The sequence below is a fragment of the Ambystoma mexicanum genome, chromosome 2q (assembly GCF_040938575.1).
Source record: "Ambystoma mexicanum isolate Mex_15411 chromosome 2q, UKY_AmexF1_1, whole genome shotgun sequence".
Classification (NCBI taxonomy): domain Eukaryota; kingdom Metazoa; phylum Chordata; class Amphibia; order Caudata; family Ambystomatidae; genus Ambystoma; species Ambystoma mexicanum.
This window is the reverse complement of record NC_090924.1, coordinates 503,422,838-503,494,926: the sequence shown is the minus strand read 5'-3', so window position 1 is coordinate 503,494,926 and position 72,089 is coordinate 503,422,838.

Below are 72,089 nucleotides of genomic sequence, written 5' to 3'. Positions count from 1 at the left end.
ACCAGGCCCCCACTCATGTCTCCCTGCACCCCCACCCCCCAGCAGTGCAGGGGCAGCCTCCACCAGGCCCCCACACATGTCCCCCTGCACCCCCACCCCCCAGCCGTGCGATTTGTCTGGGTACGTGTACTACGGGGTGCGCGGGAAGTTACACACGCGATTAGCCTGGGTACGCATACTACGGGGTGCGCGGGAAGTTCCACACGCGATTAGCCTGGGTACGTGTACTTCGGGGTGCGTGGGAAGTTCCACACGCGATTAGCCTGGGTACGCGTACTACGGGGTGCGCGGGAAGTTCCACACATGATTAGCCTGGGTACGTGTACTTCGGGGTGCGCGGGAAGTTCCACATGCGATTAGCCTGGCTACGTGTTTTTCGGGGTGCGCGGGAAGTTCCACACGCGATTGGCCTTTGTATGCGTACTACGGGGTGCACGGGAAGTTCCACACGCGACTAGCCTGGGTACGTGTACTTCGGGGTGCACGGGAAGTTCTACACGCGATTTGCCTGGCTACGTGTGTTTCGGGGTGCGCGGGAAGTTCCACACGCGATTGGCCTGGGTACATGTATTTCGGGGTGCGCGTGAACTTACACACGCGACTGGGCCTGTGAGAGTGGGGTACGTGTATTCCAGAGGTGGGCGGGAATATTTACTCGCGACTGGGCCTGGGAGAGCGTGCTACGTGTATTCCTGGGGTGGGCGGGAAGATTCACACTTTCACCTACGACGCGCCGAAAAATAAATGGTCCAATCCTGAAACATGTACGCCAGCATGAAGCAGGTGTACGTCGACCCGCGCAGCATAAAAGTGTGTGCAAACAACAAACAAGCTCAGACGCCAGGATGAATATACCGTTCCTAGCAGCAGTGGCCGTGGTTACCAAAGGAGGAGGAGGAGGATAGTGAGGGCCCGAATTTTCACTCCCAGAACCAGCCTTTTTGGGATGCCTGATGACCAGGTGTATGGGAGGTACAGGTTTCCACCACACATAATACTGGACCAGGTCAGTGAGTGGGAGGATGACCTCACATCACCCACCCTGTGCTCCCAAGCACTCAGCCCCCTGGAGAAGGTCCTCAATGTACTGCACTTCTTGGCCACAGGATCATTTCAGCGAACAAGTGCCATAGTGGGTGGGGTGTCACAGGCCACGCAGTCACGCTGCCTACACCAGGTCTTGAACATCATCACTGCACGCCCATCAGTCCGTAGGCACATATACCTGCCCAGATTACCTGCAGAAAGGCAGGCTGCCGCCCTTGATTTCTACGGTGTGGCACAATTCCCAAAAGTGCTAGGTGCCATTGACTGCACCCATGTGGCACTACATCCCCCCAGGGCATCTGAGCACATCTATAGGAACCGCAAGCACTGGCATTCCATCAACGTGCAGGTAGTATGTAATGCCAAGGGAATCATCACCTCAGTATATGCCAACTATCCAGGGTCCACCCACGACAGCTTCATTTACCGAATGTCTACCCTAAGCCGGGACCTAGAAGCTGGGCGGCATGGCGATACATGGCTGCTTGGTGAGTATGAATGCCACTGCACATGCATGCATGTCAGATGCAGAGTTATGTCACTACCCCACTAATGATACCCATCACCTCCTCACCAGGGGACAGTGCCTACCCTCTGAGCACCCACATGATGACGCCAATTCGGAACCCCATTATGCCTCCAGAGGTAAGATACAACACAGCCCATATTGCAACCCGGGGCATAGTGGAGCGCACATTCGGAGTGCTCAAGTCACGCTTTCACTCCCTTGACCATTCTGGCGGGCAGCTGTTATATGCGCCCCCAGTAGTGTGCAGGATCATAGTGGCAGCATGTGTCCTGCACAATGTTGCAACACGCCGGGGCCTGGCTGTGGACATGGTGGTGCCCCCACATCCCCAACCACATGCACGCCCGCTGCGCATGGGATGGGAGAGGGCACGGGGTGAGGCAGCCCGTACGCAGCTGGTGGCTAATTACTTGACATAGAAATCACACCCCAGTGGAGTGCACACAGCCCTGGCACATACCATCTGATAAGCAATGATGACTCGACCTGACATTTAAGACGAACAAAGGGACAGTCAACTGTCAGAATCATAGCAACCTGCGATTGTTCATGTGGAAGTGTTACAATGTGTGCATCCCTACTTAGACAAACACCACAAATGCAGTGTCATCAAAAGACACACTTCCATGCTGCAGAAATGAATACCCACTCGCAAAATACTACATAAAAACAGTGCCATGTCACCCAACCCCTCCCCGGCACCGCCACACAACACACCATGGCATGTCATGCAATGTGAGAGGAAACAAATTAATCCCCACAACATGCCCCAAGTGTCACCAGCTACAGTGTCCCTAATGGAAACATGGCCACACATGAAATGCTCACAGTAATGCAGGACCTACAACACACATTATCAAATACTTACCAAGAATACCAATCACCTACACAACCTCCAACCTACCTTAAACATGACATTACAGACTTAAAAACTTGCCAGCCTCACTACCTGATGATGCCAGCCCTCCGGACACTTCCAAGTATACAGTGTTAGCGCCACGCAAGAGTGTAGGTGCACTGCTTACAACATGGACTCCAGTTCCAAGGTGGACCGCATTGTGAAGACATGAGGAATGGACCTGCAAATTAGGAGGATGAGATGGATGCAGAGGGACATATCAATACACCATGCAGTGTACAATACATCAACAATATGCACTATGAATGTATACACAGTATTGACTACAGACTGCCCACACATCGAATGGGAGTCCAATGTCACCATGTACGTCAATGTCACTTGGGCACACCCTTTGCAAGCCCATGGAAACGGGAAGCAGGAGGGGTGTGTGTCAAAATAACCCAAGCATCTGAACCAAATTCATGACAAGCCTGCATGTGCCCAGCCACAATGCAGTGTATGCCCACGGGAGCCGCACAAGGCAACACACTGCCCCAAAAAAAAAAAAAAAAAATGGCCATTAATGGTCCTGGGGGTGGGGGGGGAGGCCACCCAGGAGGTCCGAGGACAGGGTGCACACCAAAACCCACCTGTGTGGATCTTGCGAAAAAAAAACACCTCCATGGGCTCATGGCCTGCACGGCTACCCTGTTGTGGGAGTATCACTGCTGTCGCTCTCCTCAACCTCTGCAGTTGCATCAGGAGGTGGTGGCACTATGGGAGGCAGCCACGCAAAGCCCTAGTGTGTTCCTCCATGGCTGCAAGCATGCGGGTGTGTAGGTCTCGTTCTGGAGGATAAGTGTGCGGAGGTCCCCATGCAACAACTCACGGGATGCCCGGACCTCCGCCCTAGTTGCCTGCATCTCAGCTGAGAGCGTACGTGTGAGACTCTCCAGCTGCTGTTCTGTCCTTCTGATTGTTGAAGCCTCAAGCTCAACAAGAGTCGTCCTGAGGTGAAGGAGTTCCACCCTCAGGGCTTCCCTGTGGCCCTGGGACTCTATGGAAATGGCTTCCTGCAGAGTCGCCAGTGCCGCCCGCCTGTCCCTGTCGGACGCCAACATGTCCTCCCTGTGTGACTGGCAGATGGAGTCGGTTGCCTGCTGTAGTCGCTCCATCAGCCTTTCGGGGGGGAAAATGGAAGTGGCCACCCTATCCATGGCCTGAGCCATCATCTCTGATGATGCTGCCTGTTGGGTTGCCATACCGTATATGGATTGCTCCCATGCGGTATTGCCAGGTGGCTGACGGCCAGCACGTCGGCGGGCACCACACCTGTCTGGGGCAAGGCGAACTGCGCCTTGCTGTGCCGGCACTGCCTGAGGCTGCAGGACTGCATTCCCCCTCTGATCTGCTGGCCCAGGAACAGGATCAGATGTCGCGGAGTGTGACCCTGCATCCGTAACCACCAAAGGCGTACCTGCCAACACTGACATCCCCATTGAGGGTTCTAACCCTGGTGCAGGTGGGTCGGACAGAACAGAATCCCTCCCTGGAACTCACCTGCGACGGCACATAGGTCTCATCATCCGAATCGACACCTGAATACAGCTCGGGGGAGGTGCAGCCAGAGACACCCCTTGAGAGCACGACCTGCAGCAGTTGTGGGTTCTCACCCACCACCACACCACGTCCCTCACTGGTGGTCGGTCGGCCCTCAGACCCCTCCTGGGTCTGCACCATCTCCACAACCCCAGCAGTATCAAGTGCATCATCCCCTGCAAAGACATAAAAGAAAACAAATGGAAACAGGCCTTAGCACTATGGCACACAATTAGGGCTGAGAGGCTACAGAAACAGTACTTGATTGACACATGTCCCACATGACTAAAACCCTCCCATGCATGCACCGTCACTGCGTGTGAAGGGTAGGCAGATGGCACACATTGATGACACCAAAATGGAAGATGAACACATTTGCTGCATGCTGCCTAGCAGTGGCATCACACATTGGCCAGTGATTGGCAGGTCAAATACACATGCCATCACACAGATGGCATGTACCCTAGCCATGAAGTGAAAAGGGAGAGGAGGTCACCAATTGTTCATTCAGTCCAGTTTGCTAATGTAATTGATTTTTTCATTGAAATGGTTCAAATGTTTAACCTGCAGCTGCCAGTCCAAAATGGTCCTATAGCACAGGGACATGTCTAAACAAATCATGTCTAGGAACAAAGCCAGTCCACTGTACCATAGCCATGTCAGACATGTGACAATAGGACTGAGAAATCCCGAGTAAAAGTGGTGGTATGCAAACATTCTGCCTGAATAAACAGAGGTAAATAAGCAACAATGTTGTGGCAAGATGACACTCCAAGGGCAACTGGCGTGGTGTTGGGCTGGATGTCTAATGTTGGCAGAAGGGATGCTGCTATACCCAAATGCTGGTGCGCAGAATGTATAGGAAGAGGCACATGGGTGACCCAAACCACTCAGGCACACACACCCTCACCTGGCACCCAAACAGAAGCCCTCCCACACACACCATGCTCATGGACGACACAGGCATGCATGTGCACTCACCGGACAATGTCTCGTAATCTGCCAGTTCTCCCACGCCTTGGATCTGTTCCTCCGTGACGTAGGTCCCAGCAACCTGCTCATGTGGAGTGAGTTCTATGTCGTCTGCTGGAGACCCACCTCCAGTCACTAGAGTTGCGGCATGACTTGAGGCCAGCTTATTCTTTGCCCTGCGCTTCAGGTCATTCCAGCGCTTGTAGCATTCAGTAGCTGTGCGCCTCACGATTCCAAGGGCACTTATGATGTCCGCAATGGTCTGCCAGTGTGCCTGACGTTGTGCAGGTGTGGTCTTGGATCCTGCAACAATCACCATTTCGCGGTCATGTGCGGACACATACTCAACAAGTGCATTCAGTTCGGCCTCATTGAAGATGGGCTTCCTTGACGGGCCGGACTGTGTAGCCGTGTCTGGGGCATCAGCCTCTACTGGACGAGCACTCTTCCTCTTCCGCTTGGAAGGTGGTGGGGATCCTGAGTGTCCTACGCCGCTCTGGACACTAGGGGCAGGAGCCCCGATGGACTCTGTACTAGGAGTGTGGGATTGCACACTCAGCATGGGAATTGGTGCAGGCATTAGCTCAAGTGTGATGGTGTCAGGGGGAATGTCAGCATGATGGACTTAGACCGACACTGTCCTGCTGGGTGTGTGAGAGGTGGGGTGGATGGAGCCGCAGCTGCCCCTGCAGCCTCCCCAGCCAGCCTACACGGGGCAGCAGATGACCTAGCTGCCCCTGATCCACGTGGCCTGATGACACCAACGTTCACCGGCGCACGTGGCCTAGACCTGCTGATCTGGAAGTCAGCCATGGAGTCACCCTGTGCCAGGTCTGGTTCCACAGTGGGCTGGTCCAACAAGGGCTGAGCATGGATGGGGTCAGCCACGTTAACCTCAACCAGGGGGGGGCATGCGTGTCCCTGACTGCTCCTCCACACATGGGGGGCTAGGGGCACCCTGCAAGTCACGGCCACGTCCCCTACCGGATCCGCCACGGCCACCACTTGGGGCTCGGCCACCTTTGCCACCCTTACGGCTTGTTCACCTCCCAGCCATGGCACTGATGTTATTGTGCGTATGGGAGTCGATGTGAACTATTGTTCTGGGCGATTGGGGATCAAAGGGGTTGGGTACCAGATGGTTATCATACCCTAGTGCTCTAGCAAGGCTGTATGTCACCCCTGGGGAAAGATGACGGGTCACGCAACGCACAGGCACCCCAAAAAAGGGAAGTAAGGTGCACGCAACCCCTCCTAGACCACGTGTGTGGAAAAATAAACCTGCACTACGCTGTGGCACCCAGAAACACAAGAATGAACGTATGCGTGTCACAGGCAGCCTAGAATGACCTCTGAAGGGGTACGCGACACACGGGGCAAGCACAGATGTTAAATATGTGCGCGACTCACCGTCTGCCAGGAACAAAAGCGTGAAAAATATGCGCGTGTGCGCGTTGGCAACACCCCCGCCAAAAGAAGAATTGTACGCTGTCTGAGGAGACTGGACAACAGTAGAAGGGAACGCTGTTTCAGGAAACAGGCCCAGGAAAAAGAGGAAAAGAGAAAAAGCTGTCAGAGGTAACAGGGAGTACGAACTGGAAACGCCGTGAAGTAAATCGCGTGTGAACCGACAAGAAGTACAGATTTCACCCACTCGCTCTCCACAAAAAGCACGTACAAGGAAATGGCGTTCTACACGTACCTTTTATACACACGTCACAGACGCGCATACGCGATGAGGCCATTCCCACCAATTGACACTCGGATGTGTATCTCTTTTTTTTTACACGCACCATTCTCAACAGCCATGCGCGTGACGTCAAAGCTGCGCACATGGGGCCCTTTGGGCCAAAGAAATCGCGTATGCGTGCTGACGCGCTTACGCGCTAAGGGCCTTTCCTCGAATTACACGCAGACGTGCAGGATTGTCACGTGCCAAATCACTCCGTATCAAGCTGGCCACGCGTAAGCACACGAAAGACCACGCTCCTGCCCAGAAAGCCTATTTTCTGCCCCCTAGTTCCCCCGAGCATGCTCCCACCTGCCATCTGCTGCTGCCTGACTGCCTGCTGCCCACGTGCCCTGCCATTTGCTGCCTGCACATCAGCCAGGGGTGCTGTTGCTGTGACCACCCCTGCTGGAACCGAAGACTCCCGACTGGGATTCCATCGCTCCACAGCCCAGCCCCAGGACCCAGTTGCCCACCCACTCCTGCCTCTGGGGTCATGTCGGGCACTGCAACATCTGGCACCACTGACAACCCCCGGCCAGAGAGGCAGAGGGGCACCAGCTTCAGCGCCAGGGAAGTTGGTGTCCTGGTGGAGCAAGTCCTGGGGCAGTATGATTCCCCTTTTCGGAAGTTCCCGCGCCGACAAGGAAGGACGGACTCGGATCTGGACGGACATCGTGACTGCCATCAACGCGGAGGGGGTGGCAGTCCGCGACTTCCAACATGTCAAGAAGCTCTGGGAGGACTTCAGGTAAAGGACCCTGAACAAGGCCCGGCGCCTCTTGAAGGCAGCGGATGCTAAGGGGCACCGGGGCCACTTTTCGGAAGATCAGATGAGGGTCCTGGAACGCATATCCCCAGCGCTCCACGTCCAGGTCCTTGAGAGGCAGACCCGTCTGGAGTCTAGCGGTAAGTGTACATGCATCCTGATTGTAAGCTGTGCGTGTGGTGGGTGATGTTTCAGTAGTGTGCAGGTTGCACATCTGTTTGTATGGGGTCAAGCATGGGTGGGGGTGTACAGGGCCGTGAGGCTAACACATGCGAGGGCTGTCATGTGTGAGACATGGATGGTGCTTGTGTGTGTAGGCTTGCATGCCAAATGCAGTTGTGTGGGCACACATGTTTGGATGAATGTGTATGTAAGTAGGCATGTTCGTGATGTCACGCATGTATGTTGTTTTCAGCTGCATGTATCAGCACTGTGTACATGTGCATGTGTGTGTATTTGACAAGGGTGCAACAGTGATGCAACATGGATGCATGTGACAGTGGGATGTGGAAGCCTGATTGGCAGATGTGACATGGATGCTAATCTGAACACTGCGACACTTGGCAGAGGTGTACACATGCATGCAAGTGTGGTGGTGTGTGTGCATGTGTAGTGCACTCCCTGTGTTGCATGTGATGTCTGGCTCACCATTGCCTGCTCAAGCTGTTGTATGTGTATCGATGGTGCTGGCAGTTGCGATGTGGATGTGGTATGGCTCATGTGTGCAAGTTGAAATGACATGTGTGTTGGGGATTGTGATGGCATGTCTGAGGTTTGCCAATGCCACTCTTGTACAACTGTCATGTGTGTATGTGTCCATTGTACATTGCCCTGATGCCTGTCTTTTATTTCTCCCTGCCTGCAGCGTCAACTGATGAAGAGGGCGGAGAAGGTGCTGTGGAGCACAGCAGCGGGGATCCCACCGCCAGCCGGAGACGCAAGGCCCGGCTCCCCTCCCAGGTTGTGATCTCGTCAGGGAGTGAGGAGTCGGTTGCCACGCCCCAGGCCGCAGCAGCTGGGGGGAGGTCCAAGAGGCGGAGGTCGGAGTTGGACTCCTCGGCAGCAGAAGGGGCAGCTGGGACCCCACAGGGCCCAACGGGGGAAGATGGTACGGAGTCATCCAGGTTGGTGGGGGGTTTGGTGGAGGAGGAGGCCGTGCAAGCAACAGAGACGGGGTCTGGAGGTGGGGATTCCACTGGTGCTAGTGGTGCAGTGCAGGACCAGGGACAGGAGGCAGCACAGGCCGCCGCGGAGGTGCCTGTGTGCAATCCTGTCCCTGATCCTGTCCCTGCATCATCTTGCACCAGCAGGGATGCCTATGTCCAGACCCGTTTTCAGGCAGGGGATGAGCTCACGTCAACTGGCCTTCCTCTGCCTGCGGACGTGGCTATCCGGGTCCGGGTTGAGCCTGTCCTGACTGGTGTGGCATTGCGTCAACGGGCCATGCGAGGCCACAGTCGGGAGTCGGACGTCCAGCAGGGGTGGCCACATCAACGACTGCACCCCAGCCAGCGGAGGACGTGCAGGCAGCAGGAGGCAGTGCACGGGCAGAGGCACAGCAGCAGCAGCAACGTGGTGGGAGCCATGATGGCTTGGGGCCTTCGACATCGGAGGGGCAGGCATCGGCCGGAGGGCAGGAGGACCCAGGACGGGAAGTGTCTTCTGTGTGGCAGCGGTTGGGCCACGCCATAGATGCAGAGCGGCAGCGGGCGGAAGAGGCACGGCTCACGATGGTCAGGGCGGAGAACTCCATGCGGAGGGCCCTGAGGTGGGCCGAGTGCCTCGAGGCAATCCGCAGGGGGTTGGAGGTGGACACGTCGACGGCCCTGCGGACCCTCGGGGCCATGGAGGAGGACCGCCTCCGGGACATTGAGCAGGAGTTCGATGATGCCCTGGCCCGGGACATCCAAAAGTGATCCGTCGGACTAGCCCGCTGCCCTTGTAAATAGTTCTGTAGTTAGTGTTAGGTTTCCTTTGGTTTTGCTTTTTTTTTGGACCTTTTGGACAATGGGCCACATTTTTGTATATAGTTTTTTTTTATTAGGTAGTGTTATTAGATAGGTTTCATTTCTTCTGTTGGGATCATGGACCCTGGCTTGTTTATCTGTATATAGTTGACTGTTGAATTTTCATTTTTTTTTACTATTTACCCATGGAGCAATGGCTTTCAATTATGATTTTCTATTGGATTTACTTTTGTGGACTGTGACTTTGGACACCTTTCCTTTGGATTATGATTTGTGTTTTTGCATAATTTCACGGACATGCTGCTTTTTATTTTTTTAAATTCCCATTTCTGTTTGTTTATTTTTGATTCAATTTATGTTTCTTTTAATACATATTTTTGGTTCAAACTTCAATGTGTAGTATCATCTCATTGGTTTCATGCATATCATGATATGGGTTTTGAGATTCACTGACACCCATTGGGTGTATGTGAGGGACATGTGTTCATTTCCAAACTAGCAATCGGGGTTCTATCATGTTATTGCCATTTTGAAGTGGGAGGATGCAATACTCGGGTGGGTGTTTGGCATTTGGAGGCTGACCATAGGGGCCAGGGATCTAGATTGTGATGACATGTTGGCTGTGAGACATGAGTGGGGGCCTGGTGGAGGCTGCCCCTGCACTGCCGGTGGGTGGGGTGATAGGGGAAATGATGGTTGAAGGCCTGGTGGAGGCTGCCCCTGCACTGCTGGGGATGTGGGGGTGATGGGAGACATGAGTGGGGGCCTGGTGGAGGCTGCCCCTGGTGGCTGGGGGGTGGGGGTGGTGTTTGACATGAGTGGGGGCCTGGTGGAGGCTGCCCCTGGTGGCTGGGGGGTGGGGGGTGGTGGGAGACATGAGTGGGGGCCTGGTGGAAGCTGCCCCTGCACTGCTGGGGGGTGGGGATGATAGGGGACATGAGTGGGGGCCTGGTGGAGGCTGCCCCTGCACTGCTGGGGGGTGGGGGTGATAGGGGACATGAGTGGGGGCCTGGTGGAGGATGCCCCTGGTGGCTGGGGGGTGGGGGTGGTGGGAGACATGAGTGGGGGCCTGGTGGAGGCTGCCCCTGCACTGCTGGGGGTGGGGGTGATAGGGGACATGAGTGGGGGCCTGGTGGAGGCTGCCCCTGCACTGCTGGGGGGTGGGGGTGATAGGGGACATGAGTGGGGGCCTGGTGGAGGCTGCCCCTGCACTGCTGGGGGGTGGGGGTGATAGGGGACATGAGTGGGGGCCTGGTGGAGGCTGCCCCTGCACTGCTGGGGGGTGGGGGTGATAGGGGACATGAGTGGGGGCCTGGTGGAGGTGCCCCTGCACTGCTGGGGGGTGGGGGTAATAGGGGACATGAGTGGGGGCCTGGTGGAGGATGCCCCTCGTGGCTGGGGGGTGGGGGTGGTGGGAGACATGAGTGGGGGCCTGGTGGAGGCTGCCCCTGGTGGCTGGGGGGTGGGGTGGTGGGAGACATGAGTGGGGGCCTGGTGGAGGCTGCCCCTGCACTGCTGGGAGGTGGGGGTGATAGGGGACATGAGTGGGGGCCTGGTGGAGGCTGCCCCTGCACTGCTGGGGGGTGGGGGTGATAGGGGACATGAGTGGGGCCTGGTGGAGGCTGCCCCTGGTGGCTGGGGGCTGGGGGTGGTGGGAGACATGAGTGGGGGCCGGGTGGAGGCTGCCCCTGCACTGCTTGGGGGTGGGGGTGATAGGGGACATGAGTGGGGGCCTGGTGGAGGCTGCCCCTGCACTGCTGGGGGGTGGAGGTGGTAGTAGACATGAGTGGGTGCCAGGTGGAGGCTGCCCCTGGTGGCTGGGGTGTGGGGGTGGTGGGAGACATGGGTGGGGGCCCGGTGGAGGGTGCCCCTGCACTGCTGGGGGGGGCAGGTGATATGGGACATGAGTGGGGGCCTGGTGGAGGATGCCCCTCGTGGCTGGGGGGTGGGGGTGGTGAGAGACATGAGTGGGGGCCTGGTGGAGGCTGTGCCTGGTGGCTGGGGGGTGGGGTGGTGGGAGACATGAGTGGGGGCCTGCTGGAGGCTGCCCCTGCACTGCTGGGGGGTGGGGGTGATAGGGGACATGAGTGGGGGCCTGGTGGAGGCTGCCCCTGCACTGCTGGGGGGTGGGGGTGATAGGGGACATGAGTGGGGCCTGGTGGAGGCTGCCCCTGGTGGCTGGGGGGTGGGGGTGGTGGGAGACATGAGTGGGGGCCTGGTGGAGGCTGCCCCTGCACTGCTGGGGGGTGGGGGTGATAGGGAACATGAGTGGGGGCCTGGTGGAGGCTGCCCCTGCACTGCTGGGGGGTGGGGGTGGTAGTAGACATGAGTGGGTGCCTGGTGGAGGCTGCCACTGGTGGCTGGGGGGTGGTGGTGGTGGGAGACATGGGTGGGGGCCCGGTGGAGGGTGCCCCTGCATGCTGGGGGGTGGGGGTGATGGGAGACATGAGTGGGGGCCTGGTGGAGGCTGCCCCTGGTGGCTGGGGGGTGGGGGTGGTGGGAGACATGAGTGGGGGCCTGGTGGAGGATGCCCCTGGTGGCTGGGGGGTGGGGGTGGTGGGAGACATGAGTGGGGGCCTGGTGGAGGCTGCCCCTGCACTGCTGGGGAGTGGGGGTGATAGGGGACATGAGTGGGGGCCTGGTGGAGACTGACCCCGCACTGCTGGGGGGTGGGGGTGAAAGGGGACATGAGTGGGGGCCTGGTGGAGGCTGCCCCTGGTGGCTGGGGGGTGGGGTGGTGGGAGACATGATTGGGGGCCTGGTGGAGGCTGCCCCTGCACTGCTGGGGGGTGGGGGTGATAGGGGACATGAGTGGGGGCCTGGTGGATGCTGCCCCTGCACTGCTGGGGGGTGGGGGTGGTAGGAGACATGAGTGGGTGCCTGGTGGAGGCTGCCCCTGGTGGCTGGGGGGTGGGGGTGGTGGGAGACATGGGTGGGGGTATGGTGGAGGGTGCCCCTGGTTGCTGGGGGGTGGGGGTGATGGGAGACATGAGTTGGGGCCTGGTAGAGGATGCCCCTGGTGGCTGGGAGGTGGGGGTGGTGGGAGACATGAGTGGGGGCCTGGTAGAGGATGCCCCTGGTGGCTGGGGGGTGCGGGTGGTGGGAGACTTGAGTGGGGGCCTGGTGGAGGCTGACCCTGCACTGCTGGGGGGTGGGGGTGATAGGGGACATGAGTGGGGGCCTGGTGGAGGCTGCCCCTGGTGGCTGGGGGGTGGGGGTGGTGGGAGACATGAGTGGGGGCCTGGTGGAGGCTGCCCCTGCACTGCTGGGGATGGGGGTGATAGGGGACTTGAGTGGGGGCCTGGTGGAGGCTGCCCCTGGTGGCTGGGGGGTGGGGGTGGTGGGAGACATGAGTGGGGGCCTGGTGGAGGATGCCCCTGGTGGCTGGGGGGTGGGGGTGGTGGGAGACATGAGTGGGGGCCTGGTGGAGGCTGCCCCTACACTGCTGGGGGGTGGGGGTGGTGGGAGACATGAGTGGGGGCCTGGTGGAGGCTGCCCCTACACTGCTGGGGGGTGGGGGTGATAGGGGACTTGAGTGGGGTCCTGGTGGAGGCTGCCCCTGGTGGCTGGGGGTGCAGGGGGACATGCGTTGGTGGGCAGTAGCGCAAGGTGACATGTGGGTCGGCTGGGGGGGCATGGCCATGGTGGATGGGGTGCCTGCGGGACATGTGCAGGGTAGGCCCCTGTGGTGTGGGCCACCTGCATGGGCCGTGGATGGTGTAGAGGGAACACCTGGGAGGACCCACACGTGCAATTCACGTGTGGTGCTCCCCGCGCACCCCTGGAATACACATACCCTGATGGAATCGCGTGTGATACTTCCTGCGCACCCCTGAAATACACGTACGATGCTGCTTTTGCGTGTGATACTTCCCACGCACCCCTGGAATACACGTACCCTGATGGAATCGCGTGTGATACTTCCCGTGCACCCCTGAAATACAAGTACCCTGCTGCTTTTGCATGTGATACTTCTCGCGCACCCCTGAGATACACGTACCCTGCTGCTTTTGCGTATGATACTTCCCACGCACCCCTGAGATACACGTACCCTGCTGCTTTTGCGTGTGATACTTCCCGCGCACCCCTGGAATACACGTGCCCTGATGGAATAGCGTGTGTTACTTCCCACGCACCCCTGATGTACACGTACCCAGGACAATCGCGTGTGGGACTTCCCGCGAACCACTGAAATACATGTTCCCCGCTTGGCGTTTGCTGTTTGCCAGCCCTGTGAACTGGTCCAGGGTTAGCGCAGCCCTTTGCGATGATTTGGGGATTTTGAAGGCTTTTCCTTGCGCGAGGGCGTTCTTGGGGGCGTAACTGGCGCTGCTGCAGGGTCGCTGCGCCACTCTGCGCCACGGCTGGTTTCGGAGGCTAAAATCCATGAATACGCTGTGCGATGAAAAGGATTTTTTCGCACGCGGCTGCCGCAGTGTATCACACGGGGACACTGCGTATGCCATTTTTGTGCGCATTTATATGAATTACCCTCTATATATCACACAGAATAATGCCTCTAGGCAATACTGAATATTCCCATACAGAAGCCTCTCATAAGCCAGGAAAAAAGTGCACTGGCTATCAGTAAACAAATGCATTCCTTTTTAAAACTCATGGCCATCACAAAAAAAGATGCCTTTTTGTCCACACCCCTTCATACTTAACAGAGTGAATCACTCTTGTTAGTTCATCAGACCCTCCTGGTCAGTGCAATATATATGCCTGCCTTTAAAAATCCACAATTGGGGGCCCGGCTCTAGCCATCTGGCTCCTAAAAAACTGGAATGCCCTCCCACCAGCACTAGGAAATGAAGGAAGCTTACATTGCTTTCCTCAAAATGCTGAAAATATTCATGTTCAACCAAGCCTCTTTGTGATCTCATCGTGATGAATATCTAAGCTGGCTGCGACAATGCCATCCATGTGCTAATTCTTCTCATGTTCAATGTATTCCTATACTTGTACCATTGACACCTTTGTATTTGTGCCACAATGCTCCGGGGCTGATGTGCAACTTTATATTTAAGTAACTACCACTGAAAAAGTGCTTATTGATATCACACTACAGCTAACACATTCTCCCCAAAGACTGCTAATCCAATGCCACATCTGTAATCTTAAAAGCTGTATTTGCTCCATGGATACACAGTCCCAATGTCTATCATTAGACCAAAAATTTTTTCTTTTTGCCTTATTTCTCCCTGCATTCTAAAATCCTAGTGCCACTTAACTCTTCTAAACACATCTGGTCATCCTCTGGGGCTGTCCTACTATGAAACACATTCATTTTCTGTTTTGCAAAAAATATTTCTTATTTTTAAGTTGACAACTTTTATTCCCAGGTGTCTCTGTGTATCCTGTGTTTGCGTATTGCTGAGCCTACATGTAAGCTCACTTAACTTATCCTCTGCAACAAATTCAATTTGTATGTAATGCAATTTATTTTCATAATAAATGCAACATATAAAACACAACTAGTTGAGTATTTTCCAGATCACTAAAATAGCCTTCCTCTAACAATTACACCAGCTGCACACATAGCTGATACACCTATGCATCATACAATGCTGTCTCTCTCGACTGACTTGACCTATGGTTCTTGAGGTTGTTCAACCTATCAGTGCTTTAAAATAATACCACTGATATGTAAGGCGCTATATGACTGCCAAATAACATGGCATGACATCCTTGCTCTTATTAACGTGTCTTTTTACCACACATTTTAAAATAATGTATCAAGTTTACCGCCCTGCTAAAAAAAATGACCACCACAAGTCATAATGAAACATAAATGCAGAATGCAATGACCAAATCCGAGCCCTGCGCTTATCAGCCATCCCACTAAAATATTCAACTGCTGTCTCCTTAAATAAGTATCCCCTTACTGCTGGGTTACTCAATGGGTCAGCTGCAACTGCACTTATAAATGCTTCCAACTTCCAAGTGTGGGCATTTATTCCATAATGCGCAACAATGCTCAGAAAGACCCTTCGCATCTGTAATCTGTATTTGACTCATTGGGCCTCATTATGACCCAGGCGGTAAGGGGTTAATGGTGCCGTAAAAGGTGGCAGTACCGTTAACCCCTTATCGCCTAATTACGAGGTCCCTTTGCGGGTCCAAAACCAGCCTTTAAGGATTGGACCTGCAAATGGACCTTGGAGGTTATTACGGTACCGCAATTTGCGGTACCGTAACTACCGCCTTCCCCATTCCCATTGACCTCTATGGGGGCAAAAATGGGAATGGGGAAGGGCCAACAGTGAATGGGGAATCACCGCCCCGCCAACCTTGGAATGGGGCAGTAGTTCTGCCATTCACCATGGCGGAATCGGTAAAATACCGGCGGCAACCATGGCGCTACTAGTGCCATGGTCACCGCACGGGTCGTAATGAGGCCCATTATTTTTAATAAAGTAAAGCCTGTCTTTTACTGCACTTGTTTGTACACGATAAGTATGGCCTTGCAAAACGCACAATCATTTTGCATTTCTTTCAACATGGAGCGATTGCTTAACTTGGCAGTGTTATCTCAAAGAACTGCTACATCGCGCATTCTTGTCTTAATGAATCACTGTATTCACTCTTGTGGGCCAACCTAACCTTGCTTCTGGGTAAATGAAAGCATTTTTCTTTTCTCTTGTATTAACTTACTTGCATTCTGCTTAAATATTAATTCTCAATTGCATGTTTTCAAGCAGCTTTTCTGGCTTCATTTTTCATGAAATGTTACCACAATTATATATAGGGCCTCATTACGGCCCTGGAGGTAACCATGGCGCTTTTTGCGGCATCGCTACCCCCATTCCAGGTACCGGGTCCGGGTTCCCTGAATGGGGAAATACCGAGCTTGGAGGGCCCAGTATTTCCCCAATCAAGGAACCCGGACCCGGTACATACCCATTCCCATTTCAGCCCCCATAGAGCTCAATGTGAATGGGGATGATGCTAACGACAGGCCCATTAATGACATGCTCGTTGTTAGCATCCTGGTCTGCTCGGGGGACCCGCTAGGTCCTTTTACCAGGCGTCCTTAGCGGGTCCCGTAAACAGTCCTCGTAATGAGGTGGTAGGGGGTTAATAGGGCCGGCAGCTCTACCAGCCCCGTTAACCCCCTACCGCCAGGGTCGTAATGAGGCCCATAGTCTCTTTCTGCCATACTGTTCTCCCTCACTGTCCCTTCTTTTCTATTGGCTAGGACAGCTGCAGTCTGCCCCATCCCTATCTATCCCCTTTTCTCCACTCTTATCTTGGGCAGAACAGTATGGCTCACCTTAGTCTCTTAGTCTTGACTGTCCAGGCTCTTTTTGGCTTGAAGAGATGTAATCTGTTCAGTAATCTGTTCATTCTGTTCATCATCCTATGCATCCTGGGTTGGCTCGCCACGTGTTCTTGAGGTCCTAAGACCCCGATCTTGCCTTTCAGCAACTCCTCCACACTACCAGACTCCCCTGGATGTTCTGGGGTCTTCTGGTGCTCTCTGGGGCCCTGAGGGACCCTCTGGGACCCTCTAACATTTCAGCAAAGGTATTTCAAGCAGCAGGCAGGAGGCAGAGTCAGGTTCATCAAGTTTTATTTCACGCCAGACTGACACAAACAGAATTGTGGTCAACTACACAAACCCCTGCTCCCTTCTGAAAATGGAGCTTCCTTTTATACTTTTCAGAGCAAAACATTTGAAACCCCTCCCTTTTCTAAACATGTCCAAGCAAAGCTCTCCGCTGACTATACTCGCGCACCAGGCAATTATTTCTTATATGTTTAAACCTTCAAATTGAAATACATTCTGGCACCCATCCTTGGATTTTCCTGGCCAACCTACCCAAATATGGTCATGCAGCTGGGTTCCTAGGTGAGAAACTCCAGACATGGCCTCATTATATGTCTGGTTTCAGAATGCTTATCTAGTTTCTGCAGAGCACTGTAGCCTTGAATTTTTCAACTCCAGGGCTGACGTTTGCTGCCACTGTCTGCAGAGGGCTTCTTCATTTAATGCATTCTGTTTACTCATTTAAAGGCATTGTCAGTTAAAGGCATTGTCGGCTACATAAATGGTACAGTTCTTTTCTGTCTGGGTATAGTAAAACACTTAATCATTTTCCTACTCATTTTTTTATAATATGCATTCTTTACCTTGCCTATTTACTAAACAATGATAAACGCATTTTCGTCTTCATAAACATAACACCATTTAAAGTACTAATGTCTTTTAACCCTATGAGTTCAAATTTTCACACATTTACAATACTAAATCACTCCATACACATTTTCTCTGCCTGGTTTTAAGTGGGGGGGGGCTGCCCCCTACTGCATTCAGTTGCTGGTACCTCATCTTCATTTTGACACATCCGTTACACATCCAAGAGGGTGAAGGTGGTGGAGGACTCCTTGTCAAACTTATAAGGGAATAGGGGTCTCAATCCCCTCTTCCGAACCACAGAAGCCAAATAGATTGACCCCTCCCACCGTGGTTGGCACGGGTGCCTGAAGACTGATATCACAGGAAGCCACGCGGCAGCCAATGGGGGGAAGATGGAGTTAGGGAAAAGGGGATGGAGTGACAAAGGAAAGGAGGGGAACATACACAAGCAAATACATACAATACAGCGATATTCCTGAACCTGTACCTCTATTTCCTGAACACCTGTAGATTCACGACCCTCACTTAAATAACACCGTAAATATTGTTCCAGCGTCTGATTGACTCTCTCTGTTTGTCCATCCGTCTGTGGGTGATAACTGGTGGACAACGCACACTCCATGCCTAACATTTTACAAAAAGCACGCCAAAATTTGGAAGTAAATTGAGGACCTCTATCAGATACAATACTATGAGGTAGCCCATGTAATCTGACCACATGTTGCAAGAACAATTCTGCCAATCTCCCTGCTCCTGGGATTCCTTTACAAGGTATGAAATGGGCTTGTTTAGAGAGATAATCCACCACCACCCAGATTGTGTCATACTGATCATCCGGAGGCAAATCAGTAATGAAATCCATGGATATATGTGTCCAAATCTTCTCCGGGGTGGGTAGTGGCTTGAGTAACCCTCGCCTTTTTTTATGGTCTGACTTACTGCGTACACATGTTTCACACTCTTCATAGAATCTTGTCTTAACCCTGGCCACCAGAAATATTTCTCCAACAACCCTTGGGTCTTTTTGCTTCCTGAATGTCCTGCTAAAGGTGAATTATGACACCAATGCATCGCCTTCCTCTGCAAGGCGAGCGTCGGTAAAAACAATTTCCCTACATAATAAGGAAGCCCATTGTGGAATGGTTCTGTGGGATTTTTTCCCCAATTCAATTGGATCTTTCCTTTCATTTCTTGTTTTACTTGTCTCAGTAACTGAGTCATTACTGCTCCTACAACCTTTTCCGCAGGAATGATAGTCTTCACTTCGGTTACACTGCTTTCCATATTTTGCTGCCTAGATAAAGCCTCCGCCTTACCATTTTTTCTCCCTGGTCTAAAAGTGACTACAAAATTAAACTCATTAAAGTACTGTGACCATCTTAACTGCCTTGGACTTAATGTATGAGCTGTCTTGAAGTATTGTAAGTTTTTATGATCAGTGACCACTGTAACCTGATATTTGGCCCCCAACAAATAATGTTGCCACTCCAAAAATGCTGCTCTAATCGACAATAACTCTTTATCAGTAATTGAATAGTTTTGTTCGCAGCTAGTAAGCTTGCGAGAGTAGAAAGCTACTGGATGCCATACTCCTTCTTCATCCTTTTGAGACAATATTGCTCCAACAGCCACGTTAGAAGCATCTGTTTCCACTTGGAAAGGTCTTTCTGGGTTTGGGTGTCTCAATACAGGAGCTGATGTAAATGCTTTCTTTAACTCTTGAAAAGCTACTTCTGCCTCAGTGTTCCGATCAAACTTAGTGGCTTTCCTCAATAATTTGGTAATGGGGGTAATGATTTGTGAAAAATTTGATATAAAGCGCCTATAAAAGTTTGCAAAACCCAAAAAGGACTGGATATCCTTAATGCACTGAGGCGCTGGCCATTCCGTAACTGCTTGTACTTTTTTCTTGTCCATCACAATACCAGAGGGAGTCAAAATAAAACCAAGAAATTCCACTTGAGTGGTATAAAAGGCACATTCTTCCAGTTTTACATACAACTGATGGTCTTGTAATTTTGTTAACACTGCTCTCACATGCTCTATGGGCCTCATTACGACCCAGGCGGTAAGTTACCGCCTGGGCCGTGACTTTACCACCATGGCGTAAACTACGTTTACGCCATGGTGGTTGGCGGATTTACCGCCCCATTCCGAGTTTGGCGGGGCGGTAAGTCCCCAATCCCCATTTACCCTTCCCCATTCCCATTTTTGCCCCATAGGGCATAATGGGAGTGGGGAAGGCGTTAATTACGCCACCGTAAATTACGGTGGCGTAATTAACTCCATGGTCCCTTAGCGCCATGGATTTTAACACCTGCTAAAAGCAGGTGTTAAATCCGCCATGGCGCTAAGGGACCTCGTACTCAGGCGGTAAGGGTCGGCGCTGTTTACGGCGCCGTAAACCCCTTACCGCCTGGGTCGTAATGAGGCCCTATGTGTTGCTTTTCAGAAGATGAATAAATTAAAATGTCATCAATATAAACTATAACAGAAACTCACTCAACACCTCCTGCATAAAGTATTGAAAAGCTGCCGGAGCATTACACAAACCAAAAGGCATCACAAGATATTCAAACAAACCAAACTTAGTCCTGAAGGCTGTCTCCCACTCATCCCCCTCTTTCACACGGATTAAATGGTAAGCCCCTCTCAAATCTAATTTGGTATAAACCACTGCTGTTTTTACTTGATCCAATAATACTGAAATCAAAGGCAAGGGGTACCTGTTCTTCACTGTCACCTTATTCAATGCTCTATAATCAATGCATGTCCTAAGTGTTCCCTCTTTCTTTGGGACAAAGAACAAAGGTGACGACACAGGTGAGGTGGAATGTCTAATAAATCCCTTACTTAACATGTCATCCAGATATTCACGTAAATGCTGGTTTTCTGTTTCAGTCAAAGCGTAGATTCTGCTACAAGGTAATTTAGCCCCTGGTTCCAATTCAATTACGCAATCATAGGATCTATGGGGTGGTAACCTGTCTGCTCCCCCTTTGTCAAATATTTTAGCTAAATTTTGGTACTGATTTGGAATACTCACAGCCATTGCTCCCACCATTTGTGGTTCTGCCACCTGGTCTGCCAAATATAATGCGGGTCTCACCTCCTCCTCCATGTGACCCTCACATTCCACTCCTGCAAATACCACCTCCCGCTTAATCCAATCAATCCTGAGATTGTGTTTAAGTAACCAAGGCATTCCCAGAATGAGCCCGAATTGAGGTGCCGCTATTAAATCAAATACAATTTCCTCTATATGTCCAGACTCACACCTCATTAGAATGGGTTTCCTTTGTTGACATATGGGTCCTGAAACCAATGGTGATCCATCCACTGATTGCACCCCCTCAACCTGAGCTTTTTCCCTTAAAGGTAAACCCAATCTTTTCGCCAATCCAATGTCAATGAAATTACCGGTGGCGCCTGAGTCCACCATTGCAGACACTAGCTGCTTAGTACAGGCAAAAAGTAAAGTCACCAAAATGTACAAATGTGAATTTCTTTTCCCTGTCGTATTTGCACTCCAATTGGGGAACCTATTAATTTCTGGGCCTCCACTTTGCACCTCACAGAACATAAGCGGATAACCTAGAACATGGACTTTGAACATAACATAGAGCTTGAACATAACATAGGACTTGGACAGTCATTTCCTGAACACACATAGATTGGCTTACAAGCTAAATAGCACAAACAAAAGTGTGTCCCTTTTTATGATGACACCAGACACATGGCCCGTCGGGCACAATGAAACCACAAACAATGATTTAGGAAAAAAGACACACACGAACATGCCTTTGTACTGTGTGGACCCATGCGTGTTCTTTACATAGTCTCTATATCTTTCCCAGTGCCCAGTTTTATCCGTTCAGAGTTTTATAGCATGTTTCCTCCACATGGCGTGTCTAATGCATGGCATGTATCTTAGGGCGTGTTACCTCACACACCCACTACAGCGTTCAAATAGTCAATTAATAAACAAGCAACTCCAGAATATGAACACTGGGGTCAAAAGCACTTAACTGATGGTCCGGATGCCTCACAAGGACATCCGGACCCTGAAGAGCGATGCCCGAAGCTTATGGGAGCCCGCTTCACCGCTGCGGCCCGTGGTTATTCAGCTGTTCATCACCGCCGCGGCCCGGGGAAGCTCCAAGAGTCCTTCGGCGTCTGAGAATTTCTGCATGCCTGCTCCTAAATTGCCGCCGCCCGTGCTGAAAATCATTAATTACCTGCACCGAGGCACGGGCGGCGGCGAGTTTTAACCGTTGCGGCTAATGAGCAGCTGTTGTAGCGCGCGATAGGAGAACTACACCTTTCCCGACGTCTCATGGGAAATGTAGTTTATCGCCTCTTGCAAAGCAAGAAGCGCCGACCTGAAGCTTTCCTCAGATTCCTGACACTCCTGAGCAGTGGGATGGACAGTTGAGCCCACACAATGGCAAGATACTGCAGAAGAAAGTGGGGAGGCATCCAGGTTGGCAGGGAGGGAGAGGAGGAGGAGGCCACATCAGCTCAGCCCATGCGGCCCAGTGGGGGAGATGACGTAGGTGTCACTGGTGCAGTCCAGGGTCAGGGGCCAGAGGCAGTGTAGGTCACCGTGGAGGGGCCTATGCCTAATCCTGTCCCTGGTACTGCTACTGCACCAGTATGCACCTGCGGGCATGCCCCAGGCCGGACCCATCTGCAGGTGGTGGATGTTTCCACCCAGACGGAAACACCAATGCCTGCAGATGGCTCCATTCTCTATAGCTGGTTTCACGAGGCGGGCAGACTCCACCTGTGATGATGTGCAGGCTTCCAATCGGGGGCTTGCACGTCATCACGAGGAGATCTGCAATCTCATGTACTGGATGGCACATTTCCTGGTATCGCAATGGGTGCATGGGCTGGCCACTTATGTGACCCCCTCCTCATCTGCCTCCTCTGTGCGCCAGTCATCCTCCCTGACGTCTTCCGGCCCACATACCACCAGGGCCCCTTGTGTACCTGTCCCAAACCCGGCGGCCAGTCTGGTGGCGACCACAAAACTGCCAGGATCAGGAGTCGAAGGAGGATCAGCAGAGGTGGTCACCACGGAGATCAATCCTGCGACAGGACATGTGGCAAAGGTGGAAGAGCAGGCACCAGCAGAAGGGCACATGCACGACAGCCCCGGGGGTTGTCATCATCCCAGAGGCTGTCCCGGCGGTGCAGGCACCGGGATATTCGGTGGCAGCAGGCTTGGTGTAGATGGCGACAGGACTCAGGGCTTCCAATGGAGGGGAGGCAGGTATTGCCCATTGGGCAGGAGGCACACAGGGACCTTTCAACAAGCATATCTTCGGTGTTGCAGGGATTTGGCCAGCAGATGGGAGCAGGGCGACAGTGGGCACAGGGGATATGACTCATCATGGCCAGGGCAGAGAATACCCTGCGTCGGGCAGAGAGGTGGGCCGAGTTACTCGAGGAGTCTTGCAGGGAGTTTGAGAGGAGCACATTGGAGTCCCTGCAAGCCCTCGAGGGGAGAGCACAGGCCCTTCTATTGAAAATTGACGATGAGTTGGATGATGCCCTGGCTGAGACCTTGGGGGAAATGGTGAGTCAAAGGACTAGCCCAATGCCATTGTACATAGTTCCTTAGGGATAGGTTTCATTTGTATTTTCTCTTTTTTTTGGAGTTCCTGGACTTTTGTATATAGTTCTTTTTTAATGACTTTGTTTGGAAGTTCATACATGTTTTGGGACCATCGACCCTAGATGTTTGTATACAGTTGACTTTTTCTTGGAAAAATGTATTTTGCACCAACGAGGAATGGTTTTGTTCTAATTAGTCTTTTTATTTGGACATACATTAATGGACATGGTCAACTTGTTAGAGTTTTTATTTTTTCCATCCCGTTTACATCTGTTTTCACTTTCTTTTGTTTTTTGATTTGATTCATGCAGGTTTTATTGCATTTTATAATGAGTGTGACTTTCATGCATGTGTTTTAATATATTTGTATCCATTGAAATCAAAGTGGTGTCTGGCCTCAATGGTTTAGTGCATATTTCACTCTTCCTTGACTCTGTTGCGTGTCCCTGCTGTTTTCCAACGTTGTTCATGTGTGTGCACACATGCATGCATGTGTGATTTTAGGATTCCCATGCCATGGGGCATGTACTGGGGAGCATGACCAATGGATGGGTGTTGAGGTGCTCCAGGGGTGTGCAGTGTGTGGTGGCACTTTAGTTGACATGTGCTGCATGATTGTATGTTGGTCCAATGTGTTTTGCGGTGGGGCATGTCAAATCAGGTTGCCGTGGTGGGGGAACATGAGGCGGGGCCTGTCTGCGGTGTATGGTCATGGGTGTTGGGGGGCCCATGTGGTGTGGGCTGCCTGCGGGGTATGGTCACGGGTGTTGGGGTGGTCCATGTGGTGTGGGCTGCCTGCGAGGTATGGTCATGGGTGATGGGGGCCCATGTGGTGTGGGCTGCCTGCGGGATATAGTGACATGTGTTGGGGCCCAGGTGGTGTCGGCTGCCTGCGGGGTATGGTCATGGGTGATGGGGGGCCCCATGTGGTGTAGGCTGTCTGTGGGGTATGGTCACCGGTGTTGGGGGGCCCATGTGGTGTGGGCTACCTGTGGGGTATGGTCACGGATGATGGGGGGCCCATGTGGTGTGGGACGCATATGTGGTGTGTTCGCGGCTGATGGCTGCACACGTGGGCCTTTCCACACGATTTGGCTGGTGCAACCAGGGTACGCGATTACACTGGGGTGCGGTAGGGGTATGCGTGGGCCTTTCCATGTGATTTGGCTGGTGCGATCGGGGTACACAATTACGCAGGGGTGCGGATGGGGTACGCGCTGGCCTTTCCACGCGATTTGGCTGGTGCGACCGGGGTACGCATTTGCGCTGGGGTGCGGGTGAGGTACGCACTGGCCTTTCCACGCGATTTGGCTGGTGTGACCTGGGTGCGTGCAGATTTTTCACGCGATTACGATGGGGGGCTGTGTGCTGGCCTACGGATGGCGTGGGGCCTTGCATCGCATTAGGCAGTTCACTGGCTTTTTCCTGCGCATGGGGGCCTGTTGGGGCATTACTGGCACTGCTTGATGTTCATTGTGCCACTGCTACTGGTGCCTCTGGAAATCCATGAATACACGTGCCACGCAATTGCTGTTTTGCACCACGGCAGGCTCACGGTGGTACACTCTCATTCTCAGCGTGCAGCGCTTGTGCTACTTCTGCACTGGATTCTATGAATTGGGCCTTAAATGTTTTCCTCCCTCCCACCTCCTTCTCCTATATCTTCCTTTGCCTTTTAAACCTCGGATCACTTACTACTTTCTCTTTCTGTTTCCCCTCCTGATCGACCTACTTCTTCCTCAACTATCTTTACTCGCTGTAATCTTTCTTCATTTGACTCTCCATCTTTTCTTTCCTCTTTGCACTCTTCTCTTCCATCAATCCTGTTTTTTCTTCCTTCTCCCCTGATACAGCTGCTAGTACTCTACATTCTTTTGTGCTTGACTCAACTTTTCCTTTGTGCCCTTTTTCTCCTACTTGTAAAACTCCACAGCCCTGGTTCTCTCCCGATCTTGTCTCTCTTCGCTGCAGTTTGCGCAAAGTGGAATGGCAATAGAAAAACTGTTGTTCCGCCTTGACCTCATCATGCTCTCAACTTTGCACTCATCCTTTGACTCTGCTTTACATACAGCAAAAATCATATTTTTTGGAACACACACTTTCTCTATCTCACCACCCTTGTCGACTCTATCAGCTTCTTCACAATATTCAGTCTCCTAAAGTTCCTGATTCATCTGCTTTTGCATCTTTCTCTTCCTCTGACTTAGCCATCTACTTCACATTTAGAGTAGCAAATCTCAGCTCAACCTTCACCATGTATGTTACTCCTTCCTACTCTCCCTGTCCTGTTCTACATCTACATTTGTTTTAATTATTCTCTCCTCTTGCTGACTCTGATAGACTCTGTGCCCTTTTAGCTCATGCTCACCCTACTGCTTCTCCTTCTGATCCTCTTCCCTCTTCTCTTATCCCTCAAGTTATCCTCATCACCTTCCTTATCTTACTTCTCTTTTTTACTCCTCCTTTTTAAATTATTGCTTTCCTGCCACTTTTAAACATACACCTATTCTTCCCATTCTGAAAACCTTCTCTTGACTCATTTATTACTGCTAACTTCTGTCCTATTTCTCTTCTGCCTTTTCTTTCTAAAATTCTTGAGCGGGCGGCCTATGCTCAGGTAACCCGCTATCTGAATCTTCATTCTCTCCTTCCTCCTCTTCAGTTGGGCTTTTGCCCATCTCACTCTACAGAGACTGCTCCGCTACATGTTTCACATCCTCTCCTCTCTGCTCATCACTCCAAACGTTCCTCTTTCCTTATTCTTCTTGACGTGTTCGCTGTGCCTGACACTGTTGATCACTCTCTTCTTATTTACTCTCTTTCTACCTTGGGTATCTCAGGGCCTGTTCTTGAATGGTTACTTTCCTATCCCTCCCTACGGTCTTACTCCCTCTCTTGTATGGTGTCCCTTAAGGCTTGGTACGTGGTCATATTCTCTTCTCTCATTATAATGCTCATTTTTCAACTCTTATCTCCTCCTTCCATCTTTCTTTTGATCTGTATGCTGATGACACTCAGATCTTTTTCTCTTTTTCACACTTTGATTCTTCTATACACTCTACTGTTTCAAACTGTCTTTCTGCTGTTCAAAACTGGATGTCCTCTCATTTTCTACATCTCAATCCTTCTAAAACTAACTGAGGTTCTGTTCTTTCCTGCCTCTACTAGTTCTTACAGTCTTCCCCCTCTGTCTCTTTTCCTCCATCTTCTCTTTCTTTCTCACTATCTGCACACAACCTGGAAGTTATCATTTATATTTCCCTCTTATGTTCTTTTTACATTTCCTCTACTGTCTGCTCTTATCGGTACGCACTCTTCAACATCCGTCATGCTCACTGCTATCTATCGTAACATGCCACAAAACGTCTTCTATTTTTCCTTATCTTTTGCCATATTGACTACTGTTCGTCTCTATTGCCTGGTCTTCCTGCCTCCCATCTTCTTTCTCTTTGTTCAGTTTATAATTCCATGATTTGTCTCCTCTTTTCTTTATCCCCCCGTTCTTCTGTTACACCCTTCCTACTTTCGATTTCATTACTCCCTTTTGAATCTCGTCTTCTCTACCCCTTTCTTTCAAATGTACCCATGGTTTGCCCCCCTGTGAAAATAGAAAAAATAATATGAGGCCGGAAAACCCAAAGGAAACACACCAAACACCGGTTACAAAGGAACATACAAAGTGCTTTATTTTAAGGTCAAGCAATGACAAAGTCAAATGGCAGATCGGATAGCTATCGGCCCTCAGTACAACACAACGAACTTCAACGGGGTTCGATGTATTCAGTGAGAGACTGTACGTTGGGACATTCAGGCTTTTATACATTTCTCTAGCCTGTTGTCCAACCCCTTTGTGGGTTAACCATTCCATGAATGTATCACTGGTCTAGGGTCTCTGCCAGGTTAACTCTAATTTATTCATCAGTATGTGCATAGATCAGTTCTGTTGATACAGGTAATCCATTTACATGCAGGTCAACAGAAGGACAAGGTCTCAGTTCACGACCCTAACAGGTGGCCTGTAGGCAAGTTATACATTAGCTGTACAGAGGTCAAAACGACCTAGATTCTATTCGGAATGGCATCGTCCACCATTTTGATGTACAGGGTGACTTTTACACAACAAGAGAACCTAAAATGGCAGTTTGATTCAAGATGGCGGCCTACATCAATTTCTAAGGTCTAGACCTTGCCGTAGAGAGTTATTCGCGTACAGTTTTAAGCAACTTGGCGTAGGTAAATATACATACAATCGTTTACAATAGGAGGCATAATTTAATATCCAGTTTGACAAACCCTCCTTTTGGCCTATGCCAAGTGCTAGGACTACTTCTGATCTCCTTGCAGGTAACTCCATACGTCATCGTCCATACACCCTGAATCGCTGTCAGAGATATCTATGGCCATCAGGTCGTTCACTAAGATCTCTTTTAACACATACTCCTTGGAAGTTTTATCTGGGGCATATACTTTTTGTCCTATCGTACCTATCGCCTGAGCACAACATCCCCCTAGCATCGAACATATACTAGGCAGACATTGGATACAACAACAAAGGAATAGCAGAACTCCCAAAATGATCAACAAAACTGAAAGTACCTTCCAACCCCAAGATCGCAAGAAATCCCAAAACCAAGCACTAAGATTCCAGTTCCCCTCAGGAAGATGCACTTCTGAGCTAAGGACGTACAGATTCTGAATTGCTTTGAAAATGGTTGGGGAGGAGTCTGGTACGAAAACACAGCAAGCGGACCCCACTAATTTACATACTCCACCACGTTCAGCCAGAATGACATCTAATGCCATCCGGTTCTGGAGTGCTACTAATCTTATTGCTTTCTGCTCTAATGTCATGTTATAAAGTATATCTGTGGTCCGGTTGATGGTTCTCCCCAGTACTCTCGCTAGTCTCCTGATGTCTTCGGAATTTGCTATCTGCCCCCAAAATGGCACAACCGATTTTGCTATATCTCCCATCACTTGTGCGGGGATATCACCATTCTCGTCCCGCCGTGGACGAGCCTTTGAAACTTCCAAAGTGCTTGCTATGAATACCCCAGATAACAGGATCCCTAAATAACAGGTTCCCTGCCAATCCCTGGGCAACCATGGAAATGCTACATTACCGCAAACGAAATAGACAGGTTCGCCCACATACAAAGGTCTGTCTTCCCCAGTCAAATTTGCAACGTTGGCACAGCCTTTAAAAGCTCTGATTGACCTGGTACCATTCCTCTGTATGCAGAAAGAAAATGAATCGGGGCTATGGTTAACAGAGTAAGAAGGAGGCACGGCATCCTTATTGTCTATCGGAGCCATTTTAAAGGAAACCAAAGATTGGAAAGGATGAGATAGTCTATCAGAAGGCCTAATTGAAGCAACGTTGAGTTTGCTCCTATTTGCGAAAAGCGAGCATCCCAGGGGAGTCAGAACATGTTTTTCAAAATTGTTCAAATTAGTTCCATCAAAATTCCCTGAGATGCTATCGTTCCATCGGCCAAAGAACAGTGCTCTAAGAGAAGAATAACAAGCAGTCTTCAAAGGTAAGGGATGAATATACCAACCTAGTCCCTTATCCCATGTTGCGGTAAATGTGAACAGACCCAACAGTTGGTTTTGTTAAAAATGGCATGTGTCGAATTCATAATCAGCATCATAGTATCATTGTGATACTACTGTCTATGCTGAGAGTCCCTAGGTGACAGAGTATGCAAATGTACAAAAGGAGTAAAAACAGTAGGTACAATTTCAGTTGGCAAAAGAGGCTCTAGAGGATAAATCTCCTTGACGTACCAGAATCCTAAAGCAGTTACTATAAAAACCCCAATTATTATCATCAAAACACAGCAATACGTTTTCGGGGCCCAGGCACATTGTTCATTGTTCAAGTTGGTCACCCCCTTATTTACAAGTCCAATACAGGCAGTAGCAGTGGCAGGCATCGTAGTCTTCGGATGGAAACCCCAATGTTCGTTGCTGGCGACCCCCCGGTCGCGCGGCTTCTTAGTCCTTCGCCAACCCTAGCCGACAGAACCCCCTCTCTCAAATTTGGGCAAAAGCAAGCCCTTGATGATCCTTTCCTTTCTTTGTTTGAATGCACAGTCGAACCGTGCCGTAGGTCTATTTTCTCCGCCGAAGATTATATCTGGTGGTTCCCGGTACTCCAACTTCCTGAGGGAAGCAACTTATCAGAGGCAACGGAAGTTGCAGAATTCGGAGCAATGGTTTCCGGAAATGACTTTTCCAAAGAGTGTGGAGACAAAATGGACGGTTCCCCAAGCCCCACGGGCTCAGAGAGATTCTCTGACTCACTCACAGTGCTATTTGCTGCTTCAGGATCATCGATTGCAGCAGTAGTGAGGGGTTCTGTTTCTTCTGTAAGGTGCGGCGTCGGTTGAGGAAGTTTCTTGACATGCGTCGCATGTATCCAGTTCTTCTTTCCAGCCACCCGCACTGCCGTTTGGGTGACCAACAAGACCTGGAATGGTCCCCGCTAGCGAGGCGCAAGGCAAGAGGACCGCTCGTATGCTGTCACCAGGACCCAGCTTCCAGGCCGGATGTTGTGTCCTGGGCCCTCATAGCGTACAGGTAAAGATGATCGTACCTGATGATAAATGAAATACAGATTTTTAGTCAACTGGTTACAGTAGTCTGAAAGCAATACATTCTCAACATTTCTCAGTGCTTTAGGTTTCGGAAGACCCCAAATATTGGCAGGCCTCCCCATCACCACCTCAAATGGAGAGAGCCCAGTCTTAGTTTGAGTGGTAGTGCGCATGGCTAGTAACACGATCGGTAAGGCATCCGGCCATTTTAGTTTGGTACCGGCACACGTCTTAGCGAGTTTGTTCTTTAGGATACCGTTATGTCTCTCTACCAATCCGGCACTTTGAGGATGTCTAGCCGAATGAAATCGCTAATCAATATGTAGTGCCGTACAAATCTGTAAAATTACAGCAGCAACAAAATGTGGACCATTGTCCGACCAAATGACTCTTGGCAACCCAAACTGCGGGAAGTACTCCTTTATCAAAATTTTCGTAGTGGTCATGGCTGTAGCATCTTTGACAGGGAAAGCCTCAACCCATTTGCTAAAGGCACAAATGACCACAAGGACATATTTTAAACTATTGCACCGCTCCATCTCAATAAAATCAAAATGAATCACTTCAAACGGGACAGAAGGAGGCCCAAAGCTACCCCTTGGAGTTACCGTCCTCTTCCCCACATTGTGCTGTAGGCAAATCATGCAATTTTGGACATAATGCTGAGCAATTTTCGAAATCTTATCATTCACCCAGACTTTCTCTAACGTTTTCGTAATCTGTTGAGCACACACATGTGTGGGACCGTGTGCCATAGTAACCATCATGACTATGTAGGCATTAGGAAGTAACCATTTCCCTTCAACTGTGTCCACCCAACACCCATCATCATCTAATTTCCCCAAGCATTCAGCCCATTTCTTAGATTCTTCCATTGTGGCATCAGCTTGGATATCCCGCACAGACCCAATATCCTCGCCCATTACATAGACATCCCTAGTTTCTCTTAGAGCATACATTTCTGTGCGAAGATCTGTGGCAGTTTGTCTGGCTATCTGATCAGCGAAAGCATTCCCTTTTCCTACATCATCTCTGATCTTGCGATGCGCTGCGCATTTTATGATCGCTAACTGACTAGGGAGCGCGAGCGCCGAGAGCAATTGTACTATCAGGGGGCCATGCTGAATCTTGGTCCCATGTGAAGTTAGAAACCCTCTCTCTGACCAAAGTCTCCCAAAGTTGTGAGCCACCCCAAAAACATACTGACCATCAGTATATATATTCACCGTTAGCCCTTCGGAAAGCTCACAAGCTCGGGTAAATGCTAAAATCTCTGCGGGAAGCGCGGAGTTATGTGTAATTTGCTTGGTCTCTACAACCATACTTAATGTAGTGACTGCATAAGCAGCTGTGGATGTACCATCCGGAAGTTTGAAACAGGAGCCATCACAAAATAGCTCCCCTTGTGCATTATCCAAAGGAGTGTCCTTAAGATCAATTCTGCCCTTTGTTTCTTGTTCAGTAGCATACAGGCAGTTATGTGACTCATCATCCCGCAAACAGTATTTTGCGGGAAAGGTAGGAGTTCAGCCGGATTAAGAACACAACACCTCCTAATTTGTAGGTTGGGAGCAAACAAAATCAATTCATATCTCGTCAATCGTGCGGAAGTGAGGTGTTGCGTTTGAGTTTTGTTCAATAGAACAACTACAGAGTGAGGCACCATCCGGGTTAGATCATGGCCTAGGACCATTCCCTCACTCTGCTTTACAGACGCGGCAGCAGCAGCGACAGCTCGCAAACATCTTGGCAAAGCGCATGCGACAGGATCAAGGGGGGAAGAGTAGTAACCGCACGGCCTATTCTTCCCTCCATGTTCCTGCGTTAATACAGCCAAAGCACATCCATCACATTCATGCACAAACAACACAAAGGCCTCGTTATAATTTGGTGTACCCAAAACCGGTGCAGAGCATAATGCAGTCTTGAGAAGCTCAAATGATTGTTGATGTTCAGATTTCCATGGCAATGGCGAAGAAATGCCCTTTTTTGTCAAAGCCAACATCGGTTTTATCACTAGTGAAAAGTTCGGGATCCATAACCTACAGTAAGAAGCCATACCTATTAAGGCTCTGACTTCCTTCTGTGTACTTGGGACAGACATGCCAGAAATGTGTTTTATTCTTTCAGGTGTCAATCTTCTTCCCTCCTTTGACAGGAGGTTGCCTAAATAGGTGACCTCCTTGCAACAATATTGAAACTTTTTAAGCAAAGCTTTGTGACCATACTTAGCTAGATGGATGAGCAACAATACAGTGCCCTCTTTACAAGAGCTCTCAGAAGCTGCTGCTAAAAGCAAGTCGTCAACGTACTGAAGCAGCGTACAAGTAGGGGGTAATTCAAGAGTATCAAGCTGTTCTTTCAAGGCCCTACTATAAATGCTAGGACTCTCGGTGCAACCTTGAGGTGCATGAGTAAATGTGAACGAGCGTCCCCCTAAGGTGAACGCGAACAAATATCTACTGTCCTTGTGTAAAGGAATACTGAAGAAAGCATTCTTCAGGTCCACAACACTGAAGTAAATAGCTGTAGCTGGATTCATAGTTAATATCGTCGTCACATCAGGCACAATTGGAAATTGTGGAGCGACAACTCTATTGATGGCACGCAAATCAATTATAAAACGAAACGGAATAGCATTATCGCCTTTTTTGTACACGGGTAGGATCGGACTATTGCACAAACTTCCTGTAATCTCCTCAATCACCCCACGATGCACAAAATCGGAAACAATACTCTTCAAAGCTCGCTCAACTTCAACCGAGATCTTATACTGAGGAATACGTGGCAGCTTAATACCATGTTTCAAGACTTTTCCAAAAGGCTCAATCTGTAGAACACCGACATCATTGTCGTCAGCCGCCCACAAACACTCCGAGACATTACTGAATTCTGGTGGCAAAGGTCTAGTCAAAAATTGTGAAACAGAAAACTGCTGTGGTGAAATCGTCAAACGCACTCCATCAGATGAACAATGAATTACCGCATTTAATTCCTTCAACAGATTCAACCCCAACAAATTCTCTCCACATTTTGAAGTCAAAAGAAATGGACAGTGGTCCGTAAAGGGACCCAAAGAAATAGGTACCGGCAAAGAAACCGAACAAATGACTGGTGTGCCAGAAAACCCTGCGGAGACATTGTTTTGCCCTGACAGTGGAATGTTTGGAACCCTTCTGTGCTCCAGTGTCTATCAAGAACTGATGTTTCCTATTTCCCACTACCATTTCAACGTAGGGACCTTTCTGACTAACGGGAATGGGTGTAGGTTCCAAACCCTGCTTCGAGCAATCCTAACAAAACAGAATATCATCAGAAGGAAGCTCCTCAGAGAGGTAAGCAGCAGAAGGGTGATCACATATGTTTCTAGTGTCCACACTCGAAGTCTGATTGTCCTGTGAAAAAAGTTGCTGAGGATCCTGTGAAAACTGACCTCTACCAGAGCCCCCAACCCCAGGGCGACCTCTGGGTCATCTACCCATACTCCCAAATGCGTTATTCGACCTCTGTTGAAGGACGGGGCATTGTGCACGCCAATGACCCTCCTGGCAACAATAGGCACATTGGTTAATGTTCACAGGACCCAAGGGCACATTCCCTTGTGGAACATACTGGCCTCTAATCTGCGAACTACCCCTTCTGGGGCCTCTAACAATTTGTTGTAACAATACTTTAGTCTTTAAGTCTCCTTTTCTCTTTTCGACTCTATCTTTTTCATTATTGACACGGTTCTCGTAGTACTGAGCCATGTGCAGTACTTCTGATTGGGATTTCGCCTGCCAAGCGCTCTCGGAAGACATAATCTGTGACTGGATGTCAGGCAGCAATCCACGCACGAATTTGTCTACAAATAACCTTTTCCCAGATTCTGTGCCTAAATCCTGTCCACTGAAGTCCGAGAATACTTGTTCGAACCGATTAAAGAACTCGGTGGCACCCTCAGATTTTCCTTGGACACAGGCCGTAAGCTTGTCCCAAATAATTCTTTTTTCGGGAATTATAGTTTTTAATTTCGTAATAATTCTGTCAGGCAAAGTGAGTATCACCTAAGGCGGTCTCTCACCAGCTGGCTTTTCCCCGTCAAGCCTAGTTATATTAGCCCACATATCTCCCAACCCAGGTGCATCATCTATTGTTCTAACCTACTTCCACAAATCTACGGGCAGGAGTACAGGGAATAACAAGTCAATATCGCCTAGGGTGAACACTGAGGACTGCAAGACGGACTCTTTTTATAGAATCCTGTCGGATTTTTCCTAATGTCAGGAATAGATTGCCTAATAGTGTTCACTTCCTGTCGTGAAAACGGGACGTGAACGAACTGTGATACATAATGTGCAGGAATGTCCACAGCAGCTATACCTGCTGCAGCATTAGCGGCAATCTCAACTTTTGGGACAAATGTCGGAGGTACCTCTCACATAGGCAACTGAGATATAGGCAACTCCGAACGCTTACTAAGCAACAGAGCTAAGTCGAGCGCTAAAGCAGTCGAAGAAGTGTCAAGTGAAAAAGTTCTCTTATAAATACCCAGTAACTCTGTGGGACAACTAACCTTCTTCCTCACACATTCATCCTGCAGGTACTCTACCATTACCTGAATCACCTTCCTCTGCATTTCTAGCGTATATTGACTGTATGTCGGAGTTATCGATAAATCTGAAATCCATCTAATCGCATCTCTTGTACAAATTTGTGCTTCCTCAGATGCCCATTTTCGACACGGAAGAAATCGTTTCTGTACATACATACTCTCTTCTTCGTCATCCTCATTCCGTAACTTCTCCAAATCTCTCCTATACTCAAACAACCTTTCGACATGCTCATGTACTTTCCCCACAGTATCGCTTGATAGTGCTAAAGTATTCAGATCCCTCAGCCCTTGTGGGGGATCCACATTATTTAATTTACCCCACATTACGCATAAATGAATCCCTAAACACTCAATAAAAATATTTTTCTCAGGAAAATTATCCATATTAGACAGTGTGACAAAAACATTAGCTTGATCATCTCTCTCCATACAATGCTTAACCCATGCAAACAAATCACGCTTTTTATCTGTAGGGACAGTATTACGAGTAACAACCTTCGACCCCGCACCCTGATCAACTAAAGTCGGTACAGAACCACTCGGGAGTGGAGGTGCAGGTAGATTCAATGGAGGTGTTATTACTGGTGCAATGGAAGAGGTAGTAGAGCAGGAAGAATAGGAACAACAGGTTGAGCAGGGAGAGCAGGATTAACAGCAGGAAGAGGCAAAGCAACAGGAAGAGGATCATATGGAGGTGGTGCAGAGGCACCAGACCTCCGCTCGTTTAGCAATTTGTCGAGAAACTCGTCAGAAACATGGAGGTCTCTAGAAGAATAGATTTGCTGAATGCCGAGTGAGAAAGCCCTATCCATATTCCTAACTGACTCAGACTGTTTGTCCTGATCGTATAACAACGCCTTTTCAGTGTTCGTTTTATGACGGCGCGCATGTTTTTCCCTACTCTTAAGCAGCTGCAACGCTTCTTTTTTCCAATTCTGTAGAACATCAAATGCTGCGGGTCTGGCCTTTTTCTTTAACAAGACCGACTCTAAGTATTCAATACGAGGGATCTCAAAACTACCATTGATTGGCCACTGAAGTTCGGAGGCATGTCTGGTTTGTCTGTGCCAAATATCATTAAATACTACACTTCCAATGCCATGTTTACAATACATAGTAAACGCCGGCGACCCCTCCTGTGGTGCCGGGTGGCTAAATTCCAAAGATTGTCGATCGCTGCGGAATAATGCCCTAAAGCAGCTAGTCAATTTCCCAAGCATTTCTCAAAAACTTGGTGTTACCTGGTCAATAATTGTGTCTGCAGATACAATGCGCCAAATTCAAATTGTCAGGGTTAAATTAAGAGTCAGGTCACGACTCACCTGACCAAACCTAAGGAGGACCGTACGGTTTATCAAAGAACTTACCTAACGAATTTTACCTTGTGTTTGGTGATTTCGGTAAATCTGCCTGCCTCAAAAGTGGACCCTCGTCAAGATGCCGTCTCAGACCGCACGGCTATCGTCCAAGGATCGGATCGTGCAGCGCTGTAGAGGTGTCGCGTCTTGTTCAGTCGGGCCCGTAGTATCACACCGTCCGATCCCGGTCCGATAGCATGCGTCAACCTTCAATGGTCCGGCATCAATCTTGAGGGTCCCTATTCGGGCGCCAACTGTGAAAAGAGAAAAAATAATAAGAGGCCGGGGAACCCAAAGGAAACACACCAAACACCGGTTACAAAGGAACATACAAAGTGCTTTATTTTAAGGTCAAGCAATGACAAAGTCAAATGACAGATCGGATAGCTATCGGCCCTCAGTACAACACAATGAACTTTAACAGGGTTCGATGTATTCAGTGAGAGACTGTACATTGGGACATTCAGGCTTTTATACATTTCTCCAGCCTGTTGTCCAAACCCTTCATGGGTTAACCATTCCATGAATGTATTACTGGTCTAGGGTCTCTGCCAGGTCAACTCTAATTTATTCATCAGTATGTGCATAGATCAGTTCCATTGATACAGGTAATCCATTTACATGCAGGTCAACAGAAGGACAAGGTCTCAGTTCATGACCCTAACAAGTGGCCTGTAGGCAAGTTATACATTAGCTGTACAGAGGTCAAAATGACCTAGATTCTATTCGGGATGGCATCGTTCACCATTTTGATGTACAGGGTGACTTTTACACAACAAGAGAACCTAAAATGGAGGTTTGATTCAAGATGGTGGCCTACATCCATTTCTAAGGTCAAGACCTTGCCATAGAGAGTTATTCACGTACAGTTTTAAGCAACTTGGTGTAGGTCAATATACATACAATCGTTTACAATAGGAGGCATAATTTAATATCCAGTTTGACACCCCTATCTCTCTGTTTTACTATCGATTTATGTACTATCTCACTCCCTAAGATCTCAGAACGTGTTTCTTTTAACTGTTCCCAAACCTCCCTGCGCTTCTTCTCATTTCCGTTCTATTGCTCTACTAGCTCCCAAACACTGGATCTCCCTTCCCCTCTTACTTTGTCCTGCCACATCTCTCTGTATCTTCCAATCAAACCTCAAAACTCATCTCCTATCTTCTCTCCTCTCCTAATCCTCTGGCTTCCCCCTCTTCTGTTTTTACCTATGTTTACATTTTATCATGTAGTTTTACAAAGGTAGCGGGCGCCCCTCTCTCGCAAGAACAGACATGATAACCTGTTCAGTGGTTATTAACCACTTGAGAGTTCGCAGCCACTGCTTTTACTCACTGTGCCTTTCACAGATGGGAAATATCCATTTGCATATCAGTCTTTGTCCTGCCCAGGGGCAGTCCAGCACCGAAATACAATGGCAATTCCAATCTGAACGAGAGTACCACCAGCAACCCCATACACGTGTTTCACCCTTGTTGGGGATCATCAGTGAGGTGAAGCTGATGCCTCTCTAAGCACAGTGAGAGGGAGACCACGTCTGGTTGCCCCCAGGAGACCTAGGGTTACCAATCCCAGGTTCCTTAACAAATAGTTTTACAAAGGTAGCGGGCGCCCCTCTCTCGCAAGAACAGACATGATAACCTGTTCAGTGGTTATTAACCACTTGAGAGTTCGCAGCCACTGCTTTTACTCACTGTGCCTTTCACAGATGGGAAATATCCATTTGCATATCAGTCTTTGTCCTGCCCAGGGGCAGTCCAGCACCGAAATACAATGGCAATTCCAATCTGAACGAGAGTACCACCAGCAACCCCATACACGTGTTTCACCCTTGTTGGGGATCATCAGTGAGGTGAAGCTGATGCCTCTCTAAGCACAGTGAGAGAGAGACCACGTCTGGTTGCCCCCAGGAGACCTAGGGTTACCAATCCCAGGTTCCTTAATAAATAGTTTTACAAAGGTAGCGGGCGCCCCTCTCTCGCAAGAACAGACATGATAACCTGTTCAGTGGTTATTAACCACTTGAGAGTTCGCAGCCACTGCTTTTACTCACTGTGCCTTTCACAGATGGGAAATATCCATTTGCATATCAGTCTTTGTCCTGCCCAGGGGCAGTCCAGCACCGAAATACAATGGCAATTCCAATCTGAACGAGAGTACCACCAGCAACCCCATACACGTGTTTCACCCTTGTTGGGGATCATCAGTGAGGTGAAGCTGATGCCTCTCTAAGCACAGTGAGAGGGAGACCACGTCTGGTTGCCCCCAGGAGACCTAGGGTTACCAATCCCAGGTTCCTTAACAAATAGTTTTACAAAGGCAGCGGGCGCCCCTCTCTCGCAAGAACAGACATGATAACCTGTTCAGTGGTTATTAACCACTTGAGAGTTCGCAGCCACTGCTTTTACTCACTGTGCCTTTCACAGATGGGAAATATCCATTTGCATATCAGTCTTTGTCCTGCCCAGGGGCAGTCCAGCACCGAAATACAATGGCAATTCCAATCTGAACGAGAGTACCACCAGCAACCCCATACACGTGTTTCACCCTTGTTGGGGATCATCAGTGAGGTGAAGCTGATGCCTCTCTAAGCACAGTGAGAGGGAGACCACGTCTGGTTGCCCCCAGGAGACCTAGGGTTACCAATCCCAGGTTCCTTAACAAATAGTTTTACAAAGGTAGCGGGCGCCCCTCTCTCGCAAGAACAGACATGATAACCTGTTCAGTGGTTATTAACCACTTGAGAGTTCGCAGCCACTGCTTTTACTCACTGTGCCTTTCACAGATGGGAAATATCCATTTGCATATCAGTCTTTGTCCTGCCCAGGGGCAGTCCAGCACCGAAATACAATGGCAATTCCAATCTGAACGAGAGTACCACCAGCAACCCCATACACGTGTTTCACCCTTGTTGGGAATCATCAGTGAGGTGAAGCTGATGCCTCTCTAAGCACAGTGAGAGGGAGACCACGTCTGGTTGTCCCCAGGAGACCTAGGGTTACCAATTCCAGGTTCCTTAACAAATAGTTTTACAAAGGTAGCGGGCGCCCCTCTCTCGCAAGAACAGACATGATAACCTGTTCAGTGGTTATTAACCACTTGAGAGTTCGCAGCCACTGCTTTTACTCACTGTGCCTTTCACAGATGGGAAATATTCATTTGCATATCAGTCTTTGTCCTGCCCATGATTGCACTGTTTTTTGATATTTTTTGTTCAGCGCCTTTGGAGAAAGGCACTCTATAAATTCAATAAAATGAAAATGAAATGAATTAAATAAATAACAATTGGAGGTGTCCCAAGGGTGAATGATGACCTGACGTCGACGCCACAGTGTGTGGAAATGTTCTGCAAAATGATAAAGTTGCCCACCCTAGTTGTGGATCCCAAAAGAATGACGTCATCCTGTGGAGAAAGTTTTTTAATATTCTTTGAGCACCTGGTGTGATAAAGCCCACAAGAGGTTTTAGAATATACCTTGCCAAGCCAATGGTAGGTCATTTTGGAACTTAGAGATTCATTACAAGTTGCCCGCTGTGGTATTAATGTGCCAGTATTAATGTGTTTACTGACACGTTACCGCACCGGCCAACTCCAGGTTTGTCAGTGGGGTGGAGGAATTACCTCCAGCTAAGAGGTAATTCCCAGCAAAAGCATTTCCCAGCAACAAAATGTGCACACTTTGAGATCATCCGCCAGCCTCATGCTGCTCACTCGGCGTTACAAAAATATCAGAGCAGAAGGTGCAAGCCCTCCCTCTGCAACTGTCTACCCCCAAACATCAGAAATGAGTGCACCTACCCAACCTTTAAAAAACTTGTGAAAACCTGGCTGTTCAACAAATATGATTAATTGGCTATTGTACACTTATGTCTACTGGCTGTGTCTGTTCTCACTGTTTTCTACTGCACAAACGCTGTGATACCACTGGGTATGGGCGTTACAGAAATGTGATAAACAAAGAAACAAAAGAGCTGGAGGTAATTCTTCCACCCTACCGGCATAAATCGCTAGTGCCGGTAATACAAATCCCCCCATGGAGTTCAATAGGACTACATGGAATGGGGATTTACCACCCAGACTGGCACTCATAATCCAGCGGTAATACTGCCGGACCGAGTGCCGGTATTAGTATTTCCGTTTTTTGGTATCCTCGTGGATTTACCGCCAGGATACCGTCGTAACGAGGCTCACAATAGATGCCATTTTGTATCTGTTCGTAGGTGACCTGTGGTCTGCATAATCTGTACAACCATAATTGTCCTTGAAATTCTGGCAACCTGCTTGCCCTTCCAAGTTACCTAAGACCCGTGTACAGGAAGGAGGATTTCTTTCGGTTGTTCATATGTCTTACCGAGAGGCATGTTGTAACCACTCCGCCTTCTGGAATAGGAAGACGTGCCTGTAATTAAACTGCAGTGTCCTGTTTGTGCGATAAATCATCTTGGCGGGACTTTTATTGCCGCCATCAAGTGTGCAATAAAAGGGAAACCTTCTGTAATTTTATGTTTCAACATTCTCAAAACGTCCCATCCATCATGAGCTGAAAATCCCTCACGTGGACGCCAGTTGCTCTCGGAGCTCAGGACGTTTGGACATCCCAGAACCCTTTGCATCTGCCAGAGTTGTCAGGGAAACCCAGCTAACCGTCAAAAAAGTTAACTCAGGGAGGGGTCACCTATAGGGTGCGTTTTTCGCAACCATTGATTACCAGCGAGATTGAAATCCATAGCAAAAGTGCCATTAGCACTGGCTGCTTTCTCACACACCAATATACAGGCCAACAATCGCTAACACACCCGGAGATTTTGCACCAGAAAGACGTACATTTGCCTAATGACTTGCATTGGAATGTAGTATACTTCACGGGGGAAGAAGTAAAACAAATGTTGGAAAACAAAAATCTGTTTGAGCCAAGGAAGTTGGGCGTCTCCCTCCTAAACAGGGATAGTTGTCAGGTATGAGTCCCCCCAACCTTGCGTGGCACTGACTGGAGGAAGAGAGTGCAATGGATGCTGCTAGACTCCAGGGTGGATAGCCGGATGTAAGGCGGCTACCAGTGTCTGGGATATGCGGCAAAGGCAACATGACGTACCTGCAAATCTGGCAGGCCTTTTGAAGTGAATGCCTATTCAGAGTCACTGCTGCTCCAATAAGCTGCCCAGGGGGAGGAAGGGAAAAGATTCCTAACCTGCCTTCGACTCATCAAAGCTCAGTAAAGCCCTCCTGCGGTAAACATAACCTTTCTCAATGGCGCTTCTGGATGTCTTCAAATATTTAAATACAAAAGCTGGAATAAAGCCCGCCAGTGGGTCCTGAAGGGGCCTCTGTGGAGGAATTTTCTGCTGGAGAGAATGTCAACCTGTTTGTGCTGTGTTAACTATGTCTACACAAAACAGGTACAGCCAATACCTTGTGTATGTCATATGCCAAGTGCAGTCTCAAATGCCCCAATAAACATCATGCCATGACTAAAAGGCAGCAATAAAGAGCACGCCATTACAACAAGCAGCAAGACTCATTACACTTCTTTGCACGAAATAGGCACACATTTAAAACAAAAGTTCAGCAAAAGAAACTCTGCTCTATCAAGCCCGGACATCAAGGACAAATGGGCCTCATTACGAAGTTGGAGGTAGCCTTGCCGGTAGGCTACCTGCAAACTCGCACCCAGGTCCGGCCACCCGCGAATGGGCAATTACCGAGCTATTCCAGCCCAGCCGGACCCGGTAATTGTCCTTTCACGGGTGCCAGGCCTGGTACATCCCCATTCCCATTGATCCCCATGGGGCTCAATGGGAATAGGGAGGATGGTAGCACCGGTACCGTTAGTAATGGTACCGGTGCTACCATCTTGTTCTGCTTGCGGGTGCCGGTACGGCCACCAAGTCCGACCTGGTGGCTGCAAGGGCGCCCGAGATCAAAACTCGTAGTATGGCGGTACGGTAGCAACGGTGCCAGTAGCGATACCAGCGCCGTTGTTGCCTTACCGCCATACTCCTAATGAGGCCCAATGTGTAGTAAATTGCCAGCAAAGGCAAACAAGTGCTGCAAAGGCACACACAGAATGTTCACCTTTCAGCAAATCACAAAGCTAAAAACATAGGGCCTCATTCCGAGTGGGGCGGTAAGGGATACCGGGCACCGTTAAGGAGACCGGTGCCGGTAATACCTTACCGCCCTACTACGAGTTCCCTTAGCAGGTCCCTCCATTAACGCCTGCTCTGACCAGGCGTTATGGACGGGACCCGTTAAGGGAATCAGAGCCAATAACGGTACCGCAATTTGCGGTACCGTTATTAGCGCCTTCCCCATTCCCATTGAGCCCTATGGGGGCTCAAGTGGGAATGGGGAATGGCTTTTTCAATGGGGATTCACCGGTCCCGCAAAGGTCGGACTACACCAGTAAGTCCCCATTGAACGAGACCGGTGCCGGACACGTTATTGGTGGCAGTCATGGCGCAAATAGCGCCATGACTACCACCGATCTCGTAACGAGGCCCATACAGCAGGAATAAAAACACATCATTAAGACAGCTGTCTATACACATTTGCCACCTACCGCCATCCATACCAATACTTTTTGCTCTAGTGAGGGACCCCGCCCCTGAATAAAAATCTTGCTTCTGGCTCTGCCAACTCCCCTCTCCCCCCAGTTATGTCTGCTTATATTTGCCATTAAAGCAGTCCCATAATCCCTTTTTAAAGAGTCCCACACCCCCTGGACATCCCTCAGGGCCCTCTAAGAGTGGCTAGCCCTCTCCCCCACCCCCGACCTCGTTTGAAGACTACTGCTAAAGTAACACCAATAAGCCAAAACCTAAAAATCAGTCTTCCAGCCAAAAGCATGCTCTTCGCTGCTGTGCACACCAATTTTGTAGCTTAAGTATGTGTCTTTAATTGGGCCAATATAGTTTGTTGTGGTGTGCAGCTGTAGGTGCTTTCTTCAGAAATAAAGAGGAAGGTTTGGGATCTGCTTCTGTTGGTGTGCTGGTGTCTCAATTGACAATTGTTCTTTGATATATAAGAGTTTGAGACTGGTCCTTCACCTGATGAACAGTGCCAATGGGAGTGTTCTGCACAGAAAAGTACACACAATCTCTGGATTCCACACCTGCTGAATGTACAGCAGATGTGGAAGAGGTCAGAATAAAGTCCATGCAGCCATTTTGGGCATCATATTTGCTCAAATAACCCCTTCTCCTTAGCCTTTTTTAGTAGTAGCTAGAGTAGCCGTCTTTAAACTATGGCGCTGGCTGACTGCTTTTAATAGACAATGTAAGAAGTTCTAGTTTTTGGTGTGTCCCTGCTCTTATCATTTTCACTCAACAGCGGCTCAGCATGAAGATGTTTGGAAACCCTTGGTGTCAGAGACACAGAGTCGAACTGAGTCTAAAATGAACAGAATGAGTAGATTCTTTGCACGATTGATGGTGCCCCAATGTTTTGAAAGGGTTGGAAACACATGACGTAGCATTATTCAATTGATTATGTTTTTTGGAGGGGTTAAAATTGAAAAACGTGGGCAGGATCGCGGTTATTTAGGTACTACTGATCCCAGAGATGTGAAAAGATACACGAGAGATGCAAGCAAAGTTCATGCTGGAGATTCAAGAAAGACTGAGAGCCAAGTGGCTGCTAAGGATTAAAGAGTACTGGCAGGGAAGCCTAAAGGATCATGGGACCCGGACAGGTCTTGAAGTTGACTGGACCTAGTCAGGACACACAACTTGATTTCTCCAGGCTAAACGTCCATGAAAAGATGGGCAACATTGCTCTTCTCCAGTAGATGTCGGTATCAGCCAAGTTGGTATCTAGACTTTCAATCATAAATCTATTCGTCTAGGTCATTTCCATCGAATTTTATTCATTGAAAATACTTTCCATCGAAATACATTTTCATTAAAAAAATTCAATGGATATTCGATGGATTTTTTAATTTAAGAATTAGGGTTAGGGTAAGGGGTAGGCAAGGGTTAGCATTAGGGTTACGGTTAGTGTAAGGGGTAGGGCAGGGGTTAGAATTAGGGTTTGAGTGGGGTTAGGTTAGGGGGGTGCCTTGAGGGTTAGGGGGAACCCCCCCAAAAGAAATTAGAACAAATTAAACATTACATGAAGTTGGCCAGTGCCGAAATACTTTGAAGATTTTAGCACTGGACAGCTCCATGTAACGTTTTAATCTGAAAAGAAAATTAATCGAAATGCTATCTTTTACATTTAAAAGTACACATCCATTGAAACTTGTCCATTCCAATATTAGTTGGACAAGTTTCGATGGATATGTACCTTGACATGTTAGAGAGCACATATCAGAAATTCGAAAGCACTACAGGTGGCTCTCTATGCATGACAAAATGGATCTAAAAACTATCTGCCTCACTCATAAAGCGCTTAACCACCAAGCCCCACCTATCTCACAGATAAATTCACATGGAAGATCCCCAACAGAATCACTAGATCATCCAACATACCATGTCTGGCGGTGCCCAGATACAATCTAAAAATCCGGCTCTAGCTTCCCGGTATTAGCCGCCCAGCTCTGGAACACTCTCCCTCAGAATATTCAGACTATTCAAACCTTCAACAAATTCAGAAGCCATGTTATCACATGGATACTCAACAAAACATAAAAAGACAGCTCTTGATACCACCGACCATTAGGAGGTCTGCACAACTAGTATGTGTTATCCATCCTATACTTCTGCTATGATCTATGTATAATATGTATAATGTTTTAATATGTATATATGTACTATTGTAATTTTTTCTTGAATGCACAAACTGTATTCAGATACATAACTGTATTTACTATGTCTTGTAACCATTACTATCCTCTATCCCCCAATTACCTCCGGGTCATGTGCGCAATATAAATAAAATAAACAAACAAACAAACAAAGATAGCATTTCGATGGATTTACATTCAATGAATTTCCATCAATGGAAAGACCATAAACCACCCAAGTTTAGAATCAGAACAGCAGTTTCAGACATTTGGAGTTACTCTGTTTTGGTAATACTTTGTAGGGAAAATATAATCTAGAAGCCTTGTTATTAGAATGGTCTAATCAATGTAATCAGTATGTACAAATCATGGATTTACTTCGAATGAACTGATAGCTTGAAACCTGCATTTACTTATTTTTATTTATTTATTTTTGTGCAATCGGTTTACTAAATAGAAACCTTACACAAAATAAAACATCAACATTCACCATATAAATTCATACATTTTCCCACAAGAAAACAACATTCATATAAATCAAATACAATATAGGCACATTTTTAAAACTCTTTAAAACTCCAAAATCACCTACTCCATTCTTTGCCATCATATTGTAATATATCTCTACATTAGAGAACCCCTATATACTAGTTTTCATCTGACATAGGGGACATCCTATTCCACCAATTTTATTAATCACACATACTGAAAATGAGCTTTACTTAGCCGAAAAGATGGAGAATCCCATAGTTGATTCCATAAGAATTTCCAGGGTTGCAACCCAAGATCTTTTACAAAGAATTCAAAACAAGTCAGCCACGGTGCAGCAAAGTTATCATATTTTATGATCACTTGTTCAAATGTTTCAATCTCTTTGTCACAGTATCGACACATCTCAGCCTCACAATACGTTTTTTTTGCAACGCAGACAGTTGTCTCGAGTTGGCAGTAAATTAAGTCTAAATCTTAGTTTGGTGATTCAAAATTTCCAGGACAGGAAGTGCCTTAAATAAGGTGCACATATCCCCACCCTTTTATGCACCCTTGCCAGATCGACCAAGCGTTTTTCCTCCCTTGGTAATCACAAGTGAGACAGCAGTCCATAAGCAAGAGACATTTCTTAAAGGCCACCGAGTTCTCAAATACATACTTACTATTGAAGCCCCATGATTCTAGTTTAGCAGCACACTTAGTCAAATTAAAATTAACCAGGATCTGCCTACTCTCTGCAAAGTACTCAAACAACAAATCCTTTGGTGGTACTGGAAATTTGTGACAAAGTAAGATTCTCTTCCTGAACACACATATATTTAAAGAAGCTAGGCCTAATTCAAATCTAATTGCACTCATAGGAGTTTACTTGGCGATTGCAAAAATATTGTTCCAAAACAAGCCCTCTAAATACATAACATTTTAATCTAGGAGTGAATGCTGCACTTCCAAACCATATGTAATTGCAGGCACTTTTCTGGCTTTACAAAAATTTTTAATCGGCAAAATAGAACATTTACCATACCTACAATTAACATTCTTCATCTGAGCAACTAACGGTTTCGATTTTCCATAAAGGAAATATAACAAGGACTTCTTTCCTGGGTTGGAGTACATTTTAATGCCTAAATATCTAAAATCATTCCCTGTCTAAACATGGTTGTCTGCCAGCCACCACCAGCCTTTAGTCTTTCTGTGACCTGCTGATATAGTCAGAATCTTTGTTTTATTCACATGTATCAATAAATCATTGTTTACACAATGCTTGTTAAACCTATTTAACAGGTGCTGAAGACCAACCTTGGTGCAATCTAGAAATATAATATGGTCTGCATATGTCATCCATTATATTTTATCCCCAATAATAGCTAAACCTACAAAAGACACCCTTGCCAGGTAGAAGCCCAAATCCGCTAAATGTATGTTAAATAAAAAAGGTGCCAGTATACACCTCTGGCAAAGGCCTATAAAAGTGGGGATTGCCCTGGAGAGATCACCACCTCTGTTCAGCTGGATATTTAATGCAGAATCCTCATGCAAGTAGATCAGGATAGCAAGAAGCCCACTGGGAAGTCCCCAGTCCTCCAATTGTGCCCACAGTTGGTTTCGATTAACTTGGTCAAAACCCAGAGATAGGTCAATAGTAGCTACAAAGACCTCCTTAACTGACTTCTCCCAAGCCAATCAGTGGGCATATTACATTACCCAACCTGCTAATATGGTTCCCACACTTGCTCTGAAGCCTACCTGGTTAACATTCAGAATCTTGTTATTCCGGGCCCACTGTTATAGTTCCTTGAAAAGCAAGGATGAGAAGATCTTAGAATCAGCATCCATAATGGTCGATAAGTCTATAATTCGAAAGAATATCTCTATTTCCCTGCTTGAAGATTGGCACAACGTGCACTAATTTCCAGGTCGCAGGTGTTTGCTAATATTTCATCCCACAATTTGGGGTTATTTTTAATGACTCTCTTGCAAAGACCATTTGTTCTTGGGGCCCTCGAGTTGCGACTTTTCTCAATGAGAACAACAATCTCACTATGATTGTATTTTAGGGTACAATCCACTTCCCTCGGGGCCCGAGATCATCCATCAGCTAGATTTGGAGGTTAAGGCAGTTTAATAAAGGGCTTTATTCATTCTTGTTCTGAGATAGCATTAGATTGGGACAATACTTGAAACGATTCTCTAGTATTCACTATCTTCCAGTAGTTAATATGACCATTCTCAATAATGCATTTTAACATTACTTCACCTTGCTTTTACATAACAATGAGCGTATATATTTTAGTTTCTTTTTATACATTTGTTTAAGCTTTCTTAATATTTTGTCTGTTACCTCACCCTCCCACTCTTAATCATATAAATATTGTTTCTTAATAGTCTTTTATGATCTTGTATATCTTTATGAAAATGCCACAGCCTAGTGTAGATTACAGGTTTTCGAAAGGTGAGCAAGTGTCTAATAAAAATTGGTAGGAACATTGTGGTGCAGAAGTCCGTAATAATTCTCCCCAAATTTTCAGACATCTTTTCTTTAATGTCAATATTAAATTTAGATATATTGAGGAGAGACAACACAGCCTGTTCTTTCCCCTTGAGGCCTCTAGTTTGTGCATCTTTTTCTGATTGTTTCCACACCGTAATGATGGAAATACCACACACGACCTGTGGTGGTCACTCGAAGTGGTCCTGCCACAAATTTTGAGAAACTACGATAAAATCATTACGTGAAGGTTGCTTGTCGCGATGCCAAATACCATTATAATGTTCTCTGTTCTTCAAACTACCCATAATTATTAACAGGTTCCAATTTTTTAGGAAACTCACCCACCTTTTGCCTGCAACATCTTGTTTTTTTGGGCAACATATTCCTTTCCCATTGTAAGTGATTTCAACCCAGCACTCCACCTAAGTCAATGCCTACTGTGTGATGCACTGGAACCCTTAATTATACATTTGTGTTTATAAGTTCTTTTATTTCTGAATGATGTACCCTTATATCACGCCCCTCTTTTTGAATCCCCCCGGTCTCACTAAACCAAGAAGCAGGTTGTTTTGCAAAGTTAAAAGATTTATTTTATGGATTTGAACAATATATATATCACACTATTTAATATTTATACAATAATCACCAATGGGTGATGTTACAATCAACAATCTCTTTAATCAGAAGGAGTATGGATAAGAAAAATAATGTAGCACAGAATAAAACTTTGTGTGGGTTCAGTCAAATGCAATGTCACTCTTTCCCCCTGCACACTACTCAATTCCCCCCAATATGTAATATAGAGATGGAAGGGGAGAACACAGGTTTCAGGAAATACACACTCAACAAATACAGTTTCAATCCCAATTCCCCCCAGCAAGCATAGAGGTAAACAGGAATGATTTCAAACAGGTCAAATGCTTTTGAATGTGGTTTTGAATGAATGGAAAAAACACTGAAAAGTGGATTTAATTCTCGAAATTGGATTCAAAACTAGTGGGAGCCGCTTTGTATAGTTTCAGGTAAACACCAGCAATGATGATTGAATAACTAGCAGATAGAAATCTGAATTCTGAGGTCAATTGCAAAAAATAGCTATTTTACACGTGAGGAAATTGAGCCAAACGAAAAATCTGCTGCAAACTTTTCAGCACGCGAGAAACGCGAGTACAGAAAAACTACAAGGACTTGGAATGCGATTTTAGGTTTGCTGGAAAGCTGAGGATGTTATGAAGGTTTTAGTAGAGGTCATGTTTTCTCAGAAAGAGTCAAGATTTTCAAATGGAAGATGTGCTTTTGAATTACAAACAGGAATTTCTTTACACTAGGGAGGCTATGAATATACAAGATACCCAACGGGAAAGCCACCAGATCAGCAGCGCCTCTGTTCTGACTTTTGCCCGCCGAGACACTTTTCTTTCTTCAGCAAATATATTAGCGCAAAGATGATATTATCACTACTATTATCAAAGGACTATATGGATGAGGGAAAGATTCAGGAAAAACAAAAGAGATTCTACAAGGCAGTTCTGGATATGATAGAATGGGTTGGATAGGATTACTTAAGGATAAGATACTATCTATGGACAATTCTATGCTATAGATACTCACAACTATTGTTTGGAAGAGTCCCGTCAAGGATCTGGTCAAAGGTTTTGGACTGGAATTCTGCTAGCCTACCGGACAGGATTCAGGGCGCTTTGTTCTGCATTCAGCACGGCACTCTGGACACTGCACGGCCTCTGGACACTGCACAGCCTGGACTGGATCTGACGGGTGGTTCTGGGTTGCAGCTATCAGGTTACAGCTCTGCTCTACTAGTCTGGATCTCTGGGTTCTAGCAAGAGTTCTTGGCAAGAAACAGAAACAGCACGGCCAGGCTGTTCTTTTTGGTGTGCCCCTTGGAAGTCTGGGGTAAAATCAGGTTGCAAGATTTTAAAGGCCAGCTGGGAAGGGTTTAGCTTTGGAATTGGGCCACTCTGCTTTCAAAGTTCTGGAGTCGTCTTGGATCTGGGTTCTCCTGCAAAGTGCTTCACCAGTAAATCAGTTGATGGGTGAATCTGTGTGACTCTAGGTCCTAAACTGTCCCTATTTATGTGTTTCCCAAAGGGGTGGGTGGGCTGAAATATACTAAGCACACCCTCTACGAATCCTATTGGTTAGGGTATTTCCCATCTCCTGATTTGAGAAGAAAATCTAGTGTCATAGTGATGCTGTATTTTACAATCCAGGGAGTAACTCCCCTTTGTTTCTGTACAGTAAATCTATTTTTCACATAAATCATATTTACAATATCACCAACTTGCTAACAATACATATTTACATCACAGATTTAGTAGAGCAAGTATCTGTCCGAGTCCCAGCTCAGTGAGAGCTTTGGTTCAAATTTGACAGTTTTTGGCGCTTTTGGTTGGGTACCCTTGTACACATTTTTCTACATACATGCGCACGACACCTGGGCATAATCCTGTGAAGTTTCATGTTTCTAGCATTATCACAATTGCTACAATATCAAAATGTTGGTAGTCCTGTCTCTGAACATAGCACAGGGTTCAGAGTAGTTTCATACTGTGAGCAGAAATTTCCTGTTAACAACCTATAATTTACAGATTTTTACAAAATTTGCACAGTTCTCTATGAGTCTTTTTCAAAAAGATAATTTCTTGAGTTTAAGAAACAAATCTGTCTGGTCCCGCCTCCATGGTTTTGCTTGGCCCAGAGCAATCCACGGCTCTCTTCCTGTTGGCAGTTGTTTCTGTTGACACCTGAATTTGCATTCCCTTTCAGTCCAGAAGCCTATTGTCTCTCCCAGAGAAGCAGAACAAAAGCCCCTCCTTCTTTCATTAGCATCTAAATGATAGTTCCTGGGCAGAGAGCAAAAGGAAGACACCCTTTGTTGGAGCAAACTGTGGAATGTGCCTTTGATGTACTGTGGCTGACATCAGTTCACTTTAAAACACTTTGTTTAAAATTTTCTTTTCTAAATAAACTTCACATTTTCAACAAATATACACACAGATCTCTTAATTCCAGTCTTTTTAAAACATAGAGATTGCATAATAGCAACCTATATTGCTTTTGATGGCAAGTCTCTTCTTTTCCACAATTTGATTTTAAGACACAAGTTTTAAACTGCCAGGATAAGTAAATGACAGATTTGACAAAGGCAGGTGGCGGTACTGCGCCCATATCTGACATATTTTTCCAGACAAGCACCTTTTTGAATGTGGATTTTCTTGTGATGAAATGTGTTTCTCCTGCCATTGTGCTTATGGGGATTCCTTAAATAAGGTGATGGTTAACACCCAACAAGGATGTTTTATTTTTTCTGATGTTTGGGAACCATTATTTTGTAATTTTAACAGCGAAAGAAAAACGAACTTTAGAGCACTTCTGGGTTTTCCTGGCAATGCAGCACTGCCTTTTCAGGTAATTCCTTTTCACTCTGTGAACAGCCCAATGACATGTTTTGGCAGAGTGGTCTCCTGTTCTACCACTGACACAGGCAAAGCAGATAATTTTTCCAGTTTCCCTGCGCAATCCTCAGAGATTTTTAGTGCCCATAGGGCTTTTCGGCTGCCATTCTGTTGTTTTTGATGAGAGCAGCACACAGTGATGTTGCAGGGGGTTCATAGACATAATTTCGAATACAAAATATTCGAAAGTCAAAAAGTCGAAAAAAAAACGTCAAAAAAAATGTCAAATTTTTTTTAATGACGTTTTTTTTCGAAATGGGGGGGTTCCCCCCCAACCCCCCTTATTTTTTATTTTTACCTATTTTTTTCACAGAAACTAGAGCCAAAAAATAAATATCGAAAAAAAAAACAATTCGACATTTTTTTTTTCGACATTTTTGATTCGACTTTTTTTACTTTCGAAATTATGTTTTCGAAATTATGACTGGACACCGTTGCAGGGCAGAGCCTAGTGGGTCAGAACATCCCACACCACTATTAAGCTTCTCTTCCCATCCCTGTATACCAATGCATTCTGCATTAAAATCTCCTGCGAGTATGATAGCACTTTGATTACATTTTCCCAACCATGTTAATAATATTTGCTCCAATTGATCAATCAAATCCATTGGTGCAACCTCCACATAGCTGCAATAAATATTAATAACAATAACCTGTTGCGTGGTTTCTTCCAATTCCACATGTGTCACGAATATTCCATGCACTCCGGAGCTTACTAATCGCATCTCTGGCACACAAGAGGAACGGATGGCAGTCAGTAGGCCACCTTTCTCCCACCCTGATACTCTTCTTACTGCTTTTTGTGGCTGTTAAGGTAGCCATCTGACACCACATCCTCAGTTAGAAAGGTTTCTTGCATTAAAATCAAATCATGTATGCAAAGTTTAATACAAATATCCTCATTTAAAAATACAAATTTAAAACCGCTAGAGTTCCAGGTACATGTACTAAAACCACAGTCTTTTTAACACTTATTTCGCTCCTTGACTACACAGAGACCCTGGCATTCAGGACCAGTCCACGGCCCTTCTTTGAGCCCCTTCTTCTGACTGTGCAAATGAAATGGTGCGAGAGGTACTTGGTCGAGTTGTGCACAATAATGTCATGGAGGACAACAGTTAATTATGCTCCATCGGCATATCTGAATTGCATAACGCTTCCTCTAGATGCAAAAAAATGTCAAAACCCTGTTGCCGTACATCATCCACAGATGTCAGCATAAAGGGCCTGATTCACAGATGCTTTTTATAATATAGGACAACACTCTGTGAATCAGGCCCAAAATCTCTAATTATACAAGAGGAGACTGTAAAAGCTACTATATCTGTTCTTTCTTCATCATAAAAATCAACCAAGTCTATGTCCCTAGATGAAAATGGTCTTAGCCTAAGGACATCATGCAGTATAGATAATATAGTGCCTAGATTTAAAATTATGTCATCCTCTTGAGAAAAGACTGCTTCCATGATCAGGCACACATTTTCATCATTATCTACCTGGTCAAAATTCTTTGCAAGTTCGTTTACACCACTAATCCTTTGTTCCATCATATTATCAAACATAGGAATCCATTAATCAATGAAGCAATGGGACAAGTTTCAAGATATATCATCAGGCTTTGGCTCATAAGTAGGTAGGGCACCGACTATATTTATAAGACCAGCATTCACTGCCTGTAAGTTGGTTTGGCAAGCAATAGTCACACCAATGTTAGCTGGAGTAAAATAATTGCCCTCCAACTCAACCCTCAGTACTGCAGGTGCTGGAATACATTCCTCTGCCATGGTCGTAGCAACCGACTTCTGTAAAGCTTTACCAGCTTTCCTTAATATGGGAGCCAAACCCACTTGGTCCTTCCTACTGTTTGTGGAGGGTCTGACCCCTTTTCCTCATGTAAGTTATGCAACTGCACAAACTTTTGTGAGGAACTCCAAGTAATTTTCCACTGCCTCTGTTTCTTCAGCATCTTGGGTACTTGATCAGCCACATTTTTCATTCCTTTATTCCTCCCTTACTTCTTTTCAAGTAGGGGTGTTGTGGACTGAAGCAGACTAGCAATAAGCACCAGCAGTAGCTCCCAAGCGTGCACATTCTTCAATGAACTCCACTGACACGGGCATATCTACTATCACAGGCTGGGATTAAATTGTAATTGAGGTGCCCAATGACCCATTCACATTTCCCCATTCTTCCTGACCCTTGTGCCCCAGAAGAACTAGATTATCCTGGATATCAATCAGTCATTTTTCTCTGTTATATACGAATTGTTCGAATTACAATTGTTCGAATTACAATTGACCTTTACACAATTGACCCAATTTTGAAGGTCAATTGGTACATATATGCAGGGGGAAACCCCCACAATATATATATATATATTCACTCACTTCATTTTTTTAAATGCGAAATTGTTCCTGAATATCATTTAATTTGGCAGCATTTTCTCTAACTTCGATCTTTAATAAGTCAAAAACTCTAACCAGCGAATTTAAGACAAAATTCAGGGCAGCCAAAGTGGTTGCCCACATTTCCGCTCTTGGCTAATGAGAATATTCCGTCGAGCTAGATAAGACAGAAGAATCAGATTGATCAGTAGCTGCATCCGGTGCAGGAGAAATAAATAGGTCCGGGGTGTGCGATAGAGAGTCTAAAGCATCTTGTTGCTCCCCCTCCACCACCGCCACCTCAACTGGGAAACTGGCCATTTCAGTTATTTCCCTTCTTAAATCTGAGGATATTACATCGTCAGTCTGTACATCTTCCGCTAGTATACAGTTAGGAAAATGTGCTGCAGAAATGTCATCTTCACTCACACTTCTTCCACGAGGAAGATAAACCGTTAGTGTTTCCTTATATTGGTAGATGTCAAAGTGAAGTCCAGTTCTGAGGACCCTGGAGCCGCCGTTCTTACTGTTGCTGTCAAAGGATTGTTCAATTTTGACAGTTGAACCGGCGAAGCTGCTGGTCCCACCAGTAAGTCGAAAGGGTTACAAACCCCTTCAATCTCAGAGGGAGGCAGCAAAACGTCAAAATTTAGCTGATCTACCTCGCCTTTACTTCTCAAATTATATATGCTCAAATTCAAAAGACCACGGTATGTTTCCACTTGTAACAAACAGTATGTAATTAGTCTAAACCAGTGTTTAGGCCCGCCAGCCACGTTTCAAAATCAGACCGCAGCAAACTGTGCTTTCAGCAGCAATCGTCTGCAGTTTATAATGACCACACGTTGCCTCAAATTACCTCCAACTATAACTGTGCAGTCATTAAAATGCACAGTCAGGGGTAAACAAAGCATAAAGAACCAAAGCTTTATGCGGCTGTCCTCTCCAGTAATCAAGTCATCGAGTGATCAATATACCACACCAGCTGACCAGCTGCCGGTCCGCCCAGCCACCCACCTCTCTCCAACCGTGGACTGAAACCCTCACCAAACTTACCAGAGGGTGGTTCACAACAGCTAAAACCACTTCAAGCTGCATGCGCAGCCTCCTGTCTCCAGCCCAGAGGGTGGGGCGCATACATGGACTTACTCCGCCTGACTCTTACAGCTTGCTATTTCGCAGAGCTTGAGAAAACAAGAAAACAGCAAGATTATGCGATGACCACACCAGACAGGCTAGGGGAATGGACCTCTCTACGGGCAACAAGCTACAACAACCGATCGTCAAGCCACACCTCTTATAGGCCGCTTCCATCAATCATTCAGTAGATCTCCCAGTATTCCTCTAGGAGTCAGTACTGTGAAACATGCATTTACCTATTTTGGATTTATTTTTATAATAGCATAATTGTATTTTTCCAGACTTTGTGACTGCTGATTAATTATATTATATTTTACATACCTTTAAAATAGATTGTACTCCTTTTCATACCAGTACCAGAAACTGAACTGGTTAAATTAGCCAACTAGTTTAGTGACATAGGCCATACATCCAATAAAGAACCGTAGCTATTTGCAATTTGTTTGTCACGCAATACACTTTTTAGTCCCTTCATCTAAATATTGCTTAGTGAGTTGTTAGGGCTCCCCACTACCCCATTTGTTTTCACACTTAATGTACTGGATCTGCATCAGATTAGGAAAGAGGCTCAAGAGGACATTGCAAGGGGTGTGTGATGTTTAAAGTGAGGCTGATCGCACTTAGGGCCTTATTACAAATATGATGGCAACCCCAAAAAATAAGAGGTACCAGTATTACTGCCTTTTTACAGTCAGCCTAATTGTGTGTGCACAAGAATAGGCATTGTACCACCTGTTCTGTTACTGTATGCAGTACATGTGTGAACATGCATTAAGATGTCCTGTGGAAAAATCACAAGAATTATTAACATGAAGGTGCTAGCGTTATTACAACTACCTGGCAATGAGTTTGAAACAACCTAAAAGATACATGGCTAAAAATGTGTGGTATGACCTCCCAAAATAGGTGAATGCAAATCGAAGCACAGGTGCAGAAAATGGTACGTAAGGGATACACCTACTGCAACCATAGCTTGCAATCTAGACAAGCAGGACATTATGATATCCAGGAGCTCCAGCACAGATCTGCACAAGCAACCACGACTTGAGTCGAGAATCCAGCATTAACCTGTAGTAAGGCAGAGGAGAAGGCAGCAGTGAGAGCTGCAGATTTTTTGCATTGGTGGGGAGTAAGCATTTCCCATGAATCTGCGGGAGTAACTGAGCGTAGCGAGGGGGCCTTAACCAACACAGCTGGTTTAGTGGGGGTTCTACCTCTATTTTCACCACCTTTTGTGAAAATTGGGTAAAAAAGGCATTCCGTTTTTAGTCGGTCTTGTGGTGTAACACATGAAAGTAATCCAACAAGTGCCTATTCACCAACAGTACACAGGAGAATTTCCTCCCATATTAATTATGCCTTTTCCCAGAATGTGTGCCAGTATTCTGCCAGTGCAAATAAAAGGTTCATGCTGGCTGGCTGTTCCCATACATGTCCACGCTGGCTGCACCAATATATGCCAGTTTTCCCACATGGGAACATTTGTCTGCTTTGCCCATAATGCCAATCGACTATAACAAAACATGTCCAAACTGTCTCTGCTAATATATGCCAGGTCACAATGTAAGAATAGACACCTTTTGGCTTTGAACTTGGAGAAGGGATCCCCGAGTTTTGTGGAATTGCCTTGAACTTGGGGACGACAACCCCAAGGTTTTGTGGAACTGCCTTGAACTTGGGGAAGGGAGCCCCAATGGTTTTGTGGAACTATTTTGAACTTGGGGAAGAGGAGCTGACAAGCGAGTCAGGAGCTAGAAGAAGTTTAGAACTTTTTTTGGAACACATTTTATTTTATTGCTGACATCCCTACAAATTGTTTAGCTTTAGTTTTGAGGACAAGTATAGGTTTTGGATACAGAATTTTAAGTTGAATTTACTGACTCAGACTTTCCTTAGTTTCTTTAGGCAGGGAAATCCCACATTAGAAAATAGCAAGTTAGGCCTTTATCCATCCTGACATTTAAGTTAATAAAGCAATACTGTTTCAACTTTGAATCTGTTGTCTGTGTCTTTATTCATGATGCCTTCACACATGGCATGCAGTTGAGCCATCCCTGACCTTTACAATACTCTTCAGGCCTCTTCCTTGTCTGTACTAGAGTGGTGAAATGGCTTACTAGTGTTCACTACTCCTAGTCACCTCTTCCTTGTCCCAGTACCATACTGGGTTGAATGAGGGGAAATGAGGGAACATGATTTACAACAACCTGTGAAAGCGGAGGGAGGGTGAGGTTGGTTTTCAGAAGGGAAAGGGGATACCATGTCTCATCTGTGGATATCCTCTCCTCAATCTCCAAGGATCCTCCACCCAGGTGACCCACCCTCATTTCCCCTCCCCCCGGGCTGGGATCCAAAAGTGAATGCCTTTCCCTGGCCACCTGAGAAGAGGATCCAAGGGGAGTATGTGTGAGGATACCCTCAGGTTTCTCACATATGCCAGTGTACAAAAACCTGTCCATACTGCCTGCACCAATGTGGGCCAGTATGTCCATGTAAGAACACTCATCATGTTGTCATTGCCCATAATTCCAGTAGAAAATGCTATGCCACAGTAACAAAATTTGTCTATATTGGATTGAAAGTGGGGCGTAACCTAAGAAGGATGCGCTGATCTAAAATTTCGCTATTGGTCAATTGCAGCAGTAAAAGCATAAGGAGGTACCCTAATCCTCCCAAAATTGGATAAGAAAAAGAGTGGTTATATGCTGCCAGACGGCACTATGGCAATGTACATGAGTCCATTAAAGAAGTCTTTCTAAATGATAAATCTTCTAAAGAAAAGTTTCAAGTGTGCACTGTAAAGAATTTAATAGTAAGATCTGACACAGCCGACACGTGTTTCGATGTATGGTCGTCCTCAAGGCTGTACAATATTAATTTCAAAATATACAACATGAATATTATATCAATGCACACAAATTTCAATAATGTGTTCCCAAGACATTAGATTATTGCAATTGAACACGGCTAATTTTGATTAGAATAATTGTGTTTACATACCCGTATTATAGTGTGTTATCAGATGGAAAGGGCAAGCAAGAAGAACAGAACAGAGAACATTTTGATGGCTGGCATGGCAGGGGATCCATAACTGATGAAGAAAGGCTTTTTCTTAAGATCAAAAACCCTGTTTGCCTACCATATAATTTTTTCCAAAGATCCAAAAGACCTTAGACAAGTTACTAGAGGTCCGACCTATAATGATTGGGATTGGGTGGGCCACCAAAGGACTATCTCAATACATAGACAACGTAATTAAGAAATATGTACTGCTAATGCCTTCATACATAAAGGATAGTACTCATGTTCTACAAATATTATCAGCAATATATTGGAAAGAAGATTATGCACTTGCAACCATGGATGTTACGACTCTGTGTACATCAATCAATCATGACCTGGCAATTCAGGCTATTGATCAGACTTTTCAGGATCACTCAGCCTCATACTATACACATGTGGAGATGGTAAAGGAATTTTTAAGATTCACATTGGAAAATAATGTTTTCTTGTTCAATGATACATACTATACCCAGGATAAAGGAGTAGCTATGGGGGCAAAGCATGCACCCTCATTAGCTAACCTTTTTATGGTGGATTTTGAGTGGACACATTTTCTATGTAATGAGGAATTTAAGACCAATGTAATATTATGGAAGCGCTATATGAGGATGTTTTGATGGTATGGCAGGGTATTGAAAATTAATTTGACAAATATATTGAATTCTTGAATGCAAATAATGTTCAAATCTAATTAACGGGGAAATGTAACTGCAAAGGCTGCACCCTCGACTGGGTATCAGACCGCAACTGCTCCACCAGTATCACCTCCAACACTGCCCTCCCATGGACGGACCATATCTGCATTCAATTCTCCAGCCCTACAGCGCCCTCCAACTTAGTTCCCAAATATGCGTCACCCGCACAGGTCAGAAGCTCCAAAAAATGAACTAAGGATAACCTACATCCATTCCTGGAAGTCCCCCTACTCCAGCCCCCTTTCTCTGGTGACCCTGGCACACTAGCAGACATCTATGTAGACACCCTCACTAAAGCCATTGACTCCATAGCACTGCTCAAATGTAAAAAAGAGAAGAAATCTATGCACATTAATTCATGGTTCCCAGATGATCTACACACCTTATGCACTAGTAAACAAGAAACATTTACTAAGTGGCAATCCAATCCCAGTGACTCCACCAAGGACGTCTTCAAAAGGCTTAGCACACAGTATAAAGAATCTATCATTATTGACAAGTCCAACTCTTTCAATTCTCGGATCCTGACGGCCAACTCCCAATCAAAGGAAATGTTCACCATTTTCAGAGACTTAATCTCACCCACTAGCAGCCCGGACGAGATCATTAAAAATGAAGAATGGTGTGCAAGCATCCAAACAGCCTTACTTAGTGAAATAGAACTTCTTCAAGGAAAAATCCAAGCGCAATTCAAAGCTCTTCCTAACCTTGACCAGCCGCAGATGCCCAATTGCCCATCTCACCTCCCCATCGACTTACTTTTCTCCTTCAGAGATGTCACAGAAACAGAAGTCCTCGAACTCCTTCAAAACCTAAAACATTCCCTGTGCAAAGGTGACATTTTCCCCCTAGCATCATTAAAGAATGTGCCAACTCATTAGCACCTCTCATAATGGCGTTCATCAATGCATCATTTACAACTGGTGTCATTCCATCCATCCTCAAAGAAGCTTGGGTTCGCCCTCTACCCTCTACTTAGATCCCTCCTCCCCCAATAACTACCGACCAATCACGACAGTCCCATTTATCCTATAAATCTTAGATAAGGCTGCTCACAAACAGATTCAGCACTTACTCGAATTTAACTCCATTCTAGGTAAAAGACAGTCAGGATTAGGTAAAGGCCATGGCACAGAGACCGCACATCTAGATATAAAAAAACAAATTACAGAAATTATGGACAAAGGCAAGCCAGCTCTCCTCCTACTCTTAGACCTCTTGGCCGCCTTTGATCTTGTTGATCACAAGATCCTCACTGCACACCTCACTCATGCTGCTCAATTCTCTAAAAAGGCTTCCGCGTGGATCTCATCCTTCCTAAAAGGTAGGGCCATGAAGGTTTTTTCAAAACAGGCCAGTGCAGCTCCAACCACCATCCACTGTGGAGTCCCGCAGGGATCCTGCACAGCCCCCACTCTCTACAACCTGTTTACTAAGCCGCTCTTTGATAAACTAGACTCGCTCGGCATAGCATACACAGACTACGCCGATGATACGTAGGTACTCCTCCATCTCTCTGGTGCGTATGACCAAGACTCAGTTGATCTCCACCCGATATACTCCACTATCCAAGCGTGGATGGCGGCTAATAGACTATCTCAAGGAGACAAAACAGAGATCATCCTCATCGGCCCCAAAGAAACTCTCTCCAAACTAAGTGAACAATATGCTAACTTCACCATCGATAACGCCGCCATCCCTGTCTCCCCGTAAGTAAAGACTCTGTGGGTCTACCTAGACACCACTCTCTCGATGACGAGACACGTTAGCGCCATTGCTTCATCTGCCATCCACACTACTAAACTAATAAACGCTGTTAAACCCTTCCTTTCCAAACAGTACTGTTTGTCAATAGCCAGAGCCACCATTAGACATAATCTTGATTATCGTAGCGTTTTACTAGTGGGCACTTCCTCAAAAAACCTAAAAAGACTCCAAGTCATACAAAATAATGCCCTTAAGGCGGCACTAAACATCCCAAAACGGGATCACATCACACAGGCCAGGTGAGCTGCCCACTGGCTCCCTGTTAAGGATCGGATCACATTCAAGACCCTCACTCTGACGCACAAGTTCCTTAATCTCACAGCCCCACCCTACCTTTCCGAAACCATTGTCAGAAACACCTCCTCACGTCCTAAAAGATCCGACCACTCCAACCAACTACGCATCCTTTCTATCAAAAGGGCCAAAGCGGATGGGAATGGTTTCCCATATGTTACGCCTAAGCTCTGGAATGCCCTTCCCAACTCACTTAGGGCTGAGACCTCACTCTCAGCATTCAGGAAAGTGCTTAAAACCACACTTTTCAACCAACACAGCCATCGCCTCCTATTCTACCCAATCATCTCCTTCTTGTTCTCGCCTGTACTTCCCATGTAAATATGTATAAATGTATCCCTTAGATAAGTATGTGTCTATTTGCAGCCCTCTGTGCCTGAGGGATGCAGTGCTCCACTTTCTGTAACTAAGATTTCTGTCTTGTAACTGTAACTAAGTATTCTGTAACTAAGTATGCTGTCTTGTAACAGCGCCTCAATGCCTCAGGGCTGTTGCGCGCTTTATAAATGTTAATAAATAATAAATAAAATCCACAATTGATTTCCTAGACTTGCACATCTATTTTGATCGAGGTAAGAATGAGACCAGAACCTTCCGTAAATCAACAAAGGTCAACTCCACGCTACATGCAAGGAGTTGCCACAGGAAGTCGTCAATTGAGAACATCCCTGTGGGCGAATTTTATAGAGCCCACCACTATTGCAGTGAGTATCATATATATTCTTAGGAATGCGTACTATTAGCAGACAGATTTAGGGCAAGGTGGTATCAACCATTGACCATTGCTAATGCATGTAATACAATTTAGCACAAGTCAAGGGCTAATATGATGAATCCTATCCCGAAAATGGAGAAAAAGAAAAAAAGAAATAGTGTTGACATCATTATGAAATATTCATAGGATGCCAATGTTCTTTACAGAATAGTACAAACACATTGGGAAATATTACGCATGCTTGGACATATTGCCTTTTTTGAGTGAAAAGCCTACATTCATTTATACAAGAGAACGTACATTTAATAATCGGCAATGCCCGTCTTTTCTGGCCACCAAAATACAAGTGACAGTGACTAGCTGAAACCAGGCACCTGCAGAATTTGCAAGTATGCGCATATGGACTGCCAGGAATTTATAAGTAAAGAAGGATCAAAAATCTTGATCAAAGATTTCATTAATTGCTGTACAGATCATGTAGTTTATGCAATCATATGTGCATGTTTGAAAATATACTTGGGCAGCACCATCAAACAGCTCCAGACTAGAATCAGAGAGCACATGACAGGCCTCAACAAACAAGAACACTGATTCCCCCTAGCAATGCACTGACAGGAATGCCATCAAATGGATGATATGAAGAACCTTAAATTCTTTGGGCTAATGAAAGCACACATGGGAAAACAGGGTGGGGATATCAAATTGAGATTGAGACAGATTGAGGCCAGATGTATTTGCAATTTGCAGTGTGTCAAAGTCGAGTTCAACTCAGAGCATGAAATGAATGTGTTTTTATGAAAACTTTAATAAAGAACATGAATCTGAATGCTTCGAGCCAAATGGTCTGCATGAGTGACCTGCCAGATTCACATGCTACAATCTCACCCCTTACATGAAAATGGGGGAATAAGATAATTGGAAATAGAACATTATCAGATACACAAAGATTTAGCATTCTATACCTACCATTATGATCATACTGTACACATTGAAGTATCCAAGCCAAGCTCTGTGAGGGCAACATACACGGCATACAAACTCTTAATGAAACCATAGTCAAGGAACTCCACATTTATAACTGCACACAGGTAATTGGAACTTCCACAGATACAATGCTGCATACTAGCTAATGACATGGGCTTACAGCCACAGGAGGTACATTCCACTCAAGGTTGAGCTTAATGAAACACTGGGATATTCTAAGGTCAGGAAACATTACCATTCTTACATCAGTTTTTAAGAATGACAATGCAATAGTTGAAGCATTGGTCACAACACTAGTCAAACCTTCAATGTATTGAATATCTACACATATAACAAGAGATCCCTGTGTACAGGCACGCAGAGCACCACTACCGCAGTTTTGAAATAGTTTAGCACTGCATGAATACTTAATGTCCAGTTGTCAATAGTGACCCATAAATACATAATACAAGAATAATGGGTTAGCATGTTAAGTCTCATTCACTTGTCCGGATTTTCTTTGAATTATGAATGGTTTATTGACACTGACACATACAACACAATCAGTGTAGGAGACACTTTAATAGTTGAAATACGAATGATATGTTTTAAGGTGAGTTTCTGCAAAACTCGACCTCATATCATTTAACATCTGGTAAGAATAAATATTGCACAGGATTATTATCAGCCACAAACGGAGCGTTATGTATGACATCACGTGCATGGTGTGTGACGTCATATGTAGCGTATGACCTCCCACGCATTGTTTATAGTATTTAAGCATTTCAAAAAGGCTCCCATGTGCGCTTGGAGTGTGAGCCACACAGGAGAGAGACCGATGAATCAAACCTTAGGGGTAAGTTTACATTTACAGGAATGTGCTATTGGGGACCCGGGCCTTTGAATTCTTGAATAAATCATGTGAACACTAATCAACATGGCTGGGCTTGGTAATACATTTTGAGATTTGACACTTAGAATTATAGCACCAAAAATATATACATCTTCCTACAGTTATTGGGATCTACTAAAAAAAATCATAAGAGAATTAGCATAATTCGACCAATACCGTATTGAAGAAGAAGGATTGGGAACCAGAATATCTGGTAAGAAATCGCCTTCACTAACCTTGATCAGGGACACCTCTTAGAATTAGGTTTCTATGCATAGATACTAGCCAATGCATTAGTCTGAATGTATATATAATCTCTCCAATAGATACAAGTTGAACCGAATGATACACAACACAGAATGACATTTTCTTTTGCCTAAAGAGGGAATTATAGATTTATGCGACGATAATAGCTAAAGGCATGCCACTTATTTACTTATCTATAGCGATAAAACTAAATTGAGTACAATGGACAGCAAGCATTTCTTTTCTTTAATCATTTAGATCTGAATTTGGTTTGGTGATTGTAGAGAACTACGGTGAATCTCTAGTTTTTAAGAAAGCGCACTCAACAGACACCAGGGGTAAATGAGCCCCCATATCCTCCTATCTGTGTAAATAATTCTCATGTGTTAGTGGAGGCACTAATGTTGAACTTTGTTCAACTACAGAAACCAACTGATGGAACAAGTTGGTGAGTTGATTTTAATAGACTCACTATTACTAATTTACACACCGTTACTACTAGGGTGCTAATCACATTTGGGACTTATAGTTAGATGGAGCATACCAACACTATGGAGCACAATTCAAATTCTTGGTGACACTGTATTCTTGCATATGGCTATAGGACCTGATTCACCTACACACAAGGGACTATTGGGGAATTGGACTGGCAGATCACCCCTGGTACGATAGGTGGGTAATGACTAACAGTACTGTCTTACTCCATTTGTTAAATATACTCATGGTTTGGGACTCAAGCATGAAACAGTAATGGCTGATGATGTATTAAGGTTTAGGTATGAACCACAGGGTTCTTTAGTCTATTGCAATATGGTACATTGTATAATTCTGTATACAACTGATAAAAAAAATGTCTCTGTTATGTTTTTCTTTCTTGCCGTCTCAATCCGATGCCACACTATAATATGGGTATGTAACCAAAACTATTCTAATCAAAATGAACTTTCTTCGATTGCAATAATATAATGCCTTGGGAATGCATTATTGAAATTTATGTGCATTGATGTAATATTCATGTTGTATATTTTGAAATAAATATTTAACAGCCTTGAGGACGACCATAGATCAAAGCACATGTCGGCTGTGTCAGATCTTAGTATTACATTCTTTTACAGTGCCCACTTTAAACTTTTCATTTGAAGATTTATCATTCAGAAATACTTCTTTAGTGGACTAATGTACATGGTTATAGCGCTTTTTGGAAGGATATAACAACTTTTTATATGTCTATATTGGTGCCTCATTGTATGCCAGGATGACCACAAAGAAACTCATCATGTTGGGGTTTCCCATAATGACAGTAAAACATGCCTTGCCAGTGTAAGAAAATGAATGTGCTAGTTGCCCCATTGTAGTCTTCCCCAGCCCCTGCCCCACGTAAAATGCTCAAGTTGGTTTTGCCCAGAAATCCAAATAAAACATGCCACTGTAATAAAAAAATAACTCCATACTGCTTGCTCCAATGTAGTCGCAAGTAAGCATTTTCATCAAGTTAGCCATGATCATAATGCCAGTAAAACATGCCATGCCACTGTAAGAAAACATCCATAATGACTGCAGTAATGTAGGCCCGTATTGCATGTAAGAACATTAGCAATGCCAGTAAAACATACCAGGCTTCCATAAGAAAACATCCATGCTGGCTTTCCAGTTGTAATCTCTGCCCCCATCCTCCCCACATGAGAGCAGTCATCATGTTGGCTTTGCCCAGAATGCCAGTAAAACAACACATATGCAGGCATGCATCTTACAATACACATTTCTCTTTCATTCACATGAGCATCTGAAGAGCCTTCACAATGCACTGTCATTGATATGTGCACACATTCACACCCAAAGACAATATTCACACTGCACTCACATTCATATGCACAGTTTCACAAACACAACCTCTTGCATGCACTCAAACATACAAACATTATCACTCACACATACAAACATGCATGTGTTGAGGAAACATTATCACTCACAACTCTAATTGGTGAACACTTATTAGTAGAAAGCAGTGACAGCACAAATCCAACAGCAACACGAGACAAAGCCTCATTATATCAGCCTTTGACACCAGCTGTACTCTTTCATGTAATCCAGTGATGCCAGTGGGGTCAACCTGTCAAACCTCAGTTGGTCATGTGGGATGTTTTTACCCATGCATCCGAGCCCTACCACAAAAACTGTGCATTACTGGCATTGAAAACATCATGATGGCCAGAACTTCCCAGAAAATGCACAGGGAAATGCATGAAGAATAGGCTGCCACCCATTTTTGCCTATGTTGTGGGCACAGAAGGGCACTGCCTAAAACCACCATTGGGCTACACACAGTAGCCTGAAACCATTGCAAAAGGGGCAATGCTGATTGCCAAAAGCAACCCATAATTATTGGGAATTCATTTTCTTCAGGTCAAATATGGCTAAATTATGGGCACAAAATTATTTTACTGCAGAACCACACCAGTGCCATGTGCTGAACCTGGATAATATACTTCCATGTAAAATCTCTTGTTTGAAATGCATTAATTCAAGACTGATCCAAACAAAAATGCATGCAGTACCCGCTTTGGACTCAAGGCGGCGCTAGCGGTCTAAACTCTGACAGGAGAACTGCTACTTCAAAAGCTAATCAGCCTTCTGTGACAATTGGGACTTCAAAAGACTGTGGGTTAATTAAAAATCTAACCACCTGCTGTTCCCAGAGACAATCTGATTTGATTAACAGGCCAAAAGGCTGGGAAACCTTCTCACCTCAGAAAGCCCAGGATATCACATGGTCATGCTAACCAAATGCTGACCTCAGCTTGCTGGAGCCCACATAAAAGACCTTTTCCCTTGAATAGGATATGGTGATTTTGACTGTTTCCTGTCAACAAAGATCTGCCAGCCAGGCGAGACATGTGATCACTCTCATCCCCAAACTTTGTGGGCGGAATCAAACACTGAAGTACTTTGAATTGAAAGCAAATATATATTTTACAGAAACACTGATAACTCTTGGTAACCAGATGACAGAAATGTGAAATTTGGGGATCCTTAAAATGAAAACTTTGCCCACAATTCAAGTCCAAACTCCAATTTGTGTGATGTTCTGGGGCAAAACCCCGCTATTTATTGATACTAAAGACTCTGGGCCTCATTAGGACCCAGGCGGACTTCGCGGTGCTGAATGCACCGCGAAGCATGGCGGAAAGCCGCCGATAGCGCCATGGGGGTTGGCGGATTTACCGCCCCATTCCGACCTCGGCGGAGCGGTAAATCCCCAATCCCCATTCTGCCCTTCCCCATTCCCATTTTTGCCCCATAGGGTATAATGGGAGTGGGGAAGGAGTTAATTACGCCACCGTAAAATACGGTGGCGTAATTAACAACGAGGTCCCGTAGCGCCATGGTTTTCTCCGCCTGGTAAAACCAGGCGGAAAAGGCCGCCATGGCGCTACGGGAACTCGTAGTATGGCGGAGAGGTACGCCATGCACTACGCTGGCGTAACACCCTCTCCGCCAGGGTCCTAATGAGGCCCTCTGTGTTTAAGCTAGAGACATGGGAATTTACTGGAGTATATATGGACAGGCCGTGTATATGTGTATAATTTTTAATGAAAAACCAATGTTGCATAACCCACTAAAATCGAAAATAAGTTGCCATTTCTTTACCCAAGCTCCTAGAAACGCCAGAGTCGAAACAGTGCCTACCTCATGTGATATATGATGTGTGTAGGTGATGTAAAAACAACTGTGTATTTGGGAAATATGTATTTGGATCAAATATAGATTTGTGTGTAAAGATGACAGGGGAGAGCCCTCTGGCCATAAAATCTACCTCATCACTCTGACTCACAACTCAGTTCCCCCAATCATGGGAGAGGGGAGAATTGGGCCAATGACAAGTAGAGAGGGGCAGGCTTAGCTAGGCCCAGGCACACACCCATTTTCAAAAACATATAAAAAGAGACTGCTGGGACAGGTAGAGACATTCAATTCTATTTGCTGCGGAGCATGCTGACCGAAGACTTCACATCCAGAGATCCAGACTTCAAATCCATCAATATCCAGAACCTGTAGCAGAAATTAACTCCAGAATTTGTAGCAGAGAGGCTTGAATCCACCAGCTGAATCCTCTTCAGCAGGCCTCAAAACTAACCAAACTATTCAACAGCCGGGCGAGCTGTTTGAAGTTTTGCCGAGAATTTTTGCAAGAACCTGTAGCAGTACCCAGAAAGCAGTGTTACATCCAGAATCCAGAGAGGCTAGACCAGCAGAGCAGAGCTGACCCAGATCGCTGTGAGCAGAACCGGTGCCTGATTGACCCGCTGAGCAGACAGAACCGCAGCCGGACGTGTTGACCAGATCTGTGACGAGGTCTAGTTCAAATTTATATTGTGAGTACCTAGCAGAACTGTGCAGAACCAATCTCTTAGTTAAAATAATCTAATCCAAACTATTTTAACCTAAGTAGAACTGCCTCCTAGAAAATCGTGTCATCTGTCATTTCTAAAGCTGCACAACTGTCACCTGTCAATTCTGCAGCTGCAAGCTGTCACCTGTCATTTTGAGTTTACTTTAAATCCGAAAAACAACCTTTATTTAATTGTCCGTATCTCTGGAACCGTTTGGGCTAGGAAGAACATTTAACTTTCATCTGAAAGCTTAGAATCTAGGCTTTCCAACGAACCTAGAACCTACCTACTCCCTATACTTTTCCCGTAATCGCGAGACACGCACTTGCGAAATTTACTGCGATTTGCGATTTGGCCCGATTTCTTTATCTGTAGAAATCAGCAGCTTTTTGCTTCTCTTTGCTAAAATTCGTTTGCAATCTGCTAATCATTCATAGAGTATTGTTAAAGTGAGCCTGAACTAATATAAAGTAGCCATCACCTACCCTCGACCTCTAGAGGGAATTGGAATCAATTTTAGCACCTTTTCACTTCCTTGCAAACCACATTAAAGTAATTCGCCTGTGTTTAAAACTCATCCCTGTTTTCCCTAAGCTTGCTGGGAGAACTGGAACTGTGTATTGCATTATAAAGTGTGATTTGTTGGGATTCTTGAAGACTGTGTGCTCTCCTTCCATTTCTGGTATTGCATAGGGGGGAGTGAATTGTCAAAAGAAAAAGTGATCATATTACCTTTTGCTAAAATCATAACAAGTTATTTCTGTACTGCATTTTATTCCACCTTGCGTTTCCTTGAACCATATAAAGCATTCTTTCCCACCTTGTTCTTCTGTTCCTATTCATAGTTACCTCTTGCTGATTACTGCTCATATTCACAAGTGTAATATCCATTATCAATTTATTTATAGAAGTGTGATATATATATATTGTTTAAATTTTCAAATAAACCTTTTAATTTGCAAAACAAACCTACTTCTTGGCTCAGTGGGGTCAGGGGGATTCTAAGAGGGGGTGTTATACAAGGGTTGTCATCCAGAGTACTGAACTGGATATAAAAATACATCAATAAGGGTTTTCCTCAGCATCCCAGACTAGGCATTGACTTAGCTGTAGTGTTGATTGAATATCGCTTACAGTCACGATGGCCATGCTCCTTAACAATTCCCATATGCTTTGAAACAAATGAGATTGTTAGGAATTTGATGATGTCTGCCCCTCAGTGCTGCTTTTCTTAAGAAAGCGAGAGCCTAGACCCTGCTTGCATATGTCAAAATGGAAACATGTCAAAAGCGAGAAATGGGAAAGCAAGCATTATATCACACTAGGCGAGAAGCCGTCATTACAAAGACATGCACAGTACATCCTACAGTCTTCTCTTAGGCAGAAGCAAGAAGCAATGTTTAAACATGGCAGGTTACAGGGCCTATTCACCATAATAGTGCAGTGACAGGCAAGGGGAGTACATACCATTTCCACTCCCAATTTTCCCCACAGTCCCCTCATATGAGACCTTCATACGAGTCTCATTACAATCATCTCTGGGGGAGAAAACATCAAATTCTGGGAAATTGTAACACTTCATATCTTCGTCAACATGACAATAAAGCACTTGTACAGGCAGTAAAGCTTCAGAACAGGTGCTACAAAACTGATAGTAAAGGCTTTTGCCCACCATTTTTAGACACAGTTGCCCCAAGATTATAACGACTACGAGCAGGATCTGTCCGATAGACACTCCAAGGAATCCCAGATGTGCCTCAATCCACATCTGAAAGGACCATGATGCCTGTGGCCTACTATTCAGGAGGCTTACAGTGTGCTGAATATGAGTAATTATGTCAGAGATATTGCTAGCTTAATCTGGTTTAAAAGTACAGCACTTGCTCTTTACAACTGCACAGACACCTCCCTGGAAGGCTAAAACCAAGTCTAACAGCATACAGTTTTGAAGAACATAGTTTGGAGGGCTACCTGTTCATTGAAAAACATGGACAAGGAGGAGGCTTTTGCATTGGCAATATCCTTCAGCAATAGTGATATCTGAGTTAAATGATTTCTATGTATTTTAATTCCTAGAACTGATATTAGGTAACCCTGGCCTGCAACAAATTCTTCAAATGAAAAGCTTCACTTAGGACGAGCCTGTGCAGGGAATGTGTGGCGCAACGTAGGCCAAACATTTCCCATGTAACAACTCCCTCCCCAATTAATGGGTAACCACAGATATGTCCCATCTCCACAGATAAAATACGTTCTGGGATAAGAAGCATATCCAGCATGGGAAAATGAGAAATTATGGTGAAAGGCAAATGTAAGATTGTTAATTACCACAGGAGCATCTGTTAGTACCCATGACCATGGACCTTAGGTGACAAAAATACAGCTGTCCCGCTGCTGGAGATGACAGGTTGCGGGCAGCAGGTTTTCGGGGCCCTAGATTTGTCTCAGGGAAATTTGGAGGACCTGTGAATCCCAACAGGGACTGAACATCCCTGCATGGCTCTGGACCTTGTGATTGAGAGATCTACTTAAGAGCCAAGCAGAGATCCCCCACTTAAAGGGGATTGACACTATAGGGTATCATGATGACAAGTCCTGGGGCAAGTAGACACACACCCAGCAATCAGTCATATTAAAAATACACGCATACTGCCAAGAGAGGTGCAGATATGTGTTTTCACTTTGTACCCAAGGCCATCCATCTCATGGCACGTTGTTTGAAAAAAGTCTCTGCAACCATAAAATGATTGTATATCAACATTCTAACACGTTTTATACTAACAGAAGTATAGTATAATATAGTGCCACTGGTTCCATTCATTGACGGCCCACTTCAGACGTTGAGCTGCACCCTCAGGACAATCGTTTTTTGCCTACAGACACAGTTCCTTTTCTAGTTCATTGAGGTAGATAAGGTACACATGGGCTGAAACTGTTATATGAACCAATCCTCCAGTTGAATGTTTTATGCTCACCAACACAAGGACTATCATTGTTCCAGTCTTCCTCCCCACTTATCAAGTACCAGGCAGTGAAATCTCCAGCTCACAGTTTAGGGTGGACTGTTCCACCTACAAGTCCAAGCTACAGACACCCATAGTACCAAAGCCACACAAATATCAGAGTCATGATGATGAAAAGCATAACCATAACATGATAGTAGCAAGGTCTGTAATCTGCAGATGCTGGGGAATTAGCAGCTGTGGTATATGATCTCTGCTGTTGCACTGCCACCCCAGGACAGCTCATCTTCATCAGTAAGCAAATCCAGAGGTAAGTAACTTGGTCAGTTGACCCTTTAATCAAAACGACTGACTCCCGGATATCCTTCTGTGGGATCAGAGTGCATACCTCTGGCATGGTGAGTTGTGAGGTCCAGTGGAAGCAGCACCCGGATGGCATGCCAAGAATAGGAACTGGCTCAGTTATCCTTTCCCGGGCCTCGACCACCTGCCAAAGAAGCCTTATCAGCAGCTTCCTTTGCAAACTTACTGTGTAAAATAGGTTCAGAAAAGGCGGGTCCTGGTTCATTATGCAGGCATGTTGTCTTATCGAGTGCCATGCCCTAGCCCTCTGATAATGATCGCTTTGTTCCAGGAACCCCGGAAATATCTGACACTGACACATGCTTGGTGGCATCACTGGCAGTGGTGTCAGTGGTTGTGGGGGAACTAGAGCCAATCCGCAGAAGATCAGTGGTTGATGAGGTTTTACCATCAGCTGGGGTGGCGACCTTGCGCAATGAGCCATGTGAATCAGGCTGGGATGCTGGTGCACTTTACGGTTGAGTTGGTGCTTAGCAAAACTTGAAAGGAACCATGCCACCTTGGCTGGAGTGCAGGATGCCTCTGATGAACTTTCACCATGTAAGTGATTTCAATCTGGCACACACCCAAGTCAATGCCTAGGATGTAATACACAACTGAAATCCTTATTTATTTTTGTCTAAAGGTTCTTTATTCTGAACAATGTACCCCTCATATCACGCCCCTCTCCTGGAACCCCCCCGGTCAAACTGAACCAGGAATCAGGCTGGTTTGCAAAGTTAAAATATTTATTTATGTATTTACAATTTAATCACACTATGTTTTAATGGGTACACAATAATCACCAATGGGGTGTTGTAACACTGAATGATCTCTTTAATACACAAGGAGTAATAGAGAGCAAACAATTCAGCACAGAATGAAAACTTTTGTGTGTGTGTGTGCAGATCAGATTGCACTGTGGTTAAAGGTTCCCCCTGCACACTCCTCTACCCCTCAATAGACAATGTAAAGAGATAGGAGGAGAGAGCAGGTATTCAGGAATGGCAAAATTTAAACAGAATATCAATCCCACTTTCACCCAGCAAACACAATAGAAAAATGGAATTGACTGTCAAGCTGTCAGAATGGCTTTTAAAGTAATCTTAGAATGGACTGGGCAAAAACGCTAATATGGCTGAAATTGCTATAAAGTCTTCTGGGAGCCACTTTGGATAGTTGCACAAAAACACAAGCAATGATTTAATACCAAGAAACAGTTTAAAATCTTAAAATTCAAGTCAGAAGCAATCAAAAGCTGTTTTACACGTGTAAT